General features: G+C 38.3%; 5 protein-coding genes across 12 annotated transcripts; 3 read left to right on the top strand and 2 right to left on the bottom strand.

Annotated features, from left to right (window-relative positions):
- Positions 1-23,718: 23,718 nt before the first annotated feature.
- On the top strand, positions 23,719-24,027 carry LOC110887906 (uncharacterized mitochondrial protein AtMg00820-like). The gene has a single exon (XM_022135465.1). The coding sequence runs from the start codon at positions 23,719-23,721 to the stop codon at positions 24,025-24,027; it is 309 nt and encodes a 102-aa protein (XP_021991157.1).
- An 11,423-nt stretch (positions 24,028-35,450) lies between these two features.
- LOC118484163 lies at positions 35,451-35,849 on the top strand. Its single transcript, XM_035980123.1, has one exon. It carries the CDS (start codon positions 35,451-35,453, stop codon positions 35,847-35,849), a length of 399 nt encoding a protein of 132 aa, XP_035836016.1.
- Positions 35,850-41,963: 6,114 nt separating this feature from the next.
- On the top strand, positions 41,964-50,266 carry LOC110889813. Of its 5 annotated transcripts, XR_002563980.2 has the most exons (6): positions 41,964-42,163; positions 42,701-42,754; positions 44,259-45,399; positions 49,632-49,685; positions 49,792-49,933; positions 50,045-50,266. XR_002563980.2 is itself a non-coding variant. In XM_022137376.2 (5 exons), exons 3-5 carry the CDS (start codon positions 44,259-44,261, stop codon positions 50,059-50,061), a joined length of 1,212 nt encoding a protein of 403 aa, XP_021993068.1. In that variant the 5' UTR covers positions 41,965-42,163; positions 42,701-42,754; the 3' UTR covers positions 50,062-50,266. The 5 variants fall into 5 exon arrangements, 1 of the variants encoding a protein (XP_021993068.1); XM_022137376.2 differs by lacking the exon at positions 49,792-49,933 and having other exon boundaries at positions 41,965-42,163; XR_004871056.1 differs by lacking the exons at positions 41,964-42,163; positions 42,701-42,754; positions 44,259-45,399 and adding an exon at positions 47,209-49,094.
- Positions 50,267-51,344: 1,078 nt separating this feature from the next.
- Positions 51,345-55,730, bottom strand: LOC110889812 (KIN14B-interacting protein At4g14310). The gene is made up of 3 exons (XM_022137375.2): positions 53,897-55,730; positions 52,653-53,263; positions 51,345-52,037 (listed from the first exon to the last, which is right to left on the bottom strand). Exons 1-3 carry the CDS (start codon positions 55,583-55,585, stop codon positions 51,503-51,505), a joined length of 2,835 nt encoding a protein of 944 aa, XP_021993067.1. The 5' UTR covers positions 55,586-55,730; the 3' UTR covers positions 51,345-51,502.
- A 5,014-nt stretch (positions 55,731-60,744) lies between these two features.
- LOC110891858 lies at positions 60,745-62,975 on the bottom strand. Of its 4 annotated transcripts, XM_035979178.1 has the most exons (4): positions 62,564-62,975; positions 62,169-62,482; positions 62,005-62,099; positions 60,745-60,885 (listed from the first exon to the last, which is right to left on the bottom strand). In XM_035979178.1, the coding sequence occupies exons 1-4, from the start codon at positions 62,615-62,617 to the stop codon at positions 60,875-60,877; spliced, it is 474 nt and encodes a 157-aa protein (XP_035835071.1). In that variant the 5' UTR covers positions 62,618-62,975; the 3' UTR covers positions 60,745-60,874. The 4 variants fall into 4 exon arrangements, with proteins under 4 accessions (XP_035835071.1, XP_035835070.1, XP_021995070.1 ...); XM_035979177.1 differs by having other exon boundaries at positions 60,749-60,885; positions 62,005-62,482; XM_022139378.2 differs by lacking the exon at positions 60,745-60,885 and having other exon boundaries at positions 61,829-62,099.
- Between the last annotated feature and the right edge of the window lie 9,114 nt (positions 62,976-72,089).

Raw genomic sequence — 72,089 nt, 5'->3', positions numbered from 1 at the left:
TTGAGAGTGACAGGGGGAATTTATAGGATGACAAATGAGGAAAGTGTTGGCCGATCGGCCAGGCAGCTCGATCGGACAGCATGTCCGATCGGACAGCAGTCCGATCGGCTGGCTGTTCGATTGGCTAGTAGCCTGATCGATCAGCTGCACGATTCGAGTGTTCGGTGCGATGATTTTTGATATTTCGATTTCGATTGAGGACGATGCGGGTACAATGGAGTTTCCTATTCAAATTACTTTTAATCCCAACCACTATATCTAACATACAAGCATCTATATCTCGCACTATCTCTTCTCCACCAGTTATCATGATTCGATTTCGATTGAGTTTCGATTGCGTTTCGATTGATCACCACATATAACATAAATAAACATGCACAAGTAACACATAAGGCACACACACACACACGTATAATAACAACCAAAATTCGCGTAATTCGAGTCTCGAGTTCGATGATTGATTAGATTAGTTCGATTACTTATTAATTGACTTTATCGCATTGTTACTTCCTATTATTCACAGTCGTAAAGCGGTTCGCATTGATAAATAAACTTCGATTAGTTTGATTGTAATTGATTACTCCACATAATACAACTAACGTAAACATAAAATAGACTAACTACCGTCAAAGAAGTCAAACATGGATTGAGCAATGAGGGACAGATCGCAATTAGCGATCTTTTCTTCCTTTGACTTCAATCTTGACTTTGATTTTGACTTTCGGAAACACGGGGTGTTACAAATAACCCTCTCACAGCGATATAACATGAATGGTTGCTCATTAAGATAAGATGATCTCGAATCGATTTGTAACTAATGATGAAATTGATGAAAGCACAATCAGTAGAATTATATTCAATTGCTCGATAACTCGAAGGGTTGCTCGCCCCTTGTGACAACCGGTAATTAACGGCTTCTAATTACGCGATTAATAAACGTTTAAGGCGATAATAAGTAGTGTTTAAGGCACAAATTAACTTAATTAGAGTATTGGAATGCCTAGGAACGCCTACCCGACTTTACAGTACGCAAATGATGATCTGCGGAGGAACTGCGTAATGATAAACGATAACGGACTGACACCGTACAAAATACTGACAACACCGACAATCAACGACGAAACGGAAGCATCAAACACGCGTAGTAACTTAAAAGCTGAAATATTTGATATATTTAACTTGTTTTAGATTTTATTATCCGTAGTTGAAAACGGATCGCAAAACGAACACGAAACGACGAACTACGCCGTTTACGCAAATTAACGCGACTGACGAATGAACGCGTTAAACACCAATTTCCGATGTAATTTTTAGAATTTTGACACTAAAATTTTATTTTACGGCGATCCATTAAACTCGGGAGCGAAAACGGGCTTTGAAAACACTAATGGGCCACTCAAGATACGCGTTAATGGGCTTTTGGGCCCAACCCACTTTATGGAAACCCTAGTATAAAAGCCATTTTATAAAATTTAACCCTCATTTCCTTTCTTTCAAGTGTGCAGCTGACACACTTATCCCTCTCTCTAAATTGTATTTCCCTTCATGTTCACTATCAACTCCTCACAAACCCTAGCTCCCCCTCTCAAGACCTCACACCCTCTGTTCTTTACATCCGGCGACCGGAGCCGCACTTCCGGCAGCCTCCGCCGACCGGGTTCTTCCGGTGACACCATACTTACACCCTCTCTCGTTCTCTTCATATTTAGTCCTCCATACAACCCCCCTTTCTGGTTATACACCCCCCCTTCGGTTGATGGCCGGCCATCACTGTGGTGGCGGCGCACAGTGGTTTTGCCAAAGAAGACAGGCGGCGAAGGGTTCAGGCGGCGCCGCCGCCGCTCATGACGGTGGATTCAGCGGTGGATTCGAGTTGTTTTGGGCCGAGATGTGACAGCAGTGAGTTATGCGTGGTGGTTGGGTTCAGCGGGAGAAAATAGTGAACGAGGTGGAGCGACGGGAACCCCGTCGCTCCGATGGCCGGAGCATGCCGGCGACAGCAATGCGATGAAGGTAGTGGTGAGGTTATTTTTTTCTTTATTTATTTTCTGAGTTTACACGCAAGTAGGCGGTTTGGTTTAGTGCTACGCGTTTTGTTTCAGTATGGGTTGGAATCAATAGCAGGTTCTGGTCAACCACAGGAATTCTCGAGTCAGATTTACGGAATATTCGGGTCAGATTTACGCTCAACATCAGATTCGGTTCAACAGTTCGGTTCGGTCAACAACTGGTCAGCGGCTCGGTTCGGGTCAGTTGTGGTTCGGGTCAAGTTGCGGGTGCCGTCAACAGTTCTGGTTGACTCGGTCAAACTGAGTCAACTCGGTCAAACCGAGTCAACTCAGTCAACGATAGTCAACGAAAGTCAAACCAGTCAACATGCGACCCGGTAAGGTTAACGACGCGAAAAGTTAGTTTTGGATCGATATAGTTTTTTTTTAGACTTTATAGTTATACGCGAACCGAGCTCGAACCGACATTTCGTTACAAGATTTTATATTTAGTCGAAAGTTTATTACGCGACAAAAGTTTTATATTCGATTGCATTGATTGAATTATTGTTGAGTTTGACAAATACGACAACTTTGATTGTCGGGATCGTCCAAAAACAGAGGAAACTCTGTCCGTTTTCCGTAAAAACTTGATATACGAAATATATTTTGTTATATAAACGACACCTATCGGAAGTTAAAGTGATTCTTTCAAAGATAAACATGTACGTATATTATTTTGACAAACACTAGTTACAACTTAACGAAACCCGACACTTATTTATATAAATATAATTTTCTATATTTATTCAAACATCGATATTTTCAAATCCTTTTACAAGATAAAGATAACGTTTATATTTATTTCGAACACCGATACTTCCGAACGCTTTCATAAAATAAATATATCTATTTATATTTATTTTAAACGACGTTTCTTCGTGTTAGATTATAAAATAAATTTAAACGCTTATATTTATTTTAAATGTCGACTTTAAACTTTCTTACGAACTAAATATAGTTTTTATATTTAGTTCAAACGACTGAATTCAGAGTTTATATTTGAAACTCACAACTTAAAATATATGTATATATATACACACACCTTTATTTCCATCTTACGACAACTATAACGAGACGAACCGTTATCCACCTACGTATGTCTATTCACGATGACTAACACGACATCGCAAGTATATATTTATATTTGAATATATATATATATATATATATATATATATATATATATATATATATCTTAATCACTCGAAAACTAAGTCGATCTCGAGACTTTGTTTTTATCCCGATTATAAGCGGGACCAAATAACCATAGATTGGTTATTCTAAATCAAAACAACAAGACCTTCGTAGAGTCGTTTTATTTACGACTCGGTAGAGCTCGGACACGTAGTTTAGCTACGTCAATTTAGTTAGAAACTTATAATTATTCCTTGACTAGGAATGCTTTAGTTGCACGCTAGCGAGTTCACATTCGTGGGATGACACTACGGGATCACACTAAGCTAGCCTTGTACAGGAATATCCAGGTGAGTTCATAACCCCCACTTTTTACTGTTTTACATTTTTATAAATGTTTTCGGGGGTGGAAAGACATGCAAGTTTTTGCAAAAGAAAACACTATTTCGATGAACGAAAACACATCTTTATAAACTATGTTGCAAATGAATTTCAACGAACTCGAAATGTTTACGAAAGGTTTATACTAAACATACCGGTTTCACAAAACAAACGCGTATTATCACAAGCGTGCATGATTTTCATGACTAGTGACAGGAATGTCCTATTTACTACAACGGGACTGGGTTGTTCTGCGTACGAACAACGAGACAACCCAATGGGTTATGTTCCCCTTTTTTCTTTTGAAATACATATTAACTAGGGTATGGTTAAGCTATGGAATGAACTCTTGGATCACGTGCGAATAGGCGCTAACTTAGGCACCAATAATCCTTTTAAGGACCACGGAACAGGGGGTAGATCTATCGGGTACGGGCGAGCCCCACTCACGGTCCTTGTGCGGCCACTTAGAGTGCTTTTGTGTCCCTGTCGAAGTGAATCGACACTTAAATCGTCTACCGGGTTGAGTGCTTCCTATGTCGGCACACATATTAATGTCTTAGCTACACATTAATGATCAACATGTTCATAGACGCATTACATACCTACTTATAAACTGAACTTTCAAATGTTTTTAAGATTCATTTGACACAAATACATGGATTTACAAACATTGGTAACGTTTTCAACTTATGTACAAGTAAGAGGACGAGTTGGTCCTGCTTACAAAGACTCTCGTGGGCTAGACTCACAACTTTCATATATCATGCCGAGAAAATGATTTTACTATATTTTCTCAACAACTTTAAACCGGTTATCAAAAAGATTTCTTTTAAATCTTTTCAAAACAAACTATGAACTCGCTCAACTTTATGTTGACTTTTTCACATGTTCTTTCTCAGGTTGCATTTTAAAAACTAAGGAACGGTTGGAATAGGAGAACCCATGGAAATTCGAGTACCTAGCAGGCGTTCACTGTTTAAAAGTCTTAGCCTTTTGCTTCTGTTGTGCAATGAAGATACCGGTCCAGTCACGCCAAGCTCTGATATTTCGGGGTGTGACAGATTGGTATCAGAGCTATAGGTTTCAGCGAATTAGGTTTCTGTAGAGATACCTAGGCTTTAACCTCACTTTCCTTCTGGGGACTTAGATTATTAAGACTTGAACACATACAGAACGCCTAAGACTCGAATATGGGTTCCAACCGTTGCCGAAAACAATGAGTTAACAATTTTGGTTTTAAACAAACACAAGAGTTGTGTTGATACACGGTTCACGAAACAGATTCATTCCTTAAGGAAAACTTTGGGAGTTTGGGATACCATGCAATTAGAACCTTTGTAAAGCTTATGTCAAAACTCATTAAAGGTCCTCACTTAGAAACCGTGACTAACAACTCGAGCAAACACCATTATATTATGCCTTCTATGCTATTTCAATTACCCGAGCAGGTAACCTACATGGAACGAAACGCTAGTGCGCGAATATACGTGAAACTTAAACTATACGTCAGCGGACGTCGAAGTACATCACACATGACTTTCGAGGCAAGGCCTTGGGAAAACACAAACGGTCACGACAACAATGATGCTAATCCTGTGAGCGGGAGAAACAACAACCAGAATGCGGTACTTTGCTACGTGATCCTGCAAGTGACACGAATCATGCTGAGGTACGTTAAAACAAGATTTCACAATGATCCATACTTAGTCTGAAGAGACTCATAATTGTTGGCGCTGTAAAAGAAGTCACACGTCTTCGCATTCCCCCTATTTCATTTATGGCGGATATGCTATGTTCGACATTCCATGGTAATGTCACCTAACAACCAATCATCACGTGAACTTCCAGGTAAAGTCCTTAAATTTCTTTTGTTGAAATTTCGACTTCTTGCATATAGTGAGTAGATTTTTTCATTTCTACTCCCCCTAATGATCATTGCCTCACAAAATTTTCTTTCGTAATAGCGAATGCTCATTTGTTTCATTCTTGATGAATTCATATTTATACATGCGTTGCTTGTTACGCATGTGACTTCATTCGAAATTGTTGCTTTATCAACGTTCAATATTGTTTTGCTATGTCGATTATTGCATTGTGATTGGGATCATTGCATTGTCGCAAGGCGTTGACTCCTTGATATCGAGTCAACGAACTCGTTGAAACTCCTCTTTCTTTTCGAGTTACTTACATGGTTTTCCGTTGTAACTATGTCGAAACTTTCTATTTAATACATGTATTCATTGTGGGATTGTGTTTTAACCAAGTTCAATTGTTGGAACTTGCTTGTAATATATATTCGATTCAAGATTCCATATGATGGATTGAGGCCATCATATTTGAAATAATCCCAACCAGCACTTCATTTGCTTTGAACCATAACATGCTTGTTTGGTCTTCGACTTCATTGAATCGTTTACTTGATCACGATCACCTTGTGGTGACGTTCTCACAAATTTGAAGCTTGCGCTAATCTCGTTGCACACATCATGTACGGATTTAATTATTTATCTATTTATTTATTGATATTAAGTCCGCTTTGTTGATTTATCATATTAAAGCAATCTTAATACAATCGTGTGTTAAGATGATGGTACACAAATTCATTTCGTATTTCGGTGTACCTCTTAATGGTTCTTTCAACATCGATCAAACATTTTGGTGATATTCATTGCTTTTCATCTTTACTCGAAAACATTATTTATTTGTTTCATTATCAATTGAAAATCTCATGATGTTTGTTTTGGACAAACATTCACATTTATTTCGTTGAGCCCTTCATCTAATTTCATACACGGTGATACTTGTTCGGTCACCGCTATTATTGAATTGTTTCATTCAATACGACACCTTGTGGTGTCGGTATAAACTTGTAGTTTGGGCTAATCATGATCGAGCGTTTCATGCAAAACACGGTGATACTTGTTCGGTCACCGCTATTATCGAATTATTTCATTCACTACGACACCTTGTGGTGTCGGTATAAACTTGTAGCTTGTGCTAATCACGATCAGCCGTTTCATTGGAAATTATTTATGTTTTTCGTTTGACACAACATTTAAGTAGTCCTAATGCAACTATGTATTAAGACGATGATACACCAGGTTTAATTGTATTTCATTTCGGTGTATCCTTGCAACTCAACAACGTCAACATGTTGATTTCATCTTATTTATTAATTGTTCAATAGTTGACAAATCATTTCATGATTCTATCTATTTGAGCTTGTTGATTCAAGTTTCAATCATACAACAACCAATGCAAGTTTCCGTTGATAGTAAATTCTGTTGTTTCAAAATTTGAATTGCACTTAGCGATCGTTCATTTGGAATTCCATTGGTTGAATTTCTTTTTTTTGTTGAACCCAGTAAACCTAGTCACATTGGTGATAGTATCACAACATCTCGTTCACTTGACATCGATTTCTAGAACAAAATCAGTTAAACCATTGGGTTCCTATTGATGCAAAATGTTCTTGCAATCACGTAATCTGAACAAGTTTTGGTTCGATTACATGGTCATTCACTTTGGTATTATTCGGAGTTACCTAGGAACGTCATAACTTTGAGGAGATAACATAGACTAAATTTCGAGGACGAAATTTCTGCAACAGGGGGAGAATGTGACAACCGGTAATTAACGGCTTCTAATTACGCGATTAATAAACGTTTAAGGCGATAATAAGTAGTGTTTAAGGCACAAATTAACTTAATTAGAGTATTGGAATGCCTAGGAACGCCTACCCGACTTTACAGTACGCAAATGATGATCTGCGGAGGAACTGCGTAATGATAAACGATAACGGACTGACACCGTACAAAATACTGACAACACCGACAATCAACGACGAAACGGAAGCATCAAACACGCGTAGTAACTTAAAAGCTGAAATATTTGATATATTTAACTTGTTTTAGATTTTATTATCCGTAGTTGAAAACGGATCGCAAAACGAACACGAAACGACGAACTACGCCGTTTACGCAAATTAACGCGACTGACGAATGAACGCGTTAAACACCAATTTCTGATGTAATTTTTAGAATTTTGACTCTAAAATTTTATTTTACGGCGATCCATTAAACTCGGGAGCGAAAACGGGCTTTGAAAACACTAATGGGCCACTCAAGATACGCGTTAATGGGCTTTTGGGCCCAACCCACTTTATGGAAACCCTAGTATAAAAGCCATTTTATAAAATTTAACCCTCATTTCCTTTCTTTCAAGTGTGCAGCCGACACACTTATCCCTCTCTCTAAATTATATTTCCCTTCATCTTCACTATCAACTCCTCACAAACCCTAGCTCCCCCTCTCAAGACCTCACACCCTCTGTTCTTTACATCCGGCGACCGGAGCCGCACTTCCGGCAGCCTCCGCCGACCGGGTTCTTCCGGTGACACCACACTTACACCCTCTCTCGTTCTCTTCATATTTAGTCCTCCATACAACCCCCCTTTCTGGTTATACACCCCCCCCCCTTCGGTTGATGGCCGGCCATCACTGTGGTGGCGGTGCACGGTGGTTTTGCCAACGAAGACAGGCGGCGAAGGGTTCAGGCGGCGCCGCCGCCGCTCACGACGGTGGATTCAGCGGTGGATTCGAGTTGTTTTGGGCCGATATGTGACAGCAGTGAGTTATGCGTGGTGGTTGGGTTCAGCGGGAGAAAATAGTGAACGAGGTGGAGCGACGGGAACCCCGTCACTCCGATGGCCGGAGCATGCCGGCAACAGCAATGCGATGAAGGTAGTGGTGAGGTTATTTTTTTCTTTATTTATTTTCTGAGTTTACACGCAAGTAGGCGGTTTGGTTTAGTGCTACGCGTTTTGTTTCAGTATGGGTTGGAATCAACAGCAGGTTCTGGTCAACCACAGGAATTCTCGAGTCAGATTTACGGAATATTCGGGTCAGATTTACGCTCAACATCAGATTCGGTTCAACAGTTCGGTTCGGTCAACAACTGGTCAGTGGCTCGGTTCGGGTCAGCTGTGGTTCGGGTCAAGTTGCGGGTGCCGTCAACAGTTCTGGTTGACTCGGTCAAACTGAGTTAACTCGGTCAAACCGAGTCAACTCAGTCAACGATAGTCAACGAAAGTCAAACCAGTCAACATGCGACCCGGTAAGGTTAACGACGCGAAAAGTTAGTTTTGGATCGATATAGTTTTTTTTTAGACTTTATAGTTATACGCGAACCGAGCTCGAACCGACATTTCGTTACAAGATTTTATATTTCGTCGATAGTTTATTACGCGACAAAAGTTTTATATTCGATTGCATTGATTGAATTATTGTTGAGTTTGACAAATACGACAACTTTGATTGTCGGGATCGTCCAAAAACAGAGGAAACTCTGTCCGTTTTCCGTAAAAACTTGATATACGAAATATATTTTGTTATATAAACGACACCTATCGGAAGTTAAAGTGATTCTTTCAAAGATAAACATGTACGTATATTATTTTGACAAACACTAGTTATAACTTAACGAAACCCGACACTTATTTATATAAATATAATTTTCTATATTTATTCAAACATCGATATTTTCAAATCCTTTTACAAGATAAAGATAACGTTTATATTTATTTCGAACACCGATACTTCCGAACGCTTTCATAAAATAAATATATCTATTTATATTTATTTTAAACGACGTTTCTTCGTGTTAGATTATAAAATAAATTTAAACGCTTATATTTATTTTAAATGTCGACTTTAAACTTTCTTACGAACTAAATATAGTTTTATATTTAGTTCAAACGACTGAATTCAGAGTTTATATTTGAAACTCACAACTTAAAATATATGTATATATATACACACACCTTTATTTCCATCTTACGACAACTATAACGAGACGAACCGTTATCCACCTACGTATGTCTATTCACGATGACTAACACGACATCGCAAGTATATATTTATATTTGAATATATATATATATATATATATATATATATATATATATATATATACATATATATATCTTAATCACTCGAAAACTAAGTCGATCTCGAGACTTTGTTTTTATCCCGATTATAAGCGGGACCAAATAACCATAAATTGGTTATTCTAAATCAAAACAACAAGACCTTCGTAGAGTCGTTTTATTTACGACTCGGTAGAGCTCGGACACGTAGTTAGCTACGTCAATTTAGTTAGAAACTTATAATTATTCCTTGACTAGGAATGCTTTAGTTGCACGCTAGCGAGTTCACATTCGTGGGATGACACTACGGGATCACACTAAGCTAGCCTTGTACAGGAATATCCAGGTGAGTTCATAACCCCCACTTTTTACTGTTTTACATTTTTATAAATGTTTTCGGGGGTGGAAAGACATGCAAGTTTTTGCAAAAGAAAACACTATTTCGATGAACGAAAACACATCTTTATAAACTATGTTGCAAATGAATTTCAACGAACTCGAAATGTTTACGAAAGGTTTATACTAAACATACCGGTTTCACAAAACAAACGCGTATTATCACAAGCGTGCATGATTTTCATGACTAGTGACAGGAATGTCCTATTTACTACAACGGGACTGGGTTGTTCTGCGTACGAACAACGAGACAACCCAATGGGTTATGTTCCCCTTTTTTCTTTTGAAATACATATTAACTAGGGTATGGTTAAGCTATGGAATGAACTCTTGGATCACGTGCGAATAGGCGCTAACTTAGGCACCAATAATCCTTTTAAGGACCACGGAACAGGGGGTAGATCTATCGGGTACGGGCGAGCCCCACTCACGGTCCTTGTGCGGCCACTTAGAGTGCTTTTGTGTCCCTGTCGAAGTGAATCGACACTTAAATCGTCTACCGGGTTGAGTGCTTCCTATGTCGGCACACATATTAATGTCTTAGCTACACATTAATGATCAACATGTTCATAGACGCATTACATACCTACTTATAAACTGAACTTTCAAATGTTTTTAAGATTCATTTGACACAAATACATGGATTTACAAACATTGGTAACGTTTTCAACTTATGTACAAGTAAGAGGACGAGTTGGTTCTGCTTACAAAGACTCTCGTGGGCTAGACTCACAACTTTCATATATCATGCCGAGAAAATGATTTTACTATATTTTCTCAACAACTTTAAACCGGTTATCAAAAAGATTTCTTTTAAATCTTTTCAAAACAAACTATGAACTCGCTCAACTTTATGTTGACTTTTTCGCATGTTCTTTCTCAGGTTGCATTTTAAAAACTAAGGAACGGTTGGAATAGGAGAACCCATGGAAATTCGAGTACCTAGCAGGCGTTCACTGTTTAAAAGTCTTAGCCTTTTGCTTCCGCTGTGCAATGAAGATACCGGTCCAGTCACGCCAAGCTCTGATATTTCGGGGTGTGACACCCCTGTTCTCTTTTACACCACCACCTGAAGGGTTGCTCATTGACATAAGACGAAATCGAATAGCTTTGTAACTGATGGAGAGAAATCGATAGAGAAAGGGACTGAAATTGGGGAACTGCCAACGGTAGCGATCAGAATTCACGAATCAATCAATCTTCTTCAACACTCCTTCTTCTATTTCGACATCAGAACATCCAAAATTTAATCGTGCTCCTTCATCTACAACATTCATCGACTCTCACTCAGGATTTGAATGTAAGGTTAATTTGCTGAAATGGAATACACATTCACCCTATGTTCCTGAGTTTCATTAAATGAGAGAAAGGAAAAGATTTTGAAGGAAATAATTTTTAGTTGTGTTCCAGAGTTTCATTAAACGAGAGAAAAGAAGAGAAAATGAGAGATTTTTTGTCTAAAATTAATCTTTCCAATTTGGAAAGAAACTGAAAGAAAAGAAAAGAAAATGAGAGAATCTTTTCTTTTATCTCTTTAAGTTAACTCGGGAACACAGTGTCAAGGTTAATTAGTTTCTTAGTCAAATTCTTATGTCTTCTTTGCTAAATTTCTGATTAATCCGCAAACCCTAGGTTAACGGCCACCATGAATTCGTCTGGATTTTCTAATCAAATCGTGATTAATTCACAAACCCTAGGTTATCTACTGATTTATCTGAATGAATGCGATTATAAGTAGAAATTAAGATCAAACTGAAACTCAAACTGGAGTTGGACTTTGAATTCGTTTGTGATACCGGTTGCAATTATATTTACATCATACTTTCAGGTACTTGGGGATGCTCAACATGTAGAAGAGGTAATATTCTTTTAGTTTATCACAAATCTTTGATAGAAGTTATGACATACAGATGTGTATACATTTATGTTTGTTGACATTTACAGGCTTAAAAGATCGGTTGTGAATACATGGATGTTGAAGGACTTAAGAAACTCAACAAGAACAAAAAGCTAGTGGATTTTTTGGCTTCTTAATCTGTTATCAAGCAGATTCCCTGTTTGTTGGGCCCTGGTCTAAACATGGCTGGTAAGTGTATTTGTTTAAACAAAGCTTTACATATTCTAATTAAAGTTATGTTTTTATGTATGTTTAAATGTTGTTTTAAACTGTATATAGTTTTGTTTATGGCAATGCAGGTAAATTTCCCACACTTGGTTTCAAGTGCTTTACTTCTTGCATCCCATCTTATGTAAATTGTGAATATTGGTGAGTTCATTGATCTTTTTTGTATTTTGTGATTACCTGTTGATTTACCAGTTATCCTAAACCAACCAACCCATCCCACTCAATTTACCACTCCGGTTGTCATTTGATTTAAAAAAAACTATGAGGTGTGAAAGGGGATTTGAATGCACATTTTGAAGTAGGGGTGTTCATGGTTTTGTTTAAAACCGTGACATCGCTCAACCCGATCAACGGTTTGGTTTCACGATTGGTTGCGGTTAACACGTAAAATCAACCATATAAAATGGGACCGGACCTTAAAATTAAAATATATTTAATTTTTATATTTTTTCACTTTAGATATATATTAAATTATTTATATCGAGCTTGATAAATAAAATTGGTTAATTATTTGGAGTGAACTCACAACCCAACCCTCATCCTCAATAGAGTCATGTTCTCATAGTCAAATTTGACGATTTCACATTTATATATAATAAGTTATGAACTGATGTTTCATAATTTCTTTGTTCTTTTTGGTGCTTATATAACTTGTTTAACGTATTTTGGCAGTTTGTTTTGGAGAACTTTTTATAACGGAATGTTTTTGTTTTAGTTGATGATTGGTCATGGTCTTGGAGCTGCTGGTGGGTTGGAAGCCATTACAGCATAAAAGCATCGCCATGATTAACGAATATGTACTTGCTAAGACCTGACCCGTTTAGCCGCATTTTTTAGTGTTTCCTATGCATTTGGGTTCTTATATACATGTTTCTTTGTGTGTGAGAACATGGAGCCTGCCTTGACACGAACCAATTTAACCTTTTCTTTCATGTATTTTTAATTGTTGAATATATCAGGGTCAATTTTCGACATGTTTAATCTATTTACATTTGAACCAAAAAATTTATCTGAAAGATTAAAACAAGGCTAACACTACTAACTCATGAGAAAATGGTTATAACTTATCTTTTGCGCTCTCCAAAAAGGCCCTGGTAATTATTGTTTTTAATGTCAATTATTTTGTTTATACTCAATTGCTCTTCGTGAATTGCCACATTAGTTGTGTTAGCAATTGGTTTTAAAAATAAATTATGTGAAACCCATCGCGCAACTTGCGGCAAAAAAACATAACTACCCGCGATAACGCGCGAGCATTCCCACTAGTATATATCTGTTTGAAATTGGATTTTTGTTCGAAGTGTCGGAAAGAAGACAATAAGTTATAGTATAGGGGCTAGATATGTAATATGGTGTTCTATATAAACACCCTCCTTGTGTAAACCCTAATTACAACTTTTCACAACCTAATACAAGTCCCTATTGGTCTCTATACCAATTGACATGGTATCAGAGTAGTGTTTCTGATTCGTGAACACTTTGTTCATCATCTACAATCTATCTCAACAAAACCAAAACCAAAACCAAAACCAAAACCAAAACCAAAACCAAAACCAAAATCAAACCAGAAAAACCCAAAACCAAAATCAAACTCCAAAAATCCAATCTCCACTGTCGCCCCCTACCACTACCGCACAGCGTCTTCTGCCCAGGAAACCCTAGTCGTCGCTGCTGTAAACTACAATCCAAACCCTAGCCCATGTTTTTTGACCTGGGCGGTTTTTTTGAAGTTGTTCATCAGCTAGCGAACTTCTGGGCGGATTTGCCTCCAGGAAACCCTAGCTGTTGCCGCCGCAAACTACAATCCAAACCCTAGCCGCCGTTTTAATCTGGCGGATTTACTGAAGTTCTGGGCAAACTCGCTCACCACCTAGTGTTCTTATAGTTCCATAAGCTAGCGGATTTGTTTTGTTCTGGGCTACCTCAAATCTTGAACGAGAGTTCAAGTTCCTCGGCGTATTTGATAAATATGCTAGTAAGATAACGTCGCTACCTAGCGTTGTTCTTCCAGTGTTTGTAGGTAATCGGCGTATTTGGGCGGCCTTAAGATAACCTATCTATGATTTCCGGCGTTTTTAATATTTCCGGCAGCTTTAAACCTTGAACGTGAGTTCAAGTGTCCAGGTCCGGTACCGTTATTATAGAAAGTGTATTTAAAAAAACTGTTGAGACCCTCTGCAAATGGCTAATCACCAGGTCTATGAGTTGTTGAAAACTATCCATCAACAAGTGGGGAAGCCTATTTAACAATGCAGAAGAGCGGTGATCAAATCAACTCTTGGATTTTTGACTGTGGAGCCACTGATACAATGGCGTTTGAGCCATTAGACTTTGTCTCTACGAAGAAACCAAACAGAACCCACATCAAAACTGCAAATGGTGAAAATGATTTAGTAAAGGGAGGAGGAACTGTCAAAATATCTCCCAATCTGAGACTATCAAATTGTTTATATGTTCCTTCGTTAACACACAAATTGTTATCAATAAGTCATGTTACAAAGGAACTCAATGGCACAGTTCTAATGCATCCTCATTTTTGTATCTTACAGGACATCAGAACTGGAAAGATAATTGGGCGTGGAACTGAACGATAGGGCTTATACTATGTGGATGAGGTGACTCAGTCAGGGACTGCGATGCTTGCTCACAGAACAAAGAGTAGAGAAACATGGCTTTGGCATAGGAGATTAGGGCATCCTTCCGTTGGGTACTCCCTAAACTCTTTCCGTCCAATAGTACATTAGACTGTGAAACATGTGCCTTAGTCAAAAGCCATAAAAAAACCATTCAAACCAAGTAACACCCTAGTGAACCTTTTTCACTAATACATTCAGATGTTTGGGTGTAACAACTCTCACTAAAACCAATACTTAGTATGTTAATTATCTATTAAGGAAACCCTAATTGAGAAACCCAAGTAATTCTGCATAAACCCTAGAATTTTCAGAATCATCAGAATCAGGATCAGGGCCCCTAAAACTCAGGGGGGGGGGGGGGGGTAAAACCCTAGTTACGATTATCTAAATAATTTGCTGTCGAATTTGAATTTTAAGAATCTGTCAATTCAGCAAACCTACTCACACACGTAGCTACCCTATGAACATAGGTTACCCCTCGCGTCACGCGACGCCCATAGGGGTACCCCTCGCGTCACGCGACGGGGGTCAAAATTCGGGTATAAATAGAGGGCATTGGCACTTGATTTCTGGCACAAAAACGACGAAGAAATTCGTTGTACACGCTGAGTTATAGCAGAAATACTCCACAACACACACAATTCACGAATCGCTGCCGCAATCAGGGTAATAACTCGATCACTATTACGATTCAACGTCCGATAGATTGTAACTATCCAACGATTGTTTGAGTGCTGCTCAAATTGAGTTTATACTTTGTTATTCATCGTGATTTCGACTTGAATGTTTGAGTGCTGTCCGAACTCGGACTATACTCTGTCATTCGTTGTGAATCCGCTGAACTGTTAAGTATTGCACTTTGTCGTTGTGAGGGTTTAATCTCGTGAATTGATGTAAACTGCTGTATTAGTTACTAACCCAGTTTGTGTGCATTATTATTTAAATTAGGTTAAACAAGGCTAAATCAGTAGGCTTATACACTGCTCGTTAAATCTGCAATGTGAGTCATTCTCTTTTTATCAACTGTTTTACAATACTCCAAATTATTTTCAAAAGTTATAATTACAGGGACTAAGTCGTGGATATCTCGAATCACTGGCTAGTGGGGTATTGTGCACATTACTAATTTTTTTCCCAGTTAGGTTCATTGACCTACTAGGGATAATCATCACTATTTGGGTTCATTGACCTAATAGTGGTATGACCATCGTCACTATTGTGACATGTCACCATTGTGACATGTCACCATTGTGACATGGCGCCAGATAAATATAAGATATAAACCATTGTAATCGCTCTTATGCTGTAATTTTATAACTAAGGGTCATTTTATAAAACCTGAATGAACTCACTCAGTATTTCCCGCTGACAAAACCTTTTTCAAACATGTTTCAGGTGATCTGTTATGATCCAGGAAAAGTGCTGTGAAGCACTACAAGCTTAAGAAAGTGGCTCATGATAAAATAAAGAAACCTGTTTTGTAAAATAAAAGATTTCCCAGTGAAATCAAATGATTGTAAATTACCGGAGTTTTATCCCTAAATCATGTAAACGGGCAGTTTTAAATATTTAAAGATCCTGTTTTAGAAAGACTTCCGCTGTCGCCTAAATTAAATACCCGGGTTTTCTGTCCCGCGGCTCCTGAAACGGGTCAAACCGGGTCGGGGGCCATGACAGAAAAAGGTGGTATCAGAGCCATTGATCGAGCCACTGATTTAAGCCAATTAAGTATTTAGAAAATACTTAATTTTATTAATTGCTATTTTGTGATTATGTGTTTTATTATCTGACTAATTGTGTACAGTATGGACAGATCTTTATATGCTAGCCAATGTAGCAATTAATGCAAATTCTTAAATAATTTGACCCAAGTTTTAGCACATTTATTATCTACCGTCTAGAAACCTTATTCAGTAAATAAATAAATTTACAAATAAAACCTAGGATGTTTTAAATTTCAGTTGTTTTGGTAGTTACCCAGTATGAAATAATATTTAAAAGTTTTTCTATAAAATTTTGTTATAAATTTTAACTTAGTAATTGTGTGTATTTTGCTAAACAGCATGAGTAACTTGTCTGACGCCCTTCAGAATTTAAATCTCTATCCGGTAAGCATAGAGGTTTCCAGAGATTTTAATAGATATATACCAGACATAGAAGAACCTATAGAATTCAACACTTTACCTCTCGAGAAACCCAAGCCTAAGAAAATGGAAATTGGGGAAAGCTCTAGGCAAATTGAGGGGTTACCATCTCAGGAAAAGCTAGATTTTATAATGGCAAGCTATAATACTATTAAGCCTGATAATGAAAATGTTTTTATTCACTCTTTTGAAACACAACTACCAATGAACTTAGAACCAGCTATTCCAAACCCTTCAATCCACTCGCAAATAGACGAATGGTTGACTAATGAAATACAGTTACAAAACCATCCCTATAAGCTTTTTCCTCAGTTCAATTCAGAACCTTTACCAAATCCACCAATAAGTAACGAGAATACGGCTGAACTTCGCTTTGGTGAAGAACTAATTGATACTGGGAATAGGATCCAAGAGATTGGGGGACAGATCTCCTGGAAATACGATGAGAGGAAACGCCGTTACTAGAATATCATCTGACAAAGGATAGGGGATTTATGGAACTGTGGTTGTGTAATAGTAATAGTAAAATCAGTATGTGTAAAATAAATAATAAAACGGTTGTAAATAGAAGCATGATATAATCAATAAAACAAATGAAATTTTTGAAAATTTACAAATTTTGTTCGTTTACGTGATTATGTGCAATTAAATGTGACATTGGATTATTTCTTGTATACTAATTATTTATCTATAAATTAGTTATCAGATGGAAAACGCGAATAATGAACCAGATAATGAGGTTAATCAATCTGAACAACAACCGGGGGATCAATATATGACTAGGCAGGATATAGAAAATATCGTTGCTCAAGGGATAGCCAACACTATTCCAGCAATAATTGCTCAAGGGATAGCCAACGCTATTCCAGCAATCGTTGCTGCTGTTAAAAATCCAATCGAACTGCAACAAATTGTTCCTAGCAAACGTATTTCTCAAGATAACTTCAGTAATAGCGTAAACGGAGGCAATAATCATGTTAATCATGATAATGAACCACGACAAGCTCCGCTCCCTAAGAAAATGAAAGCTGCAACGCCTAGTTGCACTTACAAAGAATTTCTTGCTTGTAAACCATCTGAGTTTGCAGGCAATGAAGGAGCAACTGCGACACTGCGTTGGTTAGAGAAAACCGAGGCAGTAATTGCCATAAGTAAATGTGCTCAGGATGATCAAGTCATGTACGCGTCAAACCTTTTCAAAGAAGGGGCGCTAGAATGGTGGAATACGGTGTTACAAGCAAAAGGAAGAAGGATGGCGTATGCTATGAACTGAGAAGAATTTAAGAGCTTTGTAGAAAGAAAATTCTGTCCCGAATATGAAAAGGAACAAATGACAAATAAGTTTTTAACCCACCAGATGGTGGATGTAGATTGTCGAAAGTATACTTCGACATTCTTCGAGTATGCTCGAGTAGTACCAACCCTGGCTTCGCCAGAGCCGGTACTTATTACTCGTTATATTTGGGGATTGATTGCTGAAATCCGTAATATCGTGAAGGCTGCAAAACCTCGCACGATTGATGATGCGGTAGATTTAGCCAATACTCTGACTGACGAACTAGTACGGACAAGAGAAGAAAATAGAAGGAAGGAAGTAGCCCAAAAGATTACCCAAGGATTCCGTCCGGGTAACCATAACAATTTCAAGAAAGGAGGGAATGGGCAATCTTCCACTAGCCCATTTTGCAATTCTTGCAAAAGAAAGCATTTTGGAAGATGCAAAGGATATTGCAATTTTTGCAAAATTCCGAGGCATCAAGAAGAAGACTGCAGGAGGAAGCGATTTTCAGTCTGCTACAATTGTGGAGAAGCTGGACATCTTAGGCCAGATTGTCCAAAACTGAACAAACTATCTAACAATAAAGCTAAACCTACAGAAGAAGCAAAAAGGAATGTAAGAGCCTTCCAACTGACTGCTCAGGAAGTAGAGCTCATTCCAGATGTGATAGCTGGTACGTTCTTAGTTTACAACGTTTACACAAAAGTATTATTTAACTCTGGTGCAAACCAAAGTTTTATAAATACTTCATTCTGTCAAGCTCTTAACTTACCTTTAACCAACATTAGGCAAATCTTTACAGTCGAAACGGCAAACGGAAAATCTGTTAGCATAGATAAAGTTTTGCAAAAGGAAAATATAGAACTCTCAGGTCATAAATTCTTTGCAAAACCTATTACCTATGAAATTAGCTGAATTTGATGTTGTGTAAGGAATGGGTTGGTTAGTAGCCAACCATGCTCGAATTCTCTGTGATAAGAACTTTATAGAAATTCATGCACCCGCTGGAGAAGTAATTGTGATTACAGGAAATAAACCACGTAAGGTCACGAAGTTCATATCAGTAATGAAAGTTGCTAGTTATGAACGAAAGCAAGGAATAGTATATATGATTTCAGTAATCATTAGTACTAAGAGTAAAGAACTTAAGGAAATTCCTGGAGTTTCAGAATACCCAGATGTATTCTCAGAAGAGTTACCAGGATTACCACCAGATAGGGAGATAGAATTTAGGATTAATCTAAATTCCAAAAACTATACCAATAGCCAAGGCACCTTATCAGTTAGCACTCACAGAAATATTAAAACTGAAAAATAAATTAGATGAATTATTAAGTAAAGGTTTCATACAACATAGTTCATCCCCTTAGGGAGTACCAGTGTTGTTTGTTAAGAAAAAGATGGTTCGATGAGAATATGTATTAATTATAGAGAATGGAATAAAGTTACAATTAAGAATCGATACCCATTACCTAGGATTGATGATCTTTTCGATCAACTTCAAGGAGCTAGATATTTTTCTAAGATCGACTTACGTTCCGGATATCATCAATTGAAAGTACAAGAGGAAGACATACCTAAAACTGCTTTCAGAACTAGGTATGGTCATTACAAGTTTATAGTCATGCCCTTCGGATTAGCGAATGCACCTGCAGCATTCATGGAGATGATGAATAGGATCTATAAACCATATTTGATAAATTTGTAATTATCTTCATCGACGGTATACTTATTTATGCCAAAAGTCATCAGCACTTGCATGCACTCTTAACTTTGTTAAGAAAAGAGAAGCTTTTCGCTAAATTCTCGAAGTGTGAATTTTGACTGCCAAAAGTGCAATTTCTAGGTCATATGGTGAATCATGAAGGTATTCACATGGATCCTGATAAGATAGCAACAATTATCAAATGGCAGATTCCGCAATCCGCAATGGAAATTAGGAGTTTTGTAGGTTTAGCCGGATACTATAGACGATTTATTAAGGATTTTTCCAAGATAGCTATACCATTAACTAAGCTAACCTGTAAAACAGTTAAGTTTGAATGAGGACCTAAACAAGAAGAAGCCTTTAGGATCTTAAAGCATAAATTAACAAATGCCCCAATCTTAGCCTTACCAGAAGGAACAGAAGATTTTAAAGTATATGGTGATGCTTCAAAGTTAGGATTTGGATGCGTGTTAATGCAACGCAAAAAGGTAATTGCGTATGCATCAAGGCAATTGAAAAAGCACAAAGAAAACTATACCACTCATGATTTAGAATTAGGAGCCATAATTTTGCCCTTAAGATTTGGAGACATTATCTGTATGGAAGTAAGTTTACTGTCTATACGAGTCATAAGAATTTAAGATATATATTTGGGCAAAAAGAATTAAACATGAGGCAAAGGAGATGGATGAAAATTCTAAGTGACTACGACTGTGATATTCAGTATCACAAAAGAAAGGCTGAAGACGGCTAGAGATCGCCAGAAGAGTTATAACAGATAATAGACAAAAGCCGTTGGAGTTTCAAGAAGGAGACAAAATGCTATTAAAAGTATCTTCTTGGAAAGGAGTTGTTAGATTCGGTAAGAAAGGAAAGCTAAGTCCCAGATACGTAGGACCATTTTCAGTGATCCAACGTATAGGACTAGTTGCTTATCGTTTACAACTACCAGAAGAGTAGCTGGAGTACATGAGGTATTTCGTGTATCCAATCTCAAGAAATGTTTATCAGACGAATCCCTGGTAGTACCTCTTCAAGATGTAGAGGTAAATAAAAAGCTGAAATTGTAGAGAAACCACTGCAAATAGAAGACAAGAAAGTCAAGTTTCTCAAGCACAAACGACTAGTATTAGTCAAAGTCAAATGGAATTCAAGGAGAGGACCAGAATACACTTGGGAGCTGGAAACAGAAATGAAGCAGAAATATCCTCATCTATTCCACTAAATCTCGAGGACGAGATTTTTATTAAGGTGGGGAGGATGTAACAACTCTCACTAAAACCAATACTTAGTATATTAATTATCTATTAAGGAAACCCTAATTGAGAAACCCAAGTAATTCTGCATAAACCCTAGAATTTTCAGAATTATCAGGATCAGGGCCCCTAAAACTCAGGGGGGGGGGGGGGGTAAAACCCTAGTTACGATTATCTAAATAATTTGCTGTCGAATTTGAATTTTAAGAATCTGTCAATTCAGCAAACCTACTCACACACGTAGCTACCCTATGAACATAGGTTACCCCTCGCGTCACGCGACGCCCATAGGGGTACCCCTCGCGTCACGCGACGGGGGTCAAAATTCGGGTATAAATAGAGGGCATTGGCACTTGATTTCTGGCACAAAAACGACTAAGAAATTCGTTGTACACGTTGAGTTATAGCAGAAATACTCCACAACACACACAATTCACGAATCGCTGCCGCAATCAGGGTAATAACTCGATCGCTATTACGATTCAACGTCCGATCGATTGTAACTATCCAACGATTGTTTGAGTGCTGCTCAAATTGAGTTTATACTTTGTTATTCATCGTGATTTCGACTTGAATGTTTGAGTGTTGTCCGAACTCGGACTATACTCTGTCATTCGTTGTGAATCCGCTGAATTGTTAAGTATTGCACTTTATTAATCGTTGTGGGGGTTTAATCTCGTGAATTGACGTAAACTGCTGTATTAGTTACTAACCCAGTTTGTGTGCATTATTATTTAAATTAGGTTAAACAAGGCTAAATCAGTAGGCTTATACACTGCTCGTTAAATCTACAATGTGAGTCATTCTCTTTTTATCAACTGTTTTACAATACTCCAAATTATTTTCAAAAGTTATAATTACAGGGACTAAGTTGTGGATATCTCGAATCACTGGCTAGTGGGGTATTGTGCACATTACTAATTTTTTTCTCAGTTAGGTTCATTGACCTACTAGGGATAATCATCACTATTTGGGTTCATTGACCTAATAGTGGTATGACCATAGTCACCATTGTGACACGGCGCCAGATAAATATAAGATATAAACCATTATAATCGCTCTTATGCTGTAATTTTATAACTAAGGGTCATTTTATAAAACCTGAATGAACTCACTCAGTATTTCCCGCTGACAAAACCTTTTTCAAACAGGTTTCAGGTGATCTGTTATGATCCAGGAAAAGTGCTGTGAAGCACTACAAGCTTAAGAAAGTGGCTCATGATAAAATAAAGAAACCTGTTTTGTAAAATAAAAGATTTCCCAGTGAAATCAAATGATTGTAAATTACCAGAGTTTTATCCCTAAATCATGTAAACGGGCAGTTTTAAATATTAAAAGATCCTGTTTTAAAAAGACTTTCGTTGTCGCCTAAATTAAATACCACGGGTTTTCTGTCCCGCGGCTCCTGAAACGGGTCAAACCGGGTCGGGGGCCGTGACATTGGGTCCAACTGAAACTAATGGAGGTCAAAATTTCCATTTTTTTCCTATTATTTGCAGATGACTGTACCAGGATGACATGGATGTGTTTTTTAAAACATAAATCTAAAGTCTTTGACAAATTCAGACTGTTTTACACCATGGTCCAAACTCAATTCAAAACCAACATTCAAATCTTACGATCTGATAATAGAGGCGAGTACGTTAATAACTCCATGAAACAATTTATTCAAGAGAGGGGAACGATTCACCAAACCGCTTAACCAAAACACCCAGAACAGAATGGTGTAGTTGAGCAGAAAAATGGCATTCTAGTAGAAATGGCCCAGGCCCTTATGCTTGAATCCAAAGTCCCTAAATCCTTTTGGCCCGAAGCTATAAACACAATGGTGTATCTCCTTAACCGTTTACCAACCAAAGCCCTTGACCTAAAAACTCTCGTAGATACCTTATCCACATTCACCAAACTAACCACACCTCTTACCTTACCACCTCGGGTCTTTGGGTGTAGTACAGCTTTTCCCCATATACCCAAAACCGAACGATCCAAATTTGCCCCTTTTGTCGAGAAACGTGTCTTTGTTGGTTATGGGGTGAATCAGAAAGGATATCGATGTTATAACCCATTACGACGTCGTGTGATTACCACGGTCCACTGCGACTTTCTTAAAACAGAATATTACTATCAGTCCCATCTCTGTGGTCAGGAGGGATAGAGCATGAGGACTCACTGAGTTGGTTGAAGTGGATTCCATCCGCAAGCAAAGACGAGTCATCTCATATATCCACACATACTAATGAGTCACCAAAGGCTGTCGGAAGTCCCACCCAAAAATCATCCAGACTGGCGTTCGAGGTAAGTGACTCTCCAATCCTTGAAAATGTGCCCGAATCTGATCTAGTTATCACTAACAATCATGAAATTCCTGAGACAATAGAAGAGGTGGAGATTGCTAAGCAGAAAAATGCAGTCCAAGGAGAGTTCGAATCAAATGAACAACATGATGGAGGCTCTGGAACAACTCCGGGGACATACGTTTTACCCCCTAGAGCCAATATAGGGGTTCCTCCAAAACGGTACTCCCCAGAAAGGGCAACCAAAAATTCAAGGTATCCTATAGCTAATATGGTTGACGGGAACTTATCTAACAGTGTGAAAGCATTTGTTACCTCCATATATTCTGAACAAATACCAAGTTCCGTAAAGGAAGCCTAGGGTAAGAAGAACTGGAGAGAAGTAATGGAAACAGAAATGCATGCTCTTATGAAAAACAACACATGGGAGAAGTGCATTCTGCCTAAAGGAAAGAAAATGGTTGGATATCGGTGGGTGTATTCAATCAAATATAAACTAGATGGTTCCATTGGAAGATACAAAGCTCGGCTCGTAGCCAATGGTTACACTCAGACGTATGGGATCGATTACTCTGAGACATTCTCTCTCGTTGCAAAAATGGACACCATCAGAGTCTTTTCTCCGTGGCAGCCAATAAGGAGTGGCTTTTCCACCAGTTTGATGTTACAAATGCATTTCTCCATGGAGACCTAACGGAAGAAGTCTACATGGATGCACCTCCAGGTTTTTCAGGGAGTTTTAAAGAAAGGGAAGTATGTCAGTTGAAAAAGTCTTTATACGGGCTAAAACAATCTCCTCGGGCATGGTTTGGAAAGTTCAATTTGGCCATGAAAGAATATGGGTATCACCAAAGTAACACTTATCATACTTTGTTCCTCAAGAGAAGAAACAGCCTCGTAACTTGCTTGATTATATATTTAGACGACATGATTATTACCGGAAGTGATGTAGAAGAAATAGCACGGCTGGAAAAGAATATGTTCTCAAAGTTTGACATGAAAGACCTAGGGAATCTCAAGTATTTACTCGGGATAGAAGTTCTCAGGTCTAAACGGGGGATCTTTATCTGCCAAAAGAAGTATGTCCTTGATCTCCTGGCAGAAACTAGGTTGATTGATTGTAAATTAGCAGATACTCCAATGGTGGTAAACCACAACCTTAACATGGAACTTAATGGAGAGCTTGCAGACAAAGAAAGGTATCAACGGCTTGTGGGAAAGTTAATTTATCTATCTCATACTCGCCCTGATATAGCTTATGCTATTGGAGTGGTAAGGCAGTTCATGCACCAACCACAAGTTGCCCACATGGAAGCTGCTCAGAGAATTTTAAGGTATCTCAAGGGGACCACAGGCCATGGAGTGTTGTTCAAAACAAATGGGCATTTAAATGTTGAGCTCTACACTGATGCAGATCGGGCAGGAGATAAGGAAAACCGAAGGTCAGCATCAGGGTACTTTTCCTTGGTCGGTAGAAACCTTGTTACCTGGAGAAGTAAGAAACAGAATGTGGTCGCTCTGTCGAGTGCAGAAGCGGAATTTAAAGGTATAGCTCGAGGGTTAAGCGAAGTTCTTTGGATCAGGAAGCTACTAGAAGACATTGGTTTTTCCCAAATGGCACCCAGTAAAGTTATGTGTAACAATACGGCTGCAATATAGATCTCGGAAAACCCAGTTCAACATGATCGAACAAAACACGTGGAGGTAGATTGACATTTCATCAAGGAGAAACTGGAGGAAAGAATCATAGAGCTCCCATATGTATCGTTAAAGGATCAACTCGCAGATATTCTTACGAAAGTTGTCAACGGAAATGCTTTTAGTAGCTGCTTTAGCAAGTTAAGTTTTGGTGACCCCACTACTCAACTTGAGGGGGAGTGTCGGAAAGAAGACAATAAGTTATAGTATAGGGGCTAGATGTGTAATATGGTGTTCTATATAAACACCCTCCTTTTGTAAACCCTAATTACAACTTTTCACAATGTAATACAAGTCCCTATTGTTCTCTATTAGTCTTTATACTAGTTGACACGAAGCCACCAACAAATGCCATCGGACGAGGCCTTTGATGGCTCTGTCCAGCCACACAAGCATCCGTATGCGTCTAGATAGGAGCATTGGAGTCTGGGGATGTTCTAAGCTACAGAGATTGGTGTGTGAGTGTGTGTATCCACATGCATCTTACTTGACTTCTTTCTAAGTCTAACATCGTCTTGAACCACATAACATCGCTCTAACATCTCGAAAATAATATGTAAATTATATTATGTTTTTATCGGGAATAATATGAGGTGAAGAATTTGAGAAATTCATGATTGTATAATGTACCTAAATCTAAATGGTTAGATTTATGAATTTGGTTATTTAAAAACTTTACAAAATGAATAATGTTTTGAGGGTTGAGTGTCCAAATGTTATATGGATAATATCAAGGACCATCTGTGTCATTTTAGTAAATAATTCTTTAGTAAATAGTTCTCAAGAGATGTTTTTTAGAAAGAATTGAAAGAAAGAAAATGAATTGATTGAATGTTAATAAGAAGAAAAAATTACACCTTACTTTCTATCAAATTTCAATGTCGGGTATTAATAAATTTTTGTTGCAAAATCAGGTATGAACGTTCTAATTTGTCACAATGTTGAGTACTAAGGCCAAACTTTGTCACAATGTTAAGTACTAAGGCCAAACTTTATTAACTTTTTTGTTAAGTCTTACTAAAATGATTATAATGCCCTTTAATAACTAGAGGGTCTTTTTTTTTAATTAATTATATTTGACTAAAATAAATTAAAGTAATGTTTTTTGTTTTAGTTATATTTTTTATAAAATTAAATGGATTTGAAGTTTATTATTTATAAGGTTTATAAATAATATGCTAATAAAATAAACTTCTTAACTTAATCTAAATAATAAACTAAGTTAAGATTTATAAGAATAACTAAAACAAATTTCCATTCTAAGAATATAGTAATTTTGTAAGTTGAAATGAATATGGGGTTTTGCTTCTGTATGATAAAACGAACAAGTAGCATATAATATTCATGCCAGTTTGCGATGTTATGTACAAAAATTGCATCACCGAAGTTCCGATATGCCAAAGCGGCTCTGATCAGTTGTAGAGACGAAATTGGTTGTGAAATTGTGTGGGAATGAGGTCGAATCGGGTCAAGAGAATTATATTTATACTCGAATTGAAGATATAATGGATCAAGAGGATGATGGAAATTTCAGAGTTAAACGGGCTAGCGGATTTATACGTGACACAAACGCGTTGTTAGTTTTGATTATGATGGAGTTAAATATTAACGAAAAAAACGAGTTAACGGACAATTTTTACGGATCCGATATGGTCGGAATCCGGCGACTTTGCCGGAGAAGACCCCCTAAAAGGCGGGCTTTCTTTTTGTTTGATTTAACAAGTTTGGTTATTTAACACATATATTCCCTATGATTTATAAGTTTTACAAAATGACTAAAAACTTTAATTATTAAAGGGCATAATAGTCATTTTAGTAAGACTTATTAAAAAAGTTAACAAGGTTTGACCTTATTACCAACATTGTGACAAGATTTGGCCTTAGTACTCAATATTGTGACAAATTAGAATGTTAATACCTGATTTTGTAACAAAAAACTATTAATACCCGACATTGAAATTTGGTAGAAACCATAACGACTAACGGTGTAATTTTTTCTAAGAAGAATTGCTATCTATGGAAACATCAAATCATTGTTGTTAATATATGTTCATAAAGAAGGGTTGATCTAGCATAGGTTGAGAGGTGGTCTACGCTCAGTGGCGAAGCTTGAAGTTTTCGTTGGGGGGGGGGGGCGAAAACGTATATACCCAGAAATTTCTATAGAACCGGGGGGTCGAAAACGTATATACCCAAAAATTTCTATACGAAAACTACATGTACAACACTACTGAGCAAAAAGTTCGGGGGGTCGGGCGCCCCTCCCGGCCCCTTAAATGCTACGCCCCTGTCTACGCTACCCTTCAACTTTCTTGACAAAGTACAATTTTAGTGCAATTTTTTTCTTCTTCTTCGTTTAATGCATCGGCTATTCCTTAACAAAAAATAAAAATTAACCCGCGCTATCCGTCAACTTTTTTTCTAGATCCGTCATTATAAGTGTAGATACAAGAGCCAACTTTTTATTTTTAATAGTTTTAAAATGCTACAAATATTGTTTAAAACATAATCGATATGTTTAATTTAGAAAACCAAGAAAAGATAATCACATGTTGTTGTAGTTACTATTTGGAGTGTTTGGAAGAATTGAGTTTTGACTTGGAAAGCAAACTTGCAAATCAATGAAAATTATAAATTCAGATTAGAGCATAATTTTGACTAATGATGTTAAAAATATTCTATATATTCAGTTTTAACGTTTTCTAATATTTTATCTTGTTTCCTTTTGAGGTGTGATCTCTTGATGGTGGGCTGCTTGTTACCGTTGGTCACATGTGCTGGGCCTGTGTTCGTGTTTGATGCTGGGCTGCTCCTTATATTGGGCTAAGGGTTTCATGTCTTTCTCATATATAAAAGAGGGGGCTGTCTCGGGATGATGTGCACCGACTCTCTTTTGTCTTCTCCTTCTCAAACCCTAAATCATCTTTTTGATTCCTCACACGTACATTAGTGAGGAATCCTTTGTTCTTGTTTTAAACATTTGATTCATTTAGAAAGCCTGTCAATCTGTGATGACTGGCTAGTGTTCTTGTATTGTGATTCTGAGAAGTTCATCAATAAAGTTGCATTATATTTTGTATTGGGGTTTAATCTTTGAAGTTCTGACATGGTATCAGAGCTCCAAGGTTAATTTGGTGCTCTGGTGATCTTCCGCTGCACTTTCCGTTGCCTGTTTCTCCGGAGGTTTCTATCCAAGGGTTTTAAATTAAAGGTTGATTCTTGTGGTGGTTTCTTGGCAGATCTGTGGTCCGCCGTGTCCTTCCTGGATCCTTGTTGATCGTGGTTGTTGTGCCGCTGTTGGATATACGAAACCCTAATTTTTAGGGTTTTCTCGTTGGATTGCTTGAAGTACTTCCTGTTGGTCCCGTTTAGGGCAAACCAACAGAGTTTTTTTTTTTTTTTGGTCTTCTGTCTTCTGATCAAGCTCTTGTAACCCTAAGTGAAGGTTACAAGTCTTGATCCCTTGGACTTCATCCGCACCCACTGTGAGATCTTTCCTTTTTTTTCTTTGTTTAGTTTTGCATCATCCTTTATTGTTTGTGTCTAGGCATATTGATACCGGGTTTTTTTGTGAGACCGGCTTGATTTGGGATACAGAGAGGGTCCACTCTGTTGCATTTGTTTGTGTCTTTTAGCTCCCTGAATATTGTCTGCGGAGGCACCTTTTGAGTGATGAACCTCTGATCGGACCTCTGTTCAGGCTTCGCTTCGTCCCTGACCTCTTGTCCCTTATTTTTTGCTGTTTCTCTGGTGTGCTGTTCTGATTCGGTGTTTATCTGTTCTCACTGTGACTGTGTGACTGCTTTCCTTGCTGTTACTGCTCTTGTGATTATCTTGATATTTGGTGTTTTCTTGTGTGACTGCTTTTCTTGTTGTTACTGCTTCTCTGTGACTGTGTGTTACTATGCCTGATACAGAAAATCAAGGGGAATCCTCTGTCACCTTGATTAGTAAATTAGATGCAAGTGACCCGTTATACCTACATGCTAGTGACTCTAGTAGTCTTACTATTGTTAATATTAAGTTGAAAGGAACTGAGAATTATGTGGTATGGTCAAATGCTATGAAATTTGCTTTAACTGCAAAAAATAAGCTAGGATTTATTAATGGTACCTGTACCAAATCAACTAAAGATGATGTTCTTGCAAGTCAATGGGATAGATGCAATTCTGTTGTTTTAACCTGGATTCTCAATTCTGTTTCTGAAGAATTATATGTTGGTCAAGTTTATTCTAGGCTTGCTAGTGAAGTTTGGAGTGATTTAAAGGACACTTATGACAGGGTTGATGGGTCAGTTGTGTTTGGGTTATACCAAAAAATCAATTCTGTTAATCAAAATGGGGCTAGTGTTTCAGAATATTATCATAAACTCAATACGATGTGGAAACAATTTGATGCCATGGTTCAACTACCTTCCTGTACTTGTGATGCTTCTACTAAATACAATGAATTCAGTCAACTGATCAAACTTATGCAGTTCTTAATGGGATTAGATGATATTTATCAACCTGTTAGAACAAATCTGTTAACTAGGGATCCTTTACCTACTGTCAAAACTGCTTTTTCTATCATTTCTAGAGAAGAATCACACAGAGATTCAAATAAATCCTCTAAAATTCCAAATGTTGGTTTTGTTGCCAAGGCAACAAAATTTAATGATAATAAAAAGCGTTTTAACAAAGGTCCAAATCCTAACTTAAAATGTACTCACTGCAATAAGGTTGGTCATGTGATTGAGAAATGTTTTGAGATTCATGGTTATCCTCCAAACTATAGAAATAAACCAAATCAAAACAATTCTCAATGGTCTAAAGCAAATGTGTCTGCTAATAGTTCTGTTGCCAATAATGATCAATCTGCTAATTCTTCCTTGAATGCTTTAACTGCTGATCAATTTTCCAAGCTGCTAGGTCTGTTAAATGAAAATAAGCTGGAAGATTCTGCCAAATCTAACATGGGTGGTGAGTGCTTTAGTGCCTTTACTCCTTTAGGGTCTTATAAAAACACCTATTGTTTTAACTCTAGCTTTTTCCATCAAAATAAACTAAAATGGATCGTTGATTCAGGGGCTAATCAACATATGGTCATGAACAATGACAACATGTTTAATCTAGTTGATGTATCTGAGTATGATATTACTATCAAACATCCAAATGGAACTGATGCTAAAGTTAAACAAATAGGGTGTTTTAAACTCTCTGAAGATGTGATCTTGAAAGATGTTTTTGTTGTCCCTGAATATTGTGTGAATCTTATCTCTGTTCACAAACTTGCTAAAGATAACAAACTTAAAGTAGTTTTTGACGAGCATAACTGTTATATTCAGGATGTTTCCTTAAAGAGAAACCTGGTGATTGGTAGGCAAATGGATGGTCTTTATTTCTGTGGTAATTCTAGTAAACCTGTGATTGCTTGCTTTAATAAAACTGAAACAATAAAGCTCTGGCATTCCAGACTTGGTCATCCAGCAGACCAAGTCCTACATGTTCTAAAACTTAAAAATGAAACAGGACAAGTTGAGCCGTGTGACACGTGTCACAAGGCCAAACAGCATAGAGTTCCCTTTCCCTTAAGTGACCATAAATCCAAAAATATTGGTGACCTTGTTCATCTTGATGTTTGGGGTCCATATAAACGACCCAGTCTTGATGGGTATAAATTTTTTCTCACCATCGTTGATGACTACTCCAGATCTGTCTAGGTCTACCTAATGAAGTCCAAAACTGAAATGTTTGAAAATATTAAAAACTTCTATGACCTGATCCTCACTCAATTTGAAACAAAAGTCAAAATTTTCAGAAGTGATAATGGGTCCGAATTTATCAACACTCAAATGGAAAATTTTGTTAAAACACATGGCATACTTCACCAAACCTCTTGCACTTACACCCCCCAACAAAACGGGATTGCTGAAAGGAAACATAAGCATCTCCTGAATGTTACAAGAGCTTTATTATTTCAATCTGGTATTCCCTTAAGATTCTGGTCTGAATGTGTTCTCACTGCTGCTTATTTGATTAACAGGACACCCTCGTCTGTGTTAGGTGGTAGAACCCCTTATGAGTTGCTTTATGGCTTTGAACCTTCTCTCGATCACTTGAAAGTTTTTGGATGTCTATGTTATTTTACTGTCTTAACTAATACCGATAAACTTGAAGAAAGAGCTGAGCGATGTGTCTTTATGGGATATTCAAACTTTAAAAAAGGATACAAACTTTGGAGTTTGGATCAAAGGACATTCTCCTTCTCTCGAGATGTCAGTTTTTATGAAACCATTTTTCCTTTTAAAACCAAACTTTTTTTCTGAACTCGATCTTGACAAAACAAATACTTTAAATCATTCCAATTTTTTTGATATCTATGAACCTTCAAGTGATACAAATCCCAATGATGAAGAGAAGGAGTCTCCTGATTCTGTACCTAAGACACAGCAACACAGTAGCTCAAATGAGCCAATTGATGCTGCTGACACTCAGCAGTCATTTGCTTCAGGTGACATGGCTAATGCTCAGCATCATGAGGAGTCTCAAAGTGAGTCTGTGAGGGTTGAGTCAAGTGGTACAAATGATGAATCAGTCCTTCCTGAGGGTAACCAACCTAGTCTTAGAAAGTCCACTAGACATGTGTCTGCCCCTAAGAGATTTAGTGACTTCATTGTTGGAAATGCTAAATATAGTTATGATAAAGTTGTTAACTATGCTAATCTATCTAGTGAAAATATGTGCTTTGCTGCTAACTTAAACAAAACTGTTGAACCTGTTAACTATAAAGAAGCATGCAAAGATAAAAGGTGGATAGATGCCATGAATGATGAACTTTCTGCCTTATATAGTAATGACACTTGGGATATAGTTGATCTTCCACATGGGAAGAAACCCATTGGGAGTAAATGGGTTTACAAAGTCAAATACAAATCTAATGGTGAAATAGATAGATTTAAGGCCAGACTTGTTGCCAAAGGGTTTAGTCAGGTTGAGGGTATCGATTTTGAGGAGAACTTTTCTCCCGTTGTCAAGATGGTCACGGTCAGATGCATCATCAGTCTGTCCGTTCAAAATAACTGGCCCATATATCAACTTGACGTAAATAATGCCTTCCTTTATGGAAATCTAAGGGAGGAAGTCTCCTCCTGATGGTCTTAATGTAAATAACAAAAACAAAGTTTGCAAGTTAAAAAGGTCCCTCTATGGCTTAAAGCAGGCCCCTCGTATGTGGAATGAAAAACTTGTCCAAGTTCTTGTTAAAATTGGTTTTGTTCAGTCTAAGTGTGACCATTCTATGTTTGTTAAATCTGATAATTCTGTGTTTATTGTCTTGTTAGTCTATGTTGATGACATTATACTAACAGGAAACAATGTTGATGAAATTAATAAAGTGAAATCCTGTTTAAAAAAGGAGTTTCAAATTAAAGACCTTGGTTTCTTAAAATACTTTCTTGGTATTGAAGTCATCAAAAGCAGTGAGGGTACTTGCCTCACCCAAAGAAAATATTGTATGGATCTTTTAAATGAATATGGGATGAGCGGGTGTAAGCCAGTTAACTGTCCCATAGAGCAAAACCACATTTTGACAAAAATGAGTAAAAATGAGAAATTAAATGATGTCAGTATCACTGAATATCAAAAACTTGTGGGCAAACTTATTTATCTCTCTCACACTCGCCCTGATATTGCCTATGCCGTTCACTATTTGTCCCAATATATGCATAAACCAACAGAAGCTCATTCTCAGATAGCCTTTAGGCTGCTGAGGTATTTAAAAAATGCTCCTGGCTATGGCATTATGTTTAAACAGAGCGATTCCTTCCAGTTATCAGCCTATGCTGACTCAGATTGGGCCAAGTGTGTTGACAGCAGAAGGTCTGTCACTGGGTACTGTATCTTTCTCGGAAACTCTCTAGTTTCTTGGAAAAGCAAGAAACAAAGCATTGTCTCTCGTTCATCTGCTGAAGCAGAATATAGATCCATGTGCAGTGCCTCTTGCAAAATCTTGTGGCTGATAAATGTTCTAAGGGAACTAAGGATCAATGTTGCCTTACCAGTGACACTGAATTGTGACAACAGTGCAGCCATTTCCATAGCTGCAAACCCTATGTTTCATGACAAAACAAAACACTTTGAGGTCAACTTATTTTTCCTTCGGGAAAAAATAGCAGCAGGTATCATCAAAACATCTGGTATAAAGTCTGAATTCCAGCTTGCGGATGTGTTCACAAAAGAGTTATTACCAAGACATCATGAAGAAATGTGTAAGTTTCTTGGTCTCACAAATCTTTTTAAACATTAAAACTGAGGGGGGTGTTAAAAATATTCTATATATTCAGTTTTAACGTTTTCTAATATTTTATCTTGTTTCCTTTTGAGGTGTGATCTCTTGATGGTGGGCTGCTTGTTACCGTTGGTCACATGTGCTGGGCCTGTGTTCGTGTTTGATGCTGGGCTGCTCCTTATATTGGGCTAAGGGTTTCATGTCTTTCTCATATATAAAAGAGGGGGCTGTCTCGGGATGATGTGCACCGACTCTCTTTTGCCTTCTCCTTCTCAAACCCTAAATCATCTTTTTGATTCCTTACACGTACATTCGTGAGGAATCCTTTGTTCTTGTTTTAATCATTTGATTCATTTAGAAAGCCTGTCAATCTATGATGACTGGCTAGTGTTCTTGTATTGTGATTCTGAGAAGTTCATCAATAAAGTTGCATTATATTTTGTATTGGGGTTTAATCTTTGAAGTTCTGACAAACGAGAGTAACAAACTAGTTATAATTTATCTAAATTACATTTTGAAGGCTTAAAATAAAATAGTGAATTAGATATAGAATGAGAGTTTTGATGAAAATCTGACAGAAACAAATTTATTAGTCAGAAACTTATAGTAATCGTATATGTCAACGATCTATCATTATGGTGATATTAAGTGACAAACAACCATTCATTACAATAAGTGACAAATAGCTATTCATTACAAGAACCAAACGCGTTACTAATTGACAAACAACTAGGCCCAAAACCATAATCACTGAAAACAAAAAACAAATATTTTTTTTTTGAACGACAAATTTGGGTTACTAACGAACCACTGGAGTATTATCATGTCATTAGCGGAATCACCCGATCATGTCCATCTCCACTAGACAATAATACATATACACCTATTCAGAAGAAAACCTAATAAATTTGAAAAAAAAAAAAATTCTTGTAAGAATCGAACCCAAAACCTAATGATACCCAAGCCTTACTCTGTAACTTATAACATTTATAATGCAAATTCTTAAACCTAAACCCTTACATAATAAAAGCGCATACTTAGGCCAAAAATGTAAAAATAGACATTTATATATTTCTTATTAACAAAACACTATATATTGGTCCAGAATTATACCACACCCCTAATGAATCTTTCGACACCCTGACAAATATACAAGTCGTATAATATCCTTCTTTTACATGAATTATACGACTCATGTACAAATAGATGAGTTGTATATTCTCTTTTTTACATGAAATATACCACTAATATACTAATATACAAATATACAACTTATATATTCTTTTTTCACATGAACTATTGGACTCGAATATAGACGCTTCACCCAACAACATATATACGACTTCTATACACGTATACAAGTCGCATCTTAAATTTTAAAAGATCCAATTGAGTCTTTTTTTAATAAATGGTCTCATAGTTATGTGTTTTTCTTTTCTTTTTTATTATTATTATTTCTTTTTTTAAAAATCAACATACAGAACTTCCTCCCAGTCTTCAACTACTCCTTAACCAAACAATCCACACTAATTACAAAACTGCCACTCTATATAACCCCCACCCCATCTAAAACGCCAAACATCCACCAGTTTTCTTACACATCTCATCTCCATATATAAAACCCCCAATCTTCCCCACCCTCTCTCCACCGCCATCCACCACCCTCCCACCGCCTCCTACCACCACACGTCTCCACCGTCCACCACCGTCTCTGCCGTTAACAACCTCCTTCCAAAACAACCCTCTGTGTCACCGGATCTTGCATACTATTACCTGCTTGTTACGAAACCCTAATTTTCATTTCATTTTGTTTGACACACTCTCTCTCTCTAAACTTTTCCCTATTTTACTATTTTACCCCTGTGTTTACACCTAATTACGCTTTTACCCCTCCTTGTTTACTATAATATTCCTACGAAACCCTAATCTTCATTTCATTTCATTTTGTTTCATACACTCTCTGAAACTTTTCCGTATTCACGATTTTACTATTTTACCCTTACGTGTACACCAAATTACGCTTTTACCCCTCCCTGTTTACACGTAATTACGATTTTACCTCTGTTTTCCGACGCCGGCGATTCACACAGTTCACCGGAAACCGCCGTCACCGGCTCAAATCGCTCAACATTTTCCGACGATTTTAAAACAATGAACGACAATCGTCCGTACGGATCATCACGAACGAAGCGAAAGGATCGAGAATCATCATTGTTTCCTCCGGCGAAACGGCCTCCGCCACCGCCTCCGCCGCCGCGCGCGACGGTGAATACATCCAGAACCACCACCGCAGCAACGAAACCTACAACAGAGATGAATATGATGACGTCATCTAACAAATTACTAGCAGGTTATATGGCGTATGAGTTTCTGACGAACGGAACAGTGTTAGGGCACAAATTCGGTACCGATCGGTCTGAAACGACGGCGTTTAGCGGTAATGAGAGGTATGAGCAGATTACGAGTTTGTTGATGGTGAAAACGGAGGGTGGAGATCGGATTTCAGGCGTTGTGAATCCTACAGAGCTTCATCGTTGGATTGAAATGTAATTTTTTGTGAAATTAGGGTTCATGATGTGTTGAATGCAATAGAAGATTCTGGAAAAATATTTGTGGTTGATATTTTCTGTACTTGCAGTTGTGCGTGTTTGTTGTTGTTGTTGAAATGACGTCAAATTAACGGTTGACTGCATAAAAAGTGTGTGTGTGTGTGGTAGTTTTCAAATTTAAATAAAATTCAAAATATTTTAAGTGGAAATTTGAAAACTAGGAGGTTGAGAGTAGCTATGGGTATGATGTCGGGTATGGGATTGGTATTGGATTAGTTTAAATATTATTTTAGGTTCGGGTGTCGGGACGGTTTTAATAATTTACACGTTGAGAGTGGGTGTGTTGTCGAGTATGAGACTGGGTATGTGATTAATTTAAATATTTTTTAGGTTTGGTTGCCGGGCAGTGTTAATAAGTAACATGTTGAGAGTCGGTGTGTTGTTGGATATGGGACTGTGTATCTGACTAGTTTAAATATTTTCTTAGGTTAGGGTGTCGAGACGGTGTTAATAGCTAACATGTTGATAGTGGGTGTGTTTTTGGGTTTGAGACTGGGTATGTGATTCATTTAAATGTCTTTTTAGGTTCGATTGTCAACTAACATGTTGAGTGTGGTTATTTTGCTGGGTATGAGACTTGGGATGTGGTTAGTTTAAATATTTATTAGATTCGGGTGTCAAGACTGTTTTAATTGATAATTTTTTTTAACGAAGAACTAATTAATATACCCTTAATTACTCGTATAGTGTAATCTCCTAAATTGAGTTGTAAGTCACATCTTAATCATCACACCATGTATATTAGTATTTAAACCGAGTATTTTTTTTAGTGTTAATATTAATATGCAATATTTACAAAAGTTAATAAATAATATTAATGTAAAAAGATATGTATGATTATTCTGCTTGTGGCTTTGTCTTTTACAATCAATGTGAGTGCGAATTGCATTTTATGATGCATTTCTGTGTGATGATTTTTTTTCTCAATGGCAAGTGGAGTAACTGTGGGCTTTTGCATCAAATTTCAGTTGTCAGCATGAGATCTGGGTTTGAAACCGTGACAATCCGTTTAGGGCAATATCATCTGGCTCTTCAATCCACTCAACGTCATACGCGTACAACAACAAACAACAACAACCATACCCAGTAAATCCCATAAATAGCAAAGCTACTCATAGGGTCTGGAGAGGGTGGGATGTAGACAGACCTTGCCTCTATCCCTAGGGATAGAGAGGCTGCTTCCAGAAGAGACCCTCAGCTCCAAAACGAACAACAAACCAACACATCAGGTCCAAGAATATAGAAAAAAAAAGTTGATCAGAGTGACACGGTATAATGTAAATCATGTATAATAGCATACAACATCATTCGGGCATAAACACAAGAAGTCAATCGTCGGTAAAGTCACTTAAAAGAATAAGAAAACCTACTTCCCTAGAATACACCTAAGACCTTACTTCAGTATCCTCTAGAAGTCCTTAACCCTAATCCTACGCCTCCACGAAGTCCTATCTTGGACCATGTCCTCAGAAAGATGCAACTCTAGTAAATCATGCCTAATCTGCTCTTCCCATGTCAGTTTGCGTCTGCCTCTTCCTCTCTTCCCCTCCACAGTAAGAGTTTCCACTACTCTAACTGGTGCTGTCGTTTGTCTCCGCTTCACATGTCCAAACCATCTCAATCTCCCCTCCCTAATCTTATCCGATATACTAGCCACTCCTAATCCCTCCCTAAAAACCTCATTTCTTATCCGATCCAACCTCGTGTGTCCACACATCCACCTCAACATCCTCATCTCTGCTACCTCCATCTTACGCGTACAACAATAGATACCAATAGGCTCGAAAGTCAAACGCAAGGCCCGTCCCAGGAGGAAACCACGCAACTAGTGGCTTGCGTAAAACCCCCTCACCTCACTCCATTTTTGCATCAGGTGAGGATCGAACTTGAGTCTTCACAGAAGAATCCAAGTCATCCTACCAATTGAGTTGGAGGTCATTGGCATTTATGCGAGTGATACTTGTTTTCAATTTTTTAAGCGTTTGTATCAACTAAAAGTTAAACCCGATAGGATTATATTTATGTGATGTGACATCGGAAAACGCTTCTTGGTGCGATGATAACACAAAGACTTATTGAGGTTTAGATATTTTTAATTCGGTTTATAACACTGATCTCTTATTCGCGGCGGCATCGACTATTAGACATGATAGTAAATGTGATAGATTTGAGTTACTTTGTGGTTGTTATGTAGTCAAATTGATCATAAATTCGAAATAAATTATAACTTCTTTAAAATTATATATAGTAAAGAAAAACTAAAAAATAATAAAAACTAATTTTCACAAATAAGCTTGTTTTATAAAACTAATCACCTTTTTACATTAGCAAAACTTATAACAAAACTAATCCTACTTCTCTGTTTTATGGTAAACAACCCCATTTGTTTGCACATGTAATAAACTAAAAACTATAAAACATTCAAATATTTAAATGTTTAGTTTTATTGTTAAAAAATATTAATGAGGAACACCTCAACGATGAATAAACAAATGTAAAATATTTTTATCGAAGAAAAGGTTATCTATATGCATGTTGCGTTCTTTCTGAAAGGACTTAACATCCGACAACCCATGTATGATGTATCGATGTATATTTTTTTCATTTACCAAAATAATTTATTTATGTGGACATATTATTGTAAGTTAGCGAAAAATAATATGTGTCCATTTATGATGTGACTTTTTGATAAAAATATATTTCGTTGGCAGTAGTTAAAATTTATTAAATATTCGTCCTCATGGCGGCGAGTCGAGCATTTACAAAAGTGAACATATGGCTAAAATAATAATATATGCACTCCCCCACACGCATGTACTAGGTATGTCACGAATAGGAATATTTCAAAAGCATTGAATAACTTACAGAGCTAGTCGCTCGGGTAGCCCATGTGTTTTCATGTTTTTTCATGTTTAGTTCTTATCTTTTGAAAATAGCAGATATGTTCTCTATGGTTTGTTATTTTGTTACTCGGATAGTTCTGTAAGTAAACGTCAGTTACTTTGGTCAGTTAAATTGGTGTGAAATTACTAAATTGTCCTAACTAAACATAAAAATATAATTTAATATTTAATAAAGAATCCGTGGTTATCGTGGTGGTGGCGGAGTGGTGATGCCGGAGGTGGGTCCCACGAAAATTCTTTCTTAAATATTAAATCAGATCTTTATGTTTAGTAAGGACAATTTAGTAATTTCACACCAAGTTAACTGACCAAACTAACTGACATTTACTCAGGAGACTATCCGAGTAACAAAATGACAAACCATAGGAGGCATACCTGCTATTTCAAAAGGTGGAGACTAAACGTGAAAAAATATGAAACCACAGGGACTATCCGGGCAATTAACTCTAACTTATATTTAAATGCATATTTTATCATATATAAATATGAAGAAAAAATATTATATATTAATATAATTATAGAAAGAAATAAAAATAATCATATATGCATAAAAAAACATGTATACATGAAAACTGATACATTGGTCTTTGGTATGTGTGGTGTCATGAAGAGTTATCGAATCATCTCCTTTTAAAATACTCTTTTGGAAAGAGTGTTAGGAGAGATGGTGCAAAATTCTCGAGATAAATATAGACTTGATAGATGAGGTTTTAAAAGTTTCGACGTAGCTTATAATCATTGGTCTTCAGAAAAATGAACATAATCGATTTTTTTGGCAATACTATGGTTCATTTGGAATGCGAGAAATAACAAAACTTTTGAGAATGATTCTAGATTAGTAACAAAGGTGGTAGAATAAATAAGGCCTCTCGTGTCCCCAATTTCATAACCGCAATGTGATGTTCAGTGGGCGTAAGGCAGGTGTGGGACGGGTGACTCACAGTTACATAGTCTTTTTTTAGGGTATGTTTGGCTAAGTTTTTTGAAAAACAACTTATTGATTTATTGGCTTTTTGGAAAAGTCAGTATAGAGTGATTTTTTGGAAAATCACTTTTCCCCTCACATACAATCTGAAACATCATTTTAGAGCTTATACTTTTTAAAAAGCCAATAAATCAATAAGTTGTTTCAAAAAGCTTAGCCAAGCATGCCGTTAATTTTAATTAACGATCAAAGTACAAAATTATTTAGATGGCTTTTTCAATTCAAGATATCCTTTAATATCACCTTTATAATTTTTTAAGAATAAAACACAATCCGAATAGAATATTTCTATCTCTGTGAATAAAGATAAGAACTATTGGCTAGAACAAAGCCGCAATTCCTAGGCTACTTTTATTCAAGTTGGTAAAAATCCCTTGAACAGTTACGGATATTTGCTTTTTTTAATGACAAAGATTAGATTGTTTTTTTTTTTGAACGGCAAATTTGGATCACTGACGGACCATTGGAGTATTATCGTGCCACAAAAGGAACCACCCGATCATATCCATCTCCACTAGGCATAATGCCACACCAATTCAGGAGGAAACCCAATAAACATGGAAAAACCCCCCTTGTGGGAATCGAACCCAGGACCTATTGGTCCCAAAGCCTTATCACACCACTAAAATGTCACTAGGCTATAAAGCCATAGGCACAAAGATTAGATTGTTCATATACTTTTACTATTACACTACATCTAATTATATTTCATGTCACAATTTGAACTCTGATTTTCTCTTCAAAAACAAAAACCTCCATTGTCTGATCAAAACTAGAATCACAAAATTTTTTACTTAATTAATAAATTCTTTGATTATACGCTTACTCTTCAACCTTCATCAATTTTGGCAAAAGCTGCAGCCTCAAATTTTGCAAATAAAGTCTTGGCCATCACATGACCATCATTATAGTTCGTGGAATTCTTAAAAATGAACAATGTTAAATGGTGAAAGATAAGGTGGTACATTTATTTTAACAGTAAATTTCATTTTTTTACTCCATGTGGTTATATGGGCAATCTCTAATTAGAGCTTGTGTAGTGGGGCGTTATATGCCATTATAAAGCCCCTATAAAGCCCTAAACACCACTACAGGAGGCTTTATGAGATAAAAGATGGTGGGTGGCGCTATATATATAACGCTTGATGGGGGAGGATTTCAAAAATGGACCAATAAAAAAAAGCAAGTGTTTTTTAATTAATTAATAAATTTTAAAATTAATAATTAGGTAATGATAGGTAGAGGCTTTATGACTACGGGCTCTAGTGATATAACGCCCCATAAAGCCCCTATGTGACGTGGCACGACACGTGTCGCATAACGCCCCAAAAGGAGCTTTATGACTACGGATGGCCTTAGCTTAATTATTTTAATAAAACGCATCCGTATCCATAGAAATTTGAAGTTTAGTGCCGATAACACAAACAATATTCCGTATTCACATCAAATATTAAAATAATAAATTTAGCATAGTATTAATTGACTTAATATAATAAGAAACCAACATATTTTGCTATTTTTAACGAAAAAACCCGATTTGCTATATTAAAAACTAGGTTAAAACCCCGTGTATTACACGGGGTTGAATAAATACAATTTTATATACCAAATAATAAAAAAAATATATTTAAAATTCTCGTTTATTACACGGGTTGAATAAATGCAATTTTATATACCAAATAATAAAACAATATATATTTAAAAATCTCGTTTATTACATTGATTGAATAAATGTAATTTTATATATTAAATAATAAAAAAAGTTATATCTTTAAGAACCCCGTGTATTGTACGGGTTGAGTAAATTTAACTTTATATGTTAAATAATAAAAAAGTTACATTTTTAAGAACCTCGTCGAGCTGAGGAGCGAGACTAAGTTCGACCGTTAAGGAGACTAAAGCGGGAGGCTGTGTTATACGGGTTGAACACATGTAACTTTATATAAGTATAGAACCAAGAAACACATTTTAAACATTTATGAAATAGGTTCTACCCTTAACTATTTTAGTTTAATTGTAACATCCCATAATTTATAAAATAGAATTTTATAATACTTAAAAATAATTATATATTTGGTTATGACATTAGTGTTAAAAACTTAAAGAAAGTTTATAAAATATAGAATGGGGTATAAGGAATCAATAAACCCAACTTGAGGGCTGTTTGTGTAACATTAGTAAAAATGTGAAATAAGAAATCAAAACCCAGTATTGGGTGGGGGTTGTGGATCGCGACCAGGGGAAAGGAAAGGGGGGAAACCCTATTTCATTAGAAGAACTCCAAATTTCAGCAAATTAGTAGGGATTCTTGGTTCAATTCGAATGCATGTGTTAAATACTCAATAATCCAAGTGTCTTGAACCTAAGGTGAGTTAGAATTTTGTATTCTTATGCTTTTCTATGAAGTGGGTTTCACCAATCCGTGAATTAGTATGAAATTGAGATTATATATGAGTTAGAATCATTAGTTAGAAGGTGTATTATGCTTGAATGTGAAGTACTAAAGATTTTGGGGAAAAACCCACTTGTTTTAGTAGGATGATGGTTATGTAATTTGAAATAAGTAGAGTAATTTCTATGAATCAATGTATGTATACTAGAACATTCGTAAATTATTATGTGTAGGATGAATGATTTGTGCAAGAATGGTTGATTGTGTTAATTGTGATGTATTCTAGTGAATTATGCATAAAATACATGTACATAAGGCTTGATAAGTAGTACGCACGATAGGTGTTTGATGAAATGCCTCAATGATAATCTAAGTAGCCTAGAATAAATATTGTGAATGAAATTGTATGAGGAAATTAATGTGTTGTCAAATGTTATAAGAGTAGCGTCGATACTTGAAAGTGTGGTTATGAATGTAAAGGCTATGGTCTAAATAAGAATGATTACGTGTAGGAACGAAAGAAGAAGGAGTTAGTTCCGGATCACAAACAAAGACTCAAGATCGAGGTAAGTTCGTTACTTACATGTTTATTATTGAGTTTAATCAATCGCCTTCTTTAAAGATTTGATATACAAATTAAAGTGTTTGTTCCAAATGATATTGTGATAGTAGGAATCCGTATCGGTCCATAGTGATTGGGTCGGTTCGGGTTCGAATGAGAAGGAATTTAATGGAAGTTCTATCCTTGATCCGTGCTAAACGGATTATTGGAAGCGAATGAGAAAGAGTTGTGTTAATTGACTAGAATAAAAGGGTATGGATTAAGATCAATTGGTAACTTATCATGTAAATCCGAGAATGTGTATTGTGATAGGATGAAAACGTTATGTGTACCATACTAATTTATTTTGTTGAATGGTTGTAGGTAAAGCACCCGTATGATTGTCTTTGCGCCGCTCGGATACGAACACACCTTGATCACCCATGATGCGCTTCCGCAACCTTGTAGTAACCTTGTTAGTTTAAGGCTTTTGTCAAAGTTAGTAGTATTGAAGTTTCATGTTTTAAATAGATGTTGTGAATACTTAAGTAACTTAAACTTGTTGTTTGAAACGGTAGTCTAAATGTTATGGTTTTTCGTATGGTTTCTTAAAGGTGTCGTTATTAGCGTATTTTGATATAGTAAAAACAGGGAAGTTGTTCAAATTGCGAACGGGTCATGCCCAAATTTTAAATTTTGGTGATTAATTTATGAGTCGTTTTTGTAACTTTCAAGTATGAAATTTTAGGGTGTTACAAGTTGGTATCAGAGCCTAGGTTTGAGGGATTCGAGCAACCAGTGTTCGAACTCAAACCGAAAGCTCATGTGATGTGGGTGTTCGATCCGCGGCGCGAAACAAGTAAGTAATTTCAAGACTTTAAATTCTTACATAATGAATAAAATGGTCGAGAATATGATGAAACGTTATGGGACGGTTCCGGGAAGGTTAAGAGATAATCCGGGTCAAGATGGGTCGATTGGGGATGGTTCGGGCTATAACGAAACCTGGAAAATGGTCGAATATGCGAAAAATCAACAAATCAGCGTTAGTAACACAGAAGGGGCGTCGCCGACGGCCCTCGGCCCGTCGCCGACGGCCCCTGAGGTTCCCACGGCTTAACCGTCTGCCGACGGGTTTAAGCAGCCGACGCGAGTTTTTAAAGGGCGTCGCCGACGGCCCCATGCCCGTCGCCGACGGCCTGTGCAAAACCTGAAACGCTGATTTCCTTGTTTTGTTTCGTGTGACAACCCGAACCTCCCGAAATCTGTTCGCCGACTCTTGGTTAGTCCCGGTAGACGACTAAAACTAATAAACAAAAGTGTGTGCGTGTAAATTAACCTAGCAAAAACATATTAAGAATGGAACCTTTCGAAAGTATGAACAAGAATGAGTAAAAGAACGATGGTGTAAGTTGTGATTAATGTACGAGTGTCCCTGGAACATTTTAGAATGTGATATAAGAATGTACGAGAATGTGATTTAATTACAGTTGGGTAATGTTAATAAAAGAAAGAAATGCTTTATGTAGATGACGGATGCGAGTAATGTTGATGATGCTGAAATAGCCAGACAAGAGGCACTCAATAATAAGATGATGGAGGCGGCAGAAAAAGTAATGAATGCTAACCTTCCTAAGTTAGCTCAAGAAGTCGAGAGCCGAGTCTTGGGGGTTGTTGATGAGATGATGGCTAGTAAGATTGAGGAGTTAAAGGAAATGATTGAAGGATCCAGGACAAAAAGTAAGGAAAGAAGGTGTACATATAAGGATTTTATGGCATGTAATCCCTTTTCATATAAAGGGGAGGTGGATCCGATAAAGTGTCAAAGATGGATAGCAAATGTTGAAGCGGTATTTGTGCGTAGCCGATGTGAGAAGGAAGATCAAGTAATGTTTGCTACGGGTCAGCTTCAGCAACAAGCCAAGGATTGGTGGGATACTAAATGTAAAGAGATAGGGGAAGAAAGACTCCAAACCTTGACATGGAAAGAGTTCAAAGAATTGTTCTTAAAACATCATTGCCCGCAATCGGCAATTGATAGAATACAAGATGAGTTCTTGCATCTTCGCCAACAGAATGAGTCTATTGATGAAATTACCAATATATTCTACGATAAGTTGAAGTTCTGTGATGATTTCGTCAAATCTGAAAGGATGAAGATAAATCGATACTATGGAATGTTGAAGGCCGAGTATAGGGAGTTCATTACTCCTTCAAAGTGTGAAACTTTGGGTGAACTCATCAATTTGGCCCGGGATAGAGAGATAGAACTGAAGCGACAAGTGGAAAGAGGAGAGAAACGGTCAGCTGAAAAGCCATCAACTACGAGTCCATCCAAGAAGCCTAAGCAACACGACACCAGAAGTAAAGGAGGATCGAAAAGTAGTATTCCCCCATGCAAAACTTGTGGGAAGCTTCACACCGGAGAATGTTTAATGGGAAAGAAAGGGTGTTACAACTGTGGGCAAGAGGGACATCCTTACTTTAAGTGTCCTAGTCCTGTAAGGACGTGTTTCAATTGCTTCACTCCTGGTCATGTAAAAGCCGAATGTCCGAAGCTTAAACAACAAGGGCAGAAAGATGAAAAGAAGAATGAAAACCAGAAGGCTCGGGGAAGAATGTTTCAGATTACTACCGAGGAAGCCAAGGTTTCACCGAATGTCGTATCAGGTATTTTCTTAATCAACCAAATACCCGTGAATGTGTTATTCGATTCTGGTGCTAGCAAATCTTTCGTGTCAAACGAACTTATGTGTTATCCCTCTTTTAGAAAGGAACGAATGTCTGTACCCTTAGAAGTAGAAGTAGCGGATAGTAAAAGTTATTTGTTATGTGAAATTTGTAAGAATTGTAAGATAACCATAGAAAACGAAGAATTTGAAATAGATCTCATTCCTATGACTTTGGGGGAATTCAAGGTGGTAGTAGGGATGGATTGGTTATCCCGCTATCACGCGGAAATTCGATGTGAGGCGAAAGTTATTCATGTATTCTCACCTAGTGGGGCTCGAATAAGCATTTATGGGGAAAGAAAGTTAGAAACAAAACTGTGCACGATTGTCGAGGCGGTGAAGCACGCAAGGAATGAGGGTAAGGTTTACTTGGTTTATGTAGTGGACACAAGACAGAAGATGCCTGAAATTAGAGAAGTAGAAGTGGTGAATGAATATGTGGATGTGTTTCCGGATGAATTACCGGGATTGCCACCTGAGCGAGAGGTGGAGTTCAGAATCGAATTAAACCCGGGTGCCAAGCCAGTGGCAAAAGCTCCTTATAGATTAGCTCCCACTGAGATGCGAGAGCTAATGACACAGATACAGGAATTACTCGATAAGGGATTCGTACGCCCGAGTGTGTCACCTTGGGGAGCCCCGGTACTCTTTGTGAAAAAGAAAGACGGCACGATGCGCATGTGTATAGATTATCGAGATTTGAACAAGTTGACCGTGAAGAATAAATACCCTTTACCTCGAATAGATGATCTTTTTGACCAACTGCAAGGAGCAAGTTGGTTTTCAAAGATCGATTTGCGTTCGGGGTATCATCAACTTCGGGTACGGGAAGAAGATGTTGCGAAAACAGCGTTCAGGACCCGATATGGGCATTACGAGTTTCTAGTAATGCCATTCGGACTGACTAACGCCCCGGCCGCTTTCATGGATTTGATGAATAGAGTATGTCGGCCCATGCTGGATAAGTCTGTCATAGTATTTATAGATGATATCCTTGTGTACTCTCGTAGTAGAGCCGAACATGCAAGTCATTTGCGTGAAGTGTTAGAGACTCTTCGGAAAGAGAAGTTATATGCTAAGTTTTCCAAATGTGCCTTTTGGCTTAGAGAGGTGCAATTTCTTGGCCACGTCATTAATAAAGATGGTGTCTTGGTAGACCCAACTAAAGTAGAGGCAGTTGTGAACTGGGTTCCTCCTAAGAACCCGAGTGAAGTAAGAAGTTTTCTGGGATTGGCTGGGTATTACCGAAGGTTTATACAGGATTTTTCCAAAATAGCGTTACCTTTAACCAGACTAACCAAGAAGAATGAGAAGTTTGTGTGGGAAGTTGAGCAAGAGAAGGCATTCCAAACCTTGAAGGATAAGCTGTCTGACGCCCCAATTCTAACCTTACCCGAAGGTTCAGAAGACTTGGTAGTATATACTGATGCTTCACATCAGGGTTTGGGGGCTGTTTTAATGCAACGGGGTAAAGTGATAGCATATGCTTCAAGGCAGCTTAAACCACATGAAAGTAACTACCCAACACACGATTTAGAATTGGCTGCAGTAGTATTCGCGTTGAAATTGTGGCGACATTATTTATACGGAATTAGATGTACCATATATTCGGATCACAAAAGTCTCAAGTATTTCTTCGAACAAAAAGAATTAAATATGAGACAACGAAGGTGGTTAGAATTAATTAAGGATTATGATTGTGAAATCCTTTATCATCCCGGGAAAGCCAATGTTGTAGCAGATGCGTTAAGCCGGAAGGAATACCCATCACCCATACAAGTTAAGTCAATGAAGATGACTGTCACCCCTAAACTTTTGGAGGTGATCAAAGAGGCTCAAATGAAATCCTTAAATGGTGATCCGAAGAAGGAAAGAATGAAAGGCCTGATTGGGGAATTAAAGATGAATGCTGATGGCATCATGACCAGGTATGACCGAATCTGGGTACCTTGGTTATCTGAAGTAAAATCATTATTGCTAGAGGAGGCTCACAAATCTCGTTATACGGTACACCCTGGAGCTACAAAAATGTATCAAGATTTAAAGAAAGGGTATTGGTGGCCTGGAATGAAACGTGACATTGTTAAGTACGTGGCTAAGTGCATGACGTGTTCCCAAGTGAAGGCGGAGCACCAAAAACCGTATGGTAAATTGCAATCTTTAGAGATACCAGTTTGGAAGTGGGAAGACATAACCATGGATCTTGTTACAAAGCTTCCCAGAACGAAACGAGGTCATGACGCGATTTGGGTCATAGTTGATCGACTCACAAAGAGTGCTCACTTTCTACCCATACGAGAAACTATTTCATCCGAGAAGTTGGCAGAAATTTACATGAATGAAATAATTGTTCGTCACGGAGTACCCGTGTCTATTGTGTCGGATCGTGACACAAGATTCACGTCTCGATTTTGGCGAAAGTTTCACGAAGACGTGGGCACGAATTTGCGATTAAGTACCGCCTACCATCCGCAGACGGATGGACAGTCGGAAAGAACTATACAAACGTTACTAGATATGTTGAGGGCTTGTGTCATAGACCTTGGGGGTAATTGGGACAACCATTTACCGTTAGTAGAGTTCGCGTACAACAACAGTTATCAAAGTAGCATCAAAATGGCGCCATACGAAATGTTGTACGGTAGAAAGTGTAGAACTCCTGTATGCTGGGGAGAAATCGGGCAACGGGAACTCGCGCCTAAAGATGTTGTGGCAATAACGAATGAAAAGATTGATCAAGTCCGGGATCGTTTGAAGGCGGCGCAAGACAGGCAAAAATCCTATGCCGATAAAAGAAAACGCCCTATCGAATTTCAAGAAGGTGATCGTGTGTTTTTAAAGGTCTCGCCGTGGAAGGGCATAATACGGTTCCGCAAACGGGGAAAATTGGGTCCTCGGTACATCGGGCCGTTCAGAATAGTGTCTCGTGTTGGTAAAGTGGCATACCGGTTAGAATTACCTCCAGCTCTGGAGGGAATCCATAACACGTTTCACGTGTCTCAACTAAGAAAGTGCCTCGCGGATGATACAGCGCATGTGTCACTAGATGACATTGAATTGGATGATAAAATGAATTATGTTGAAAAGCCGGTGGCTATCAAAGATTCCAAAATGACGTACCTACGAAACAAAGCCATGCGAAAAGTGTTAGTACAATGGCAGCATCGGAAAGGATCGGATCTAACCTGGGAATCCGAAGATGAAATGCGAAAGCACTACCCGTCTCTTTTCGGTACGTATTAAGGTTTCGGGGACGAAACCTCTTTTAAGGGGGGTAGATTTGTAACATCCCATAATTTATAAAATAGAATTTTATAATACTTAAAAATAATTATATATTTGGTTATGACATTAGTGTTAAAAACTTAAAGAAAGTTTATAAAATATAGAATGGGGTATAAGGAATCAATAAACCCAACTTGAGGGCTGTTTGTGTAACATTAGTAAAAATGTGAAATAAGAAATCAAAACCCAGTATTGGGTGGGGGTTGTGGATCGCGACCAGGGGAAAGGAAAGGGGGGAAACCCTATTTCATTAGAAGAACTCCAAATTTCAGCAAATTAGTAGGGATTCTTGGTTCAATTCGAATGCATGTGTTAAATACTCAATAATCCAAGTGTCTTGAACCTAAGGTGAGTTAGAATTTTGTATTCTTATGCTTTTCTATGAAGTGGGTTTCACCAATCCGTGAATTAGTATGAAATTGAGATTATATATGAGTTAGAATCATTAGTTAGAAGGTGTATTATGCTTGAATGTGAAGTACTAAAGATTTTGGGGAAAAACCCACTTGTTTTAGTAGGATGATGGTTATGTAATTTGAAATAAGTAGAGTAATTTCTATGAATCAATGTATGTATACTAGAACATTCGTAAATTATTATGTGTAGGATGAATGATTTGTGCAGGAATGGTTGATTGTGTTAATTGTGATGTATTCTAGTGAATTATGCATAAAATACATGTACATAAGGCTTGATAAGTAGTACGCACGATAGGTGTTTGATGAAATGCCTCAATGATAATCTAAGTAGCCTAGAATAAATATTGTGAATGAAATTGTATGAGGAAATTAATGTGTTGTCAAATGTTATAAGAGTAGCGTCGATACTTGAAAGTGTGGTTATGAATGTAAAGGCTATGATCTAAATAAGAATGATTACGTGTAGGAACGAAAGAAGAAGGAGTTAGTTCCGGATCACAAACAAAGACTCAAGATCGAGGTAAGTTCGTTACTTACATGTTTATTATTGAGTTTAATCAATCGCCTTCTTTAAAGATTTGATATACAAATTAAAGTGTTTGTTCCAAATGATATTGTGATAGTAGGAATCCGTATCGGTCCATAGTGATTGGGTCGGTTCGGGTTCGAATGAGAAGGAATTTAATGGAAGTTCTATCCTTGATCTGTGCTAAACGGATTATTGGAAGCGAATGAGAAAGAGTTGTGTTAATTGACTAGAATAAAAGGGTATGGATTAAGATCAATTGGTAACTTATCATGTAAATCCGAGAATGTGTATTGTGATAGGATGAAAACGTTATGTGTACCATACTAATTTATTTTGTTGAATGGTTGTAGGTAAAGCACCCGTATGATTGTCTTTGCGCCGCTCGGATACGAACACACCTTGATCACCCATGATGCGCTTCCGCAACCTTGTAGTAACCTTGTTAGTTTAAGGCTTTTGTCAAAGTTAGTAGTATTGAAGTTTCATGTTTTAAATAGATGTTGTGAATACTTAAGTAACTTAAACTTGTTGTTTGAAACGGTAGTCTAAATGTTATGGTTTTTCGTATGGTTTCTTAAAGGTGTCGTTATTAGCGTATTTTGATATAGTAAAAACAGGGAAGTTGTTCAAATTGCGAACGGGTCATGCCCAAATTTTAAATTTTGGTGATTAATTTATGAGTCGTTTTTGTAACTTTCAAGTATGAAATTTTAGGGTGTTACAAGTTTAATAAAATAAATAAATCATTTAAATTAACTGAGTTAGGGCTAAAGGACATAACTTACAAGGGTTTGCAAACATCGAATACGTTTTCTATAATTATTGAAGGCAAACGACACAGTTTGCAATAAGTGACATACATAAAGGATGATTTTTGTAATTTACTCTATTTTAAAATATTATATATATTATCTCCTATATGAATTGTTTTAATTTATATTAAATTTAATTGTATAATTATCTTTTAATTGATATTAATTATCTATAAAAATAGATGGCTTTAATGAATGACACGTGTACAAAATTTGGTTTCTTTTATTATAGTAGATAGATTCTAAACTTATCTAAAATAAAAACGCAATTTGCTAATATTAAAAATTTTAAACTTATCTAAAATGTAGGTACTTGTGAGAAAATAGTTAAAGTAACAATATGTTACTCTTTAAAACTAGTAAAAGTTGATGAAATGACATTCAATTTTTTTTTATAAAAAACAATGCCATCTTATTTTGACAAATTTATGAGTAACCAAATGAGCAATACTCCTTGCCACATCAGTTGGGTGCCCCCCCCCCCCCCCCCTCCCAGATGTTAAGGGGGTGTCTTACTCTAAAACTTACGTGGCGGTGACGTGACGTGATAAAGTTCCTTTGTGCTTTATCCCACACCGGGTAGCCTTATAGCAAAAATAGACTTAGTGACTTTCCACGTTATTTTAACATGTTTAGAGATCTAATAAACAGAAAACAGAAAACAGGATAGAGTTTTTTTACCAAAAGTTAAAAGTCTTGTTAATTTTAGTTTTCTACACACGGTTAAAAGGTATATAGTATACTATACATTCAAACTTGACCTAAATTAAAAATAAAGCTGTGTATAAATACACTCAAATTGTCACCTGCATAAAAATGTATATCAGACTCAACATCAGAAAACAAATAAGCAACTCAAAATTGCACAAACTTATAGAAATAACTTAAGTTCAGACTTGCACATTACATATGAAATGTAAAAACATTTCATGGAACAGCAACAAAAACAACTTAAATACATATTACACAAACTCAAAAAACAATGAACAATAATACTTAACACAGGTACTTCCAATATGCAGGGCGATCTCTCGATATAAGCAGAGCTCGTGATCCCATATAATCAAACGTCGGACAGTATAAGTTATCCGGCCCAATAGTCTCTCTAACCGTTTCACCATTTGCATTATCACTCGTGAACGGTTTCGACCCATCATCCTTCAATGCATCAAACACAAACAACCCTGAGCCACACACACCCATGGCTACATCCGAGTTGCCCCAAACTTGTGTTATGGCCTTGTAATGTGGGTGCGAGTTAGATTCGGGTAAAATGTAGGTGGTAAAAAGCTTCTGTTTGCGCAAAGAAAACTGTTGGATTTGAGCGGTTGATGGGGGTTTTCTAGCAGATGATGAGGAGCTGCTGCATCCGAGATAGATGGAGTCACCACGTGAGAAAACTGAGTGGGCAGTGGTGCCGTATTTGGGAATCCTGAGACCGATTCCTGATGGATGACGGAAATCTAGTATGTTTATGGAATCTGATGTGCAGAATACACCATCATTCCCTTCTGCTTCTGATGAACTGACTCTGTATTGCAAAATATTACATACATTTATTACATATACATATGCCTAGGGCTGCAAACGGACCAAAGTTCGGCTGGAAGTTCGTTTGTGTTCGTTCGTTTATTAAACAAACGAACACGAACGTTCATTTAGTTAAATGAATGAACATGAACAGAGACTGTGTTCGTTCGTCTATGTTCGTGAACGTTCAGTAGCATGTTCATTTATGTTCGATAGTTCATTAGTGTTTTTAATTTTTATATTTTATTTAAGTACTTCAGAATTCCGACAAATAAAATATTTAATAAGTGTCAGTGTGTTATATATTTTGTTCATTAACGCTTGTTTGTATTCATTTGTGTTCATCAACGTTCGTTTTCGTTTGTTGCCTAAAATTAACAAACGAACACAAACACCTTCATTTCCTTAACAAATGAACACGAACGTAAAATCTCGTTCGGTAAGTGTTCATGAACAGTTTGTGAGCACATATATTTCTTAACAAACGAACAAGGTGTTGTTCGTGTTCGTTCGGTTTGTTTGCAGCCCTATATACATATACATATCTATACACACACACACACTAGATGATCTAATACGAAGAGTAGACCACATAAAAAGAAATCTATAGATTTACCTTTGGCGAACTCCTCCACCAAGCTCAGCGTCAGTATTATTCACATGAAGTGCTGTAATCTTTTTACCATTAGAAGAAACCGAAAGTAGCGGTTCAGGGGTAAGAGACCCGACATCCCACAAAGAAACACTCTCTGTCTCCGCCAAAACCACCTTTCCCCGGTTTCTCCATTGCAACGGGCTCGAATTATCCATTTCCAAAACAAAACTCTGCACGTCCCACTTCATTATATGCTCACCATCGCGGATATCGTATATCCTAACACCTTTCTGGTTACTAGCCGTTGAAATAATAAGCGGACCGCAAGGTTTATACCACCATTGTCGATTTTCTGGTGTCAGATTTGTTAAATCATGTCTTCTGTTTAGAACATTGTTGGGTAATGGAGCAAGTGCTGTTCTTGTGTTTGTGACTCCATCTTCTATGTGAAATGATTTTACTTCTTTAGTGTAAAAGTCCCATGAACAAAAACCAGAATCCATGCTGTTTCCTGCAGACGCAGCCACAACGTATCTTCCAGAACAACCGTCTACACCCGGTGCGCGAACGACCCAACAATCTCTCCATAGATTCGGTGAAATTGCAGCTGGAGCGTTGTATATGGATTTCTCCTGAAATAACCCCGGTTGTTGCATAAAGTTATAAAATAGTGTATTGTGACAGAAAGACGCTAGAGATAGCAAAATGGGCGAGTGGGGCCGATTGCGGTTAGGGATGGGATCGGTACAGTACCCGTATTTGAACAAAACTGGGTACCGGTAAGGGTATGAGTAGGGGTACATGTATTTGAGAAAAATTCCCATCCCTAATTGCGGTAATTTTGGTACAGGTTGAAACGAATCGGGTTGGCCCCAAGCATCTTTTTGTCCATCTTTTACAGAAAATACATTAAATATGACTACATCAACTATATACCATGCTAGTAAAAGTTTCAAATTAAGAGAATTTAAGAGGATGCTTGCATTAAAATCTGACTTTCAATCTGTATGTCTCATTCCCCTTTTAGCAAAACTTCAAAACTTGACCCCTATGATCTGGTGGAGATGAACTTGTTCATTAAAACTTGAAGTCACATTGTTTGGCAAAAACCTGTTATGGTTTTAATTCTCTAGTTATTTATGCAAACATAATCATATTTGCAAGAAGTTGTTTAAAAATTTGATTATCAAGAGAAAACACGTTTAAATATGCCATCTACAGCTAATGCAGCATGCTAACATATAATAAAGATCATCATTTAGTACCTCAGAGTTGGCAACATCATAGAACGTGCATGAACCGTCATCATGAGCAAGCAAAACCGACTCTCCTTCTGATACAAACCATCCACCAGTAGAAGCCTTGTGCCCGATCTCGTTCAACTGGTTATTGAAACTATCGTCTATCTCCTCTACATAGATCATAACTGCCTTGTTTTCCTCTTCATCGCAATCTTCAAGTGTTTCATTAGCAGTGAGCATTGTCTCAACGTTACATTTTCCGATGTAAGTGTTTGAAGAATCACGTCCTCTTGAATTTACATTTTCATCCGTTTCTTGAACTTCACATATCTCCGAACCACCCCTGACTGTAACTTTTGACTCCCCTTTACTCAATGAGTCTGGTATCAAAGGTGCTATACATTTCTCATCAACCGTACTTGACAGTTTACCCTCTGGTTTTGTTTCAGTAACAGCTAAACCAGCCTCTGTTTTGATAGCTTCGTGGGTCCCGGCAGGTGCTTTTAGTGTTGACCGGTCTCTGAGTAACTTATGGTGAGGAAAGAACCTTGCTTCTAGTTCATCAGTATTCAATCCTTTCGCTGAACTTTTTCTATCACTCGGCTCCTTAATCGGACTATTCTTTTTTGTCGCAGAAACCTGCAGACTTTCACCCTTTTTCTCCTCACCGCTTCCACCGCTCACAACATCACCCATCGCCTTCTCGATCCCCGCGACAGTTTCTTGAATATCCGAAAGCATCACTTTCGATGCATCTGGATTATTCAAATCCAGCATTTCCTTTGTCCTCTTAATATCAGACGCTATCCTCTTCACTTTCTCTTCTAAAAACGCAAGCTTCCCATGTAGTTTACTCGGATACTTCACACTCGATCGTAAACTTGTAACATCTTCACTTCCCCCCTTCTCTTTCACACCATCTGAACCACTCCCTCTACTTAACTTACCAATGCTCAAACGAGCATCATTCTCTTCGGTTTCAACCACATTACTAGACTTCAAACCACCAGATTTCGACTTAAACTTCTCAAACAGTTTAACACTTTCCGAAACTTTCATAACCGAATCCGGATTAGATTCGACCGCGATCAAACTCTCCGCATGCGAAACAATCTCATTTTCACTGTCATTTCTAGTTGAACCTATTGAAACCCTAGCATTTTGAATTTTCAACGGTTTTGGCTTCAATTCTTTCAGAATCTCACTGTTTTTATTCTCAGAACCAGATTTACAATCAGGCAACTTTGAAACCCTAGAAACCCTAGCAGACCTATCAACACTAACACTTCTTTGAGTTCTCTCATTTCGATCAACCGAAACCCTAGAAACCCTAGTTTTACGAATCTCAGCCACAATATTATTATTAAAATCACAAGGACTAGAGCTTCTACCTTTTGCAGACATATTACTCGACCACCTGGCTCGCGGCTCGGCTCCATCCTTCTCGGCTCGAGCCATCGCAGGCACAATCGGCTTCGCAGGCTTAGCCGCAGCAGCAGCACGAATCCTCGAAGTCGATCTGCAACTGCTACCGTTACCATTTTCTTTTCCGGCGGGAATGTTCACGGAAGTTCTGTTTCGGCAGATGATTCGTTCGGATACCGGAGTTGTGCTTCTGTGTGTTTTTGGTGGTGGATTGGTGGTGGTTTTTGGTGGTGCGACGGTGGCGGTGACGGTGGATTGTTTTGGCCGGCGTACGGCGGATGATGACATTGTGGATTGAGTGGTTTATTGAAAATTTTGTGAAGGATTCGGAGTGGATTTTGGTGTTAAAGATTGTGTTTTTAGGGTTTTGAAGGGGATGAAGTTTGAGCGGGAAAATGTGTTCGGATTTGGATTTTGAAAATTTAGATGTACAGGGTGCTGGTTTGGCAGTTTTGGATGATGACGTGTTGTTAAAGTGGTTGTATGAGGTGGCTTTTTTTAATTATTTTTTTGGGGTATGCAAGATGGTTTAGAGTAAAAGGTAGGGGGGTCGGCTGAGGCCCGGCTAGGACCGGCGCCGGTCCCTCATACCGCCCCCTGGGCTCGGCTCGGCACAACCGGCACCCCACAGCCGGGGTAGCCGGTCCCATTTGTTTGAAATGTAGCCGTTGGTAACGGCTAATTTAATAAAAAAAAATACATTTTCAATTTAAATAAATGTCTCTATCTCATCCATTTTTATACAATTCTCTCCCATTCTACTCCCATTCTTCTCCAATTCTCTTCCTTTTTTATAAAAAGCACTCCATATTTTTTATACAATTTGCTCTAATCATGAATCCATTCAACCCAAACAACCCCAACCCGAATAATCCCAATCCGAACCAACCTAATTTTTTTTTTCGAGTCCCGCTTACACTCCGACTATAGATCCTTCGTGGGGTGCTTCGCAATTTCCGTTTTCGGGTTTCCAACAAACACCCAACGCCTTCTCACAAATGTCTCAACTTCAACAAATGCAACAATACCAAGCACTCCAACAAATCATGCAACGCAACACGTTTGAACAACTCCAATCGCAACTGTCACACCCCCAAAATCCACCATGCGGAGTACCACCGCTTGGAGGCGTGACGTGACCAGGATCGAGCCACCAATCATATCGAACAACATAATTAAGTAAATAAAACCAAACACAATACGATTGGTGACCAAAAGAAAGTAAACCGATTTTAGTTTAACAGCGGAAGCATAAAACATAAGTTCAAAACATAGTCCATAGTTCATAAGTTTATAGTCCAAAACGTAGGTTTAATAAGTTCATAAATTTTATTTATTAAATACGGGACATATCAGTTCGCATCCCACAACGACCACCTCCATATGCAAGCTCCAACATTTAACGACCTGTAAGGCATGTAACAACGAGTCAACAACAAAGTTGAGTGAGTTCACGTTTGGTTGTTTAGTTTTTAAGTTGTTTTCCGAAAACGTGGTTTGTCTTTCGTTGGCGTAATTGCCGTGGGGGTTACCCCGTAGTTGAAAGAAAGTTTAACCAATTCATTCTTTATTACCCATACCCTGTTCATGATTAGTGGGGGCTTCCCCATGTGAACCACTAGACCGTATGATATCGACTACTACGCAAGTAAGTTGTGCCCTACATCAGTGTCTATCATCACTGATGGTTTGCCATAGTCCATTAGTACACGCCCGTCCGACTGGCACGGTGTGAGGTTTGTTAAACCTAATAGCGCTATTAACTAATGACCCGCTCGCCATTGGCCTCGGCGATTAAGTCGATATAAAATGAGGGACTTATGATAGAGTTTTGTCTAGTAAGTTTAAGGTTGTTGTCCTACACAAGGAGGACGAACGTACGTAGTTCTCCCAAAGAGAATACGCAGGATTAATACTGGCATCCTACCCGAGGAGGATGGCCGTACATATCCTACCTAAGTAGGATATGTAGATTCCGTTTTAATTCTTTAACCCATTCCCAAACCACCGGGAATCCCATGCCTTAGAAAGTGTGTGAACTCACCTCGGTTTGCTCGGTTAGATTCTCAAATATAGCTAACAGTCAAGGTCGGTCAATCACGTCCTAATATAATTTACCAGTTAGTCATTTAGTGGCTTTCAAATAGAACACAAAGTTCCTACACATATCTATCACACAACATGCATCGTTTGTCATCTACTGTAAAAATTTCATGATCCGATTCATCACAAAACTCAGGTTATGACCGAAAATATAACACCCATTTATTGCTGTCAAAATTCAGCTTAAGTTGCGGTTACAAATTAACACTTTAAAAATAGTAAACGAAGTCCAAAATTACGATTCCGGTGCCATTAGAACCGTATTTCATAATGAAATATTTTAGAGTCAAAATATCAGTTTTTCGTAGCGTTTATGACCTGTTTAAAGCCAACTGAAGTTGGCTGTAAAGTATGGACAGATTGCTGTTTTGGTCTCTAGCTTACTAGTTTGTGTTCGGTTGATCCCGTTAATTATGTTTAGTGACCACAACAACATCACACATCAATAATAATCAGCAAGACATCAAATCATCAACCAAGAATCATAATAACACAAGATCTACATGATTTATACACATAACTTCTCTTTATCCACACTTTAACACATTATGTTCAAGACTTGTTCATGAGCTTTAAAGTTTCTTAACTTTTTATCATTCTAACATTTATTAACCACTTAAATAACATAAAGAATGAGTGGATCCAAGTTCTTACCACTAGCTCAAGGCTAGGGAAGTTCGAGTGCAGAAAAGTGATGGTTAATAGCGAATAGAGAAGGTCCTTCAACTTCCGAGAGCACCAAGTTTCATTGTGCACCTTCTAACACATGAATGGAGTTTGGAAATGGATGAAGATGATGGTGATAGAGTGGTGGTGGTGGTGGCGGTTCTAGTGAGCCGAGAGGGGAGAGGGAGAGATGAGAGAGATGGTGTGAAGTTGAGTGGTGTAAGAATGAAATGATGTAGTGATCTTAGGCCATCCTTATAAAGATCTTGTCCAATATCTTGTTCACTAGATCAAGCAAAATCTATTAAAATAATAAAACAAATATTGGGGAGTATGGTGTGAGGGTATGGCCGATTAGACTAGGGGGGGTAAATTGAAAAATTGTAACTAGATGGTTACTTATTAGTTAGAAACCAAGTGTATGTTTACTTGAATTAGTTACTAGATATTTAGTGGGTGTTATGGTGTACGGGCATCATAACTAGCCAAGAAATAATTAAACAATGTACTGGACAAAATTTTAGTGTCCCGGGTAATGTCCGGTTGTTCGGTTAAATACCGTTTCGTTAAAGTGTTTAATTATTCCGTAAAGTGTCTATTATATATATTTTTGTAACACAATTAATTCCTAACACATAGGAAAATATTCAGGACCATTTAGTCAAGTTTTCTGCACAAGCCAAGTACGTTAACAAACACGTGCAAGTATATCACAGTAATCAGAGAGCAGTTAAGTAATTCCACACAGTCGTCAAACACTTTAATTAACAATAATAAATTGTACGGAATACATAGGATTTTGAGGGTTGTCACATTCTCCCCCTGTTAAGAGAATTTCGTCCCGAAATTTAGTGCGTGGTTACTGAGGAAGCTAGCTAAGTTGTGTTGTTTTCCTGATTTTCTTGGGGTGTCACATCATCCCCCCGTTGATTTGGAATTTCGTCCTGAAATTCTGCAGTAGCTTCAGCCTCAGTAGTGGTTGTGTTTTTCTTAAACAACTGGGGATAATTGAGTTTCATTTGGTCTTCTCGTTCCCAGGTATACTCTGGGCCACGACGGGAATTCCAACGAACTCGGACCAGAGGTATTCTGGTGTGCTTGAGAATCTTAACGTCTTGACCCGTAATCTCTACTGGTTCCTCGACGAATTGCAGCTTGTCATCGATTGTGAGCTCTTTGAGAGGAACTATGAGGGTCTCATCTGACAAACACTTCTTTAGATTTGATACGTGGAAAACATTGTGAACTCCGCTGAGTTCTTCAGGTAGATTCAACCTGTAGGCGACCTTGCCAATTCTCTCGATGATTTCGAAGGGTCCAACGTATCGCGGGTTGTGTCACACCCCCAAAATCTACCCGCGGAGTACCACCGCTTGGAGGCGTGACATGACCAGGATCAAGCCACCAATCATATTGAACATGTAAATAAGTAATAATAGTTATCCATCAATACGAAAGGTGTTTATCAAAACCAACATAATCAAGTGTAGCGGAAGCATAAATGTAAAAACCCAAACATAAGTATTAAGTGTGTAATGTCATAAACGTTTAATAAGCATTCACGTTCCATACCCACAACGACCTGCTCTGTCACACCCCGAAATATCAGAGCTGGCGTGACTGGACCGGTATCTTCATTGCACAGCGGAAGCAAAAAGCTAAGACTTCTAAACAATGAACACCCGCTAAGTACTCGAAATCCCGTGGGTTCTCCTATTCCAACCGTTCCATAGTATGAAATTGTGACCTGAGAAAGAACATGCGAAAAATCAACATAAAGTTGAGCGAGTTCATAGTTTGTTTTGAAAAGATTTAAACAAATCTTTTTGTGTATCGGTTTAAAAGCTATGGAGAAAATTTAGTAAAATCAGTTTCTTGGCATGTTATATGAAAACTGTGGGTCTAGCCCATAAGAGTCTTCGTGCATTGCACGTGAGAGAATGGGTCGAGCCCAAAAAAGTATTTGTAAGCAGGACCAACACGTCCTCTTACTTGTACATAAGTTGAAAACATTATCAAAGTTTGTAAATACATGTATTATTAGTTTGCGTCAAATGAATATTAAAAACATTTGTAAGTTATAGTGTTGCAAGTTGGTATGTAAAGCGTCTATGAACATGTTGATCATTAATGTTTCGCGAGGACATTAATATATGCGACGACATAGGAGGTACTCAACCCGCGTAGGCAAATTTTTAGTGTCGAATCACCTCGACTGGGACACAACAGCACTCTAAGTGGTCACCCATGGACCGTGAGTGGGGCTCGCCCGTACCCATTAGATCTAACCTTTGTTCCTTGGTCCTCAAAATGATTAATGGCACCTCAGTTACAGCCTATGCTCACATGATCTAAGAGTTCATTCCATAACTTAATCATACCTAAGTTTGACATGTATTTTTCCCCGAAAGTTGTTAACCGAAACGTTGAAAGAATAGGGGGACGTGGTCTCACTGAGTTGTCTCGTTTTTCGTACGCAGACCAACCCAGTCCCGTTGTTGTAACTAGGACATTCTCGTCACTAGTCATGAAAATCATGCATGTTTTGTAGAACCGGTATGTTTAGTATAAATCGTTCGTAAACCATTCAAGTTCGTTGAAAATCATTTGCAACATGGTTTATAAATATGTGTATTCGTTCATCGAAATAGTGTTTTCTTTTGCAAAAACTTGCATGTCTTTCCACCCCCGAAAACATTTATAAAAATGTAAAACAGTAAAAAGTGGGGGTTATGAACTCACCTTGACATTCCTGTGCAATGCTAGCTTAGCGTGATTCTGTGGTGTCATTCCAAGAATGTTAGCTCGCTAGCGTGCAACTAAAGCATTCCAAATCAAGGAATAATGATAAGTTTCTAATTAAACGTAGCTAAACTACGTGTCCGAGCTCTACCGAATCGTTAACTAAACGATTCTATAAAGGTGTGATTATTCTGGTTTGTAATAAACAAACTATTGTTAATTGATCCACTTAGGTTGGGGTAACGCTAAGTCTCAGAAACAACTTAGCTTTCCGAGTGATTTAGAATATATATATACATATATATATTTACATGAATAAATATAAATATTTACGAAGTCATGTTAGTCATCGCGAATAAAAACGTAGATGAAATGGTGCGTATTCGAAATGTCGTATGTGATACGATAAAATACCGTTGTAGTTTTCGTAGGATGGTAATAAGTAAATATACATATATATACATACATACATATATATATATATATTCTAAAACTTGACGTGTGAAATAAATATTCGAATTCACGGTATTTGAAATAAATATAAACTATTATACTTATTTTATAAAGACGCTCGGATTATCGATGTTCGAAATAAACATAACTAATTATACTTGTTTTAGAAAGGAAATTCCGCGTCTTTGTTATTTGAAAATTATTACGAATAATATTTATCTCGTAAAAGGTTTTCGAGTTTTAAACGTTTGAAATAAATATATATAGTTTTCGTTAGTCGGGATAAGTATAGTAGCTAATTATAGTTATTCTATAAAAGTGTTCTAGTTTCAACGTGTTTCGTAAATCGCCGCCAAATTAAAGATATCTTTATAATAAAACTCGAATTCTGTTAAATAATAAGTCACCGAAATAAGTATATCCGTATATGTGTTTTATAATAAAAACTCAGATTTTTCAACAAGTGTCGTTTTTATAACAATATACATTTCGTAAACCAAGTTTTTAACAAAAATCGGGCAGAGTTTCCTCTGTTTTTGGAATAACCCGACAATAAAAGTCGTCGTATTTTGTCAAAACTCAACAATATTCAATCAATTCAACCAATATATGCTAAAATTTTATCAAATACGACAAAAATAGAACGTAATTAATCACTAACGGTATCGGTCAAGCTCGGTTTCGCGTAGACTAAAAATATACAAACTATCAATCCAAACTAATTTCCGCGTTATTAACTTTACCGCGTCTTGCGCTTGACCAGTTGACCCGACAGTTGACTGGTTGACCAGAGTTGACTTTTGTTGACTTTCTGACCCGTTTTGAATTGAATCCGAACCTGTCGAACCGAACAAACTTGAGGTGAATCGAGACCAAACCAAAAGTAAACCGCATACTCAAAACTGACCCGAGATGATGTTTGACTGGCGTTGACCAGCTGTTGACATGTTGACTAACAGTTGACCGTCTGTTGACCCGAGTTGACTCGGGTGTTGACCGAGTCAACCGGGTTTGACCCGAAACCCCGATTCTGAGCCGCATTCTGACTCGAAGACATCCAAAATCTGAACCGAGCCAGTACATGATCACCACCCTTGCCGTCACCGGGAATCTCGTCACCACCACTGTCACCGCCGCCGCCGGTATCTCCGGCGCCAGCTGCCTCCCTTGTCGTCGGCCACCTCCACCGTCGTTTACCACCATCATCATATCCCGAAAAACCTTAAAAGAAAAGAAACAGGGCGGAAGTCCTTAAACACAAGGTTTTGTCGATCGGAAAAGAAAAGAGATAGGGGCGTTTACCAGTGTTTGTCGGAGCCGTAACTGGTCATCGGAAATCAAACGGCTTCTAGCCATCGTCAACCACCGCCAGTGCCTTTCTCTCTCTCTCTCTCTCTCTCTCCCCTCGAACTCTGAACTCGCCGCCGCACAAGGCGGCTCTCCTGATTTTTGAGGGGTTCGTGTACAGTGGGTAAGGGTGGGTGACCGGTGGGAGTTGGGGTGTTAAGGAGGAGGAGGACGGTGGGTGAGTGTGTGAGTCCAGCCGATCATCGGCGATGGGGTGCGGCCGCCGGAACTCACTCCGGTTATCTGAGTTTAGATAGATGAGAGGGTGAAGGTGGAATGGAGTTGAGGTTTTGTGAGGGAGACAAGGGTTTCTCCAAGATGAAATGCAGAGAGGGAAAGAACTAGAGGGTGTCGGCTGAGTTTGTTTGGGGAAATAAGGGTTTGCAACTTATAACATGGTTTTTATAGTTGGTTGTTAAGTGGGCTTGGGCCCAGGGCCCACAAGCCCGTTACCCATGTTTTGAGAGGCCCGATACACTCCTAAGCCCGTTTTCGAAACCCAAACTTTGTAAAACGTCGTAAAATAAAGTTTCGAGTTTATAAATATGTAAAGTGGTATCAATAATCGTTGTTTGTCGCGATTGATCGTCGGTCGCGTTAAAAATTACATAGAATGCATCGATTGTCGTTTAAATGCGTTTTTCGATCCGTTTTTGACTAAGAATATTAAAATCTAATTACGAAGCTAAATATATGGTGAGATTTTAGTTTTTCAGTTAATACGTGTATCCGATGCTTCCATTTCGTTGTCGGTGCGTTCCTGAAGTCGCGTTTTCGTTCACGTTTGCATTTTGTGTCGTTCGAAAGCATTGAAATTTCGCAAAACGAAATCCTTATATATAAAATATATTTACAAAAATTGTATTTGTCAGCATTGTTAGTATTTTGTACGGTGACAGTTCGTTATCGCTTAACGATCAGTAGTTTTCTCACAAATCCACATGTGCACACTGTAAAGTTAGATAGGCGTTCCGAGGCATTCCAAGAGCCTAATTAAGTTAACTCGTGCCTTAAACACTACTTATTATCGGCTTAAACGTTTGTTAATCGCATAATTAGAAGCCGTTAAGTACCGGTTGTCACATGCTCCTCCCTGTGCAAGCTCCATAAGTACCTAAGGTCCTGCAAGGCATGCAGCAGAGAGTCAACAACTAGTTGAGCGAGTTCACAGAGTATAGTTCAGTAATTGTAACAGTATGAGTAGCATTATGTTCATTCGTTAAGTCATGTATCGTATTAGTTTCCATCGCGGCCTCCCAGGCAGGTATGCGAAGATATTAGGGGATGTTTTTCCCACGTATTCTAGACTAGGTTTATTCGTATCGCGGCCCCCAGGCAGGTGTGCGAAGATTAGTAAATTTAGTTCGCGGCCTTCCTAAGGCAGGTATGCGAAGTCAGTCATAATATCGCGGCCAACCCTTGGCAGGTGTGCGAAGATCAGTTCAATAAGTGGTACTAGTCTAGCCGTATCTTGTCGTTAGGTTCTATCATCCGAGTATATACAATAAGTCATCCAATCCCATTCCCACCCGGGAACCCATGCCTTGGCTGTGTGAACTCACCTTGGTTTGCTCGGCAGATACACAGAAAGTTCGAGTAGGCTATAGGGTGATCAACCACGTCCTAGCATGGTTATCATACAAGTCAGGTTCGTATTCGAATATAGCACATAGGTTCTACACGTATTGTGGCAAATATAATCATGGCATACACAAGTATTCATAGCAGTCCAATAGCAATCACGTAAACAAGTCCAAGTATCCGGCCCAATCGGTTGGGCTCGTGACAGTGCAAGTCCAATAATAATGTGCAAGTGTTCACGGTCTCGAGTCGAGACCAACGATCTCGAGTCGAGACTAAGCGGTCTCGAGTTGTACTGGTTTCGAGGTCTCGAGTCGCAACAAGGAGGTCTCGAGTGGTCATGGTCAAGTCGAGACTACACGGTCTCGAGTCGCAACCGGACCCGCAACCGTGGTCTCGGTTTGTGCTGCTTGTGTTGGTAAGGTGGTCTCGAGTCGAGACTAAGGGTTCTCGACTCGCAACCCGTGTCGAGACTAGCAGCTTGTAACAGTTTCCTTATTATCAGCTCAATCAGTTCCGTAATATCAGCAAACAGATTAGGCAGTTTCGCAAACAGATCAAATCAACAATTAATCCATATTCAAGCATGTTCATAATCATCATCAAGAACAATTGTTTACCCACATGTAGACCCTATCATCGGTTTCATGTGATTAATCAATTTATGGACTAACATGCAACCTAAATCATAATCACCACTCATAAACATCACAGCCGGTTACAATCATATATACGAACTGATTAATAACAAGAACAATGGCAAAACAGTAACCTTCCATCCGGACATCACGTATTCATACAACATACGAATCAAGTAAAAATAAAAATATCATCAATCAATATTACAACTACAATATTCGGTATCAAGTATTAACAGGTTAACAAACTACTAACCGAAAGATAAAGGGTGATCCGAATCCAACAGTAAGGATGAGAAGGTTTATTCGGCTGCCTTGGTTCCGAGTCGGTCGAGAGAGTTGAGTGTTTGTGTGTGTTCTTGGTTGCGAAGTTGTGAGAAGTAGAAACCCTAATAGTGTGTGTAAGTATAAACATATAACCGAGCTAAAGGGAGCAGGCCGAGTCCAAGTGTAGTGAGCCGAAACCCTCAATGGGCCGTCCTTGAGGTCTCGAGTCGTGTAGGGCCGAAAGGGTTAATGGAATCAAGTGGGAGTTGTGCGGTTCGTGTGATATAAACACATAATGCAAAACATTCACGTAACATGTAACATTATCACGAAATCACCAATAGTTCATACAGTTAACACATAATACAAGAAACGGTTAAATACGAGTTGTCACAGGTTGAGCTTGCCCCGTTTGCCAAATCGGACTACACCTTTCCAAGGTGAGACTTTGAGCAGCACTCGATCCCCAACCTGGAACTCGAGTGGCTTTCTTCGCTTATCGGCGTAGCTTTTCTGACGGTCACGAGTTGCCGCCATGCGTTGTCGTATCTGAGCAATCTTCTCGGTTGTATCTACTACGAGTTCTGGACCAGTGATTTGACTGTCACCAACTTCTGCCCAACAAAGAGGTGATCGGCATTTACATCCGTATAATGCCTCGAATGGAGCGGCCTGAATGCTGGTGTGGTAGCTGTTGTTATACGAAAACTCCACTAGCGGGAGGTGCTTTTCCCAGCCATTACCAAAATCGATTACACATGCCCTAAGCATGTCTTCAAGGGTTTGGATGGTGCGTTCAGATTGCCCATCCGCAGCCAAAAGACTTATGCATAGCTTGCCACAGTTCAAAGGTAAAACGAGCGTCACGATCAGAAATGATGGAGGTTGGCACTCCGTGCCTTGATACCACTTCTTTTAAGTAGATGTCTGCTAGAGTAGAAAACTTATCCGTTTCTTTGATAGGCAGAAAATGTGCAGACTTGGTCAGTCGATCTACGATCACCCAGATGGTATCGTTTCCGCGTTGAGATCTGGGCAGGCCAGTAACGAAATCCATGGAAATTTGCTCCCATTTCCGTTTAGGTATCTCTGGTTGTTGGAGTGGGCCTGATGGTTTCTGGTATTCGACCTTGACCCTGGCACAAGTCAAGCATTTACTGACGTAGGTCGCTATGCTGGCTTTCATACCAGGCCACCAGTATGTAGTTTTTAGGTCGTGGTACATCTTATCCGAACCAGGATGTACTAAATAACGAGACTTATGTGCTTCATCCATCACAAGCTCACATAAGTCTCCATAAAGTGGAACCCAGATGCGTCCGTTAACATAGTAGGCGCCGTTTTCTTTTTGTTCTAGTCGTTGCCTCGACCCTTGTAAGGACTCAGCCCTGATGTTCTCTGTTTCAATGCTTCAACCTGAGCATCGCGAATCTGAGCGGGAAGGTTGGATTGGATGGTAAGCTGCAACGCACATACACGCCTATGTATAGCATCCTTTTGGCTGAGGGCGTCGGCCACAACATTGGCTTTGCCCGGATGATACTTGATAGCGCATTCGTAATCGTTCAAGAGCTCGACCAATCGGCGTTGTCGCATATTCAATTCCTTTTGCTTGAAGATATGCTCGAGACTCCTGTGATCGGTGTAAATGGTGCACTTGGTACCGTACAGGTAATGTCTCCATATCTTAAGCGCGAAAACAACTGCTCCCAATTCCAGATCATGGGTAGTGTAGTTCCTTTCGTGAACTTTAAGTTGGCGTGATGCGTAGGCAATGACCTTGTCACGTTGCATCAACACGCAACCAAGTCCTTGGATGGAAGCATCGCAGTAAACCACAAAATCATTTGTGCCTTCAGGCAATGAGAGGATAGGTGCGCTACAGAGTCTATCTTTCAAGTGCTGAAATGCGAACTCCTATGCATCACCCCAATGATAAGTGACACCTTTCTGAGTCAGTGAAGTGAGAGGTTGCGCAATCTTTGAGAAATCCTTGATAAACCTTCTGTAATATCCTGCCAAACCCAAGAATTGGCGGATTTCTGTTGGTGTACGGGGTGCAGGCCAGTTCTTGATCGCATCAACCTTGGATGGATCAACATGAATCCCATCCTTGTTTACCACATGGCCCAGAAAATGGACTTCGCGAAACCAGAAGTCACACTTCGAAAACTTGGCATACAGCTGCTCTTTACGAAGTAGTTCTAGAATAAGCCTCAGGTGTTGCTCGTGTTCCTCCTGACTCTTAGAATAGATCAGGATGTCGTCGATGAAGACTATGACAAATTTATCCAAGTAAGGCTTGCACACTCGGTTCATGAGGTCCATGAAGACTGCAGGTGCATTCGTCAATCCGAAAGGCATAACCAGAAACTCATAACGGCCGTAACGAGTCCTGAATGCTGTTTTGGAGGCGTCCTCCTCTCGGACTCTCAGCTGATGGTAGCCTGACCTTAGGTCAATCTTAGAATAGAAGCTCGACCCTTGCAACTGGTCGAACAAGTCATCAATGCATGGAAGAGGATAACGATTCTTCACGGTCACCTTGTTGAGTTCGCGGTAGTCAATACACATCCTGAAGGTACCGTCTTTCTTCTTTACGAACAAGACTGGAGCTCCCCAGGGCGAAGAGCTAGGACGTATAAAACCCTTTTTTCCAGAAGTTCTTGTAGTTGCGTAGACAGTTCTTCGAGTTCTGATGGAGCAAGTCGATAAGGCGCACGAGCTATTGGTGCTACTCCAGGAGCTAGCTCGATTTGAAACTCGACTTGTCGATGAGGCGGAAAGCCAGGTAATTCCTCAGGAAATACCTCGGGAAAAAGTCGCGTACAATAGGAATGTCTTCAATCTTCCTTTCTTCCGCGGATGCATTAGTAACGAGGGCTAGGATAGCGGTGTGGCCCTTTCGTAAACACTTCTGGGCTTTAAGGAAAGAGATGATGCCTACAACAGCACCACTCTTGTCGCCACGAATCACGAGCGATTCTTTACCAGAACGAGGGATACGGACGATTTTCTCCTTGCAAATAATCTCCGCTTGGTGTCGAGATAACCAATCCATTCCAATGACAACGTCGAAACTACCCAGAACGATAGGAATAAGATCGATGGAGAAGTTCTGACCAGCTAGGACGAGGTTACAGCCCTTAACTATGTGTGTGGCTTCAAGACTTTTACCATTTGCTATTTCTACTGTGTGCTTGGTGTTCAAAAGTGTTGGAGTGCGCTTAAGCATTTGGCTAACTTTTAAGGACACGTAGATAGTATCGGCACCCGAATCAAATAAAACAGTAACAAAGAAATCATCCAGAAGAAACTTACCCATCACAACGTTGGGGTCGTTCCTTGTATCACCCACATGCGAAGGAGGAATAATTCACCTAGATCCACAAGCTTAGATGAGTTTTCAATTTATCAAGTCGATAAGCAATCAAGTTTGGAGGAGTTTCCTTAGGTCGTGTGAATGAATTTAAAAATACATTCGTGTAATCGTGAGGTTCCAAAGAAAGGACGCGAAAACGCGTTCAAGAGAGTATAAACACACCATCACACTCAAGGTTTCAATAAGTGATCACCAATGATAGAAATTCAAGCCTTCCAAATCCTCTAATCTAGAGTGAGTTCGCATTAGTGTCTAGCGTCACTGTGGTAAAGGAATGATGGTTCTGTGTATGTCAATAGTAGAAATTAGGCATTGCATTAAGCATAGGTCGGTACAAAGGCTAGCGAAAAGATTTCACATAATTATGATAAACCATCGTAGGATCAAAGTGCGACTCTTGTAGTGTAAGGGGGAAAAGGGGTGAGGTAAATGTGTAGCTTGTCGTGTCTGTATGTAAGTTGAGTAATCCGTATCGCCGTCCTCGAATGTCCCAAAGACTATCCCATCATTAGGAGGCATCCGCTTGCTACGTTGGGTATACGAGGGTGTAGATCAAAATAAGATAATTAACTACCCAACAAGGTAATGAGGGGGTAATCTTGTGATTGGTGGAAATCGCGGTGTGGTTGTTAGCATTTCGTTATATCGGTTGTTGATCGAAGGAACTGGAGGTTGGGCATGTTGACCTGTGGTGCGATAATAAAGGACAAGGTTAAGCACAAGAGTTGGTTCACGAAGGTGGGATCTAAACGTCCTAAGATGGGTTGATATGGCAGGTTATACCTCCTGCAGGAACAACTGCGAGTGCCTCAGCAACTCGTTCGTTGATCAAAGCCGTCAGCTAGGCTTGAGTTAGGTTGATACGTCCTCCGCGTCCGTTCATGATCTTCATAACGAAGCAACGTAAGTGAGGAAAGTGTCGCCAAAGTGCGTAAGTGTGGGATGACAATAGAGAGTAAGCACACAAGGTTCAAATAGCAACTACCACATTATCTAATGCACAGTGAGAACTATCTAACCGACAATATAACATAAATCATACCACTTATGGCGTGGAGTCTTGGACGTGGAGCGTAGCGTCGTTGTGGATCGTTGAGCACTGTACTGGTTATAGTCTGGCTTTTATAAAAAACTTTCCCTTTTAAAAACCAAGTTCACTATAACCAATGGCTCTGATACCAATCTGTCACACCCCCAAAATCCACCATGCGGAGTACCACCGCTTGGAGGCGTGACGTGACCAGGATCGAGCCACCAATCATATCGAACAACATAATTAAGTAAATAAAACCAAACACAATACGATTGGTGACCAAAAGAAATTAAACCGATTTTAGTTTAACAGCGGAAGCATAAAACATAAGTTCAAAACATAGTCCATAGTTCATAAGTTTATAGTCCAAAACGTAGGTTTAATAAGTTCATAAAGTTTATTTATTAAATACGGGACATATCAGTTCGCATCCCACAACGACCACCTCCATATGCAAGCTCCAAGCATTTAACGACCTGTAAGGCATGTAACAACGAGTCAACAACAAAGTTGAGTGAGTTCACGTTTGGTTGTTTAGTTTTTAAGTTGTTTTCCGAAAACGTGGTTTGTCTTTCGTTGGCGTAATTGCCGTGGGGGTTACCCCGTAGTTGAAAGAAAGTTTAACCAGTTCATTCTTTATTACCCATACCCTGTTCATGATTAGTGGGGGCTTCCCCATGTGAACCACTAGACCGTATGATATCGACTACTACGCAAGTAAGTTGTGCCCTACATCAGTGTCTATCATCACTGATGGTTTGCCATAGTCCATTAGTACACGCCCGTCCGACTGGCACGGTGTGAGGTTTGTTAAACCTAATAGCGCTATTAACTAATGACCCGCTCGCCATTGGCCTCGGCGATTAAGTCGATATAAAATGAGGGACTTATGATAGAGTTTTGTCTAGTAAGTTTAAGGTTGTTGTCCTACACAAGGAGGACGAACGTACGTAGTTCTCCCAAAGAGAATACGCAGGATTAATACTGGCATCCTACCCGAGGAGGATGGCCGTACATATCCTACCTAAGTAGGATATGTAGATTCCGTTTTAATTCTTTAACCCATTCCCAAACCACCGGGAATCCCATGCCTTAGAAAGTGTGTGAACTCACCTCGGTTTGCTCGGTTAGATTCTCAAATATAGCTAACAATCAAGGTCGGTCAATCACGTCCTAATATAATTTACCAGTTAGTCATTTAGTGGCTTTCAAATAGGACACAAAGTTCCTACACATATCTATCACACAACATGCATCGTTTGTCATCTACTGTAAAAATTTCATGATCCGATTCATCACAAAACTCAGGTTATGACCGAAAATATAACACCCATTTATTGCTGTCAAAATTCAGCTTAAGTTGCGGTTACAAATTAACACTTTAAAAATAGTAAACGAAGTCCAAAATTACGATTCCGGTGCCACTAGAACCGTATTTCATAATGAAATATTTTAGAGTCAAAATATCAGTTTTTCGTAGCGTTTATGACCTGTTTACAGCCAACTGAAGTTGACTGTAAAGTATGGACAGATTGCTGTTTTTGGTCTCTAGCTTACTAGTTTGTGTTCGGTTGATCCCGTTAATTATGTTTAGTGACCACAACAACATCACACATCAATAATAATCAGCAAGACATCAAATCATCAACCAAGAATCATAATAACACAAGATCTACATGATTTATACACATAACTTCACTTTATCCACACTTTAACACATTATGTTCAAGACTTGTTCATGAGCTTTAAAGTTTCTTAACTTTTTATCATTCTAACATTTATTAACCACTTAAATAACATACAGAATGAGTGGATCCAAGTTCTTACCACTAGCTCAAGGCTAGGGAAGTTCAAGTGCAGAAAAGTGATGGTTAATAGCGAATAGAGAAGGTCCTTCAACTTCCGAGAGCACCAAGTTTCGTTGTGCACCTTCTAACACATGAATGGAGTTTGGAAATGGATGAAGATGATGGTGATAGAGTGGTGGTCGTGGCGGTTCTAGTGAGCCGAGAGGGGAGAGGGAGAGATGAGAGAGACGGTGTGAAGTTGAGTGGTGTAAGAATGAAATGATGTAGTGATCTTAGGCCATCCTTATAAAGATCTTGTCCAATATCTTGTTCACTAGATCAAGCAAAATCTATTAAAATAATAAAACAAATCTTGGGGAGTATGGTGTGAGGGTATGGCCGATTAGACTACGGGGGGGGGGGGGGGGGTAAATTGAAAAATTGTAACTAGATGGTTACTTATTAGTTAGAAACCAAGTGTATGTTTACTTGGATTAGTTACTAGATATTTAGTGGGTGTTATGGTGTACGGGCATCATAACTAGCCAAGAAATAATTAAACAATGTACTGGACAAAAATTTAGTGTCCCGGGTAATGTCCGGTTGTTCGGTTAAATACCGTTTCGTTAAAGTGTTTAATTATTCCGTAAAGTGTCTATTATATATATTTTTGTAACACAATTAATTCCTAACACATAGGAAAATATTCAGGACCATTTAGTCAAGTTTTCTGCACAAGCCAAGTACGTTAACAAACACGTGCAAGTATATCACAGTAATCAGAGAGCAGTTA

The sequence above is a fragment of the Helianthus annuus genome, chromosome 11, assembly GCF_002127325.2.
Source record: "Helianthus annuus cultivar XRQ/B chromosome 11, HanXRQr2.0-SUNRISE, whole genome shotgun sequence".
NCBI classification, from domain to species: domain Eukaryota; kingdom Viridiplantae; phylum Streptophyta; class Magnoliopsida; order Asterales; family Asteraceae; genus Helianthus; species Helianthus annuus.
The sequence above is the reverse complement of the archived record's forward strand: the minus strand, read 5'-3'. Positions and strand labels throughout refer to the sequence as shown.

Coding starts and splice junctions, on each gene's coding strand:
- LOC110887906 (XM_022135465.1), top strand. CDS start 23,719: ATGGAAACAGAAATGCATGCTCTTATGAAAAACAACACATGGGAGAAG.
- LOC118484163 (XM_035980123.1), top strand. CDS start 35,451: ATGAACGACAATCGTCCGTACGGATCATCACGAACGAAGCGAAAGGAT.
- LOC110889813 (XM_022137376.2), top strand. CDS start 44,259: ATGACGGATGCGAGTAATGTTGATGATGCTGAAATAGCCAGACAAGAG. Junction 45,400..49,631: donor TTCACCGAATGTCGTATCAG/GTATTTTCTTAA, acceptor GATTACGTGTAG/GAACGAAAGAAGAAGGAGTT.
- LOC110889812 (XM_022137375.2), bottom strand. CDS start 55,585: ATGTCATCATCCGCCGTACGCCGGCCAAAACAATCCACCGTCACCGCC. Junction 53,264..53,896: donor ATGATGTTGCCAACTCTGAG/GTACTAAATGAT, acceptor GGGTTATTTCAG/GAGAAATCCATATACAACGC. Junction 52,038..52,652: donor GGTGGAGGAGTTCGCCAAAG/GTAAATCTATAG, acceptor TTTGCAATACAG/AGTCAGTTCATCAGAAGCAG.
- LOC110891858 (XM_022139377.2), bottom strand. CDS start 62,617: ATGGCTAGAAGCCGTTTGATTTCCGATGACCAGTTACGGCTCCGACAA. Junction 62,483..62,563: donor TACGGCTCCGACAAACACTG/GTAAACGCCCCT, acceptor TTTTCTTTTAAG/GTTTTTCGGGATATGATGAT.